Below are 72089 nucleotides of genomic sequence, written 5' to 3' on the forward strand. Positions count from 1 at the left end.
CTGATTTTTGTTCAAACGGAAATCAAAGCTCAAGGGCAAACAGCCCTGCACGTTTCTGTAAGAGAGGATGCTTTGAAAAACCAAGCTGAAGATTTTCACACAAGCGCGACGTCCTCCTCGCGACATCTATCGAGCACGGTGTGTTTGAATTCCGTAAAACCAGCTACTCAAAAGAACCCCGGCTTTTTCTGTGATTCAAGGAGGAAGAAAGTTTAAGCGGAAAGACAGGGAGGTTATCCAGTTCTTAGACCGGCTGGTTACCCTGTGCTGAGGAAAGGGGGGAGGAAATTGAAAGATGTTAAAAAGAAATGTTGCGAAGAGTGGGAGAAATTACACAACAAAATTGCGACAGAGGAAAGGCAACATCAAAGAGTATAAAACACTAAAGTCTGTCTCTGAGGCAAGTTGTCCGCAAAAAGCGCAGCAAAGCTTTCAAAGCCTTCTGGGCTGAGGATGGGCTCGGCCAATGACCCAGAATTATTTGTTCCGATTGTTCCGACAAAAGGCGATCGTCTAGTCTATCCAGAGCTGCAGTGAGTTCTTGTCTTTGCGCGTTGAAATGGGTGCACTCACACAGAAGGTGCGCGATGGTTTCTTCGCAACTGCAATAAGTGCAAGTAGGAGAGCTGGCCATCCCAATGAGATAAGAGTATGCGTTCGTGAAGGCCACTGCAAGCCACAAGCGGCATAGAAGTGTCTCCTCAGCTCGAGATATCCTTGGGGGAAGACGAAGCTGCAGATCGGGATCCAAGTTATGCAGGCGCGCGTTTGTGAAGTTTGTCGAGTTCCACTGTATCAGTGTGAGGTCACGTGCAAGCGAACGAAGTCTTGTAGCTGCGTCGGTCCTTGAGAACGGGATGGCTGTGTATTGGGTACCATCGTGTGCAGATCTAGCGGCCTCATCTGCGCGGTCATTGCCATATATACCGCAATGACTTGGTATTCACTAATACACTATGCTGTGCTGTTGTTCGATTGTTTGGTGATGAAGAAGCCTTATTTCAGCTACTAACTGTTCATTAGGTCCATGGCGAAAGGGTGACATAAGACATTGAAGAGATGCCTTCGAGTACGAAAAGATAGACCAAATTCCCGAAGGTTCTTTCACTATAAACTCCAGAGCTGCACGTATGGCTGCAAGTTCTGCAGCTGTCGACGACGTCAAATGCGATGTTCAATCAATCAATAAATCAGTTTGTTATGAATTTAATTGTGATGTGCCTCGCGGGAATAACCACCACCCCTGCAGAGCTTACTGAAGACACCGAGCCGTCCGTGTAAATGTGAAGGCGTCTGTTGTGCTTCTCTTGCAGGAAAAGTAATGTGGCCTGTTTCAGGGCTAGATGCGACGACGTTTTCTTATTTTGGATGCCAGGAATTGTAAGAAGGGCTTTGAGTGGGTGTAGGCACCATAATGGTATCGGCGGCTGTGCTGCATGCGTGAAGTGCAATGGAAGCACTGCGTAATGCTGAGCTACAGTTGCGCTGAACGCTGAGTGGGGCCTGGAAGTTCGAAGTGAGGCGAGGTGATGAGATGGAAGCCGAGCAAAATGTCTTATGTGCATTCTCAAAGCGTCTACGCGGATGTATGCGTTGACTGAATAATCACGCGCAATGATGAATGTCGCTGCTGTAGACGCGCATCTCGGGAGACCATGGCATATTCTCAGGGCTTGGGCTTGGATCGACTGGAGGACGCGCAAGTTTGTTCTTCGGATCCCGCAAATCACGGGTAAGCTGTATCGCATATAAACGAGGAACAGAACAGTGTATAGTTGGAGCATTGCTCGTACCAATGCCCCCCACGTTTTTCCAGCAGAAAACCTCAGTACGGGGGTGATCATGGTGAGTTTAGTTTTTATGTGGGTGACGTGAGGGCTCCAGGAGAGGTCGCGATCAACTATGACTCCGAGGAATCGATGGGTCTTCACGTAGTGGATCGTGTGTCCGTTGATTTTAATAACATATGGGCTCATAGCCTTATGCGTGAATGCTCTAAGCGAGCATTTCTCTGATGACAGCTCTAGTCCCCGTTCTTCCAGGTACTTTGTCGCTATTGTAGCCGCTCTCTGAAGCCGGGCACGCAAATGAAGGCGTGTTACGCCTGACGCCCAGATGCAGATGTCATCAGCATATATTGATAGATGTACAGATTCTGGAAGTGCGTCAACCAGGCCGAGTAGCGCTAGATTGAAAAGTGTGGGGCTAAGAACACCGCCTTGAGGCACACCTCGACGGTTGCAATGGTGCGTTGTTGTGCCATTCTCCGTCTGTACAAAGAAAGTTCTGCCTTTCAGATAGCTGTGGACCCATTGTAAACCCAACCCCCTAATCCAACATTTTCCATGACATCCAGAATGGCTTCATGTGATACGTTATCGTATGCACTTTTCACGTCCAAGAACAACGCCGCAGATAAACGTTTCAGTCTTTTTTGATGCTGAACAGATGAGACCAGATCTATAACGTTATCAATTGCAGACTGCCCACGCCAAAAGCCCGTCATAGCATGAGGGTATACCTCGTGGCGCTCCAGGTACCACTCTAGGCGAGTCAACATGATCCTCTCCATCACTTTCGCGAAAAAGCTGGTAAGCGTGATGGGGCGATGAGAGGTCAAGTGCAGAGGAGATTTACCTGGTTTAGGCACAGGGACGAGGTGGCTGGATTCCCATGAATGAGGGATGAATCCGCTGCTCCACGAGTCGTTGTACACGGATAGAAGGGCCCGTCGAGCTGATTCTAGGAGGTTGCAAAGAGCCATGTACGTGATCCCATCTGGACCAGGCGATGAAGATCGTTTGCATGCCGTCAAGGCCGCTTGTAGTTCCTCTAGAGAGAAAAAGGTGTCCCTTCTTGAATCTCTGGAAACTGGAGCGTTTTCAAGGTGGCTCGTGGTGCACGCGGACGCATGACCGGCAACTTTCATGCAGAATTCTTCTGCTACTTCGATTTCGATGCGGCCTTGGTGGAGAGAAAGACACTTGAAGGGGCAATGTTGATGTGGCGATGTTCGTAGGCTACGGACAATCCTCTATGTCTGCGTCCAAGGCTTGTGTGGATCCAAATATTCGCCCAGATATTTCTAGCGAAAGAATTGAAGTGAAATGATTCGCCGCTGAATTTTTTTTCTGTAGGCGCCTTGCCTCCCTCAAGTCGTTAATGAACTTAGTGCGCCTATATCTTCTTTCTGCGCGACGACAGTTGCTCTGAGCCGTTACAATTCCGCTTGATATTGACAATATTCTGAATTATGTTGAATATGATAGGTCGCTTCTTGAGTAGCACCTCTAATCATATCCTCGAGGGTGTCAAGAGGAGGCGCTTTATTTTCTTGACACCTTTTTTTTCCGTCAGTGACCTGAACTTTGTCCAGTCGATGCGAGTCGAAGTGTAGTAGTTTGGCAATTTTTCTAGGCCCTTGATCTTCAAATAAGTTGGTGTGTGGTCGCTTCCATGAGTTTCATAGTCTGCGAACCACTTGACCTTTCCATTTAGGTTTCGTGACACAAATGTCAAGTCAAGGCAGCTGCTGTATGTCGTTCACCGTAGAAACGTTGGACTTCCGTCGTTTACACAAAGCAGCTGCTGCTCCAGAGCAAAGGAGAATACTTGCCTTCCGCGACTGTCTGTCTTCTGACTTCCCCATAGTGGGTGGTGAGCGTTGAAATCTCCGGTGATGATCCATGGTCCAGGTGTGGCTGTTAACAGTGCACGTCATCTTTCAGGTTTAAAATGGTCTGAAGGTGATATATATGCGCCTACAAGCGTGAAATTGAGGTCTCTACGTTTAACTGTCAAGAAGACATACTGGTTGTCATCGTGAGGTGCTACTCGGTGCTCGATATAGGTAAGGTCGCATGTGATATATACAAGGACATTACTCTGTTCGTTGCAGGTAGCGGACTTGAAGGCTTCGTACCTGAATAGTCGTATTGCATTGTATACCCTTGGCTCACAGATATTAATAATTGGAAACTGGTTTTTAAACACATATTGTCGGATATGAGAAATGCGGGGCTTGAGGCCTTGGGCATTCCACTGAAATATCGAAGCTCCTTTGACCTCTTTACGAAGGCTTGCACAGGTGGAGCCATGACGCCTTTCCAGACTTGATAGCGCCGGCTTAAGCGCATCCACTATTTGAAGTGCACTCTTTGCAACCGGATGGTCAATGCTAGTGAGGAGCACACGAATGGTATTCATAAGGGCCTTTACCATGGCTACGATTTCTTTGTCGCGACTATCACCGCATTCTCGTTCCGAAGTTATTGTAGACGAGCGATGCGGTGGCTCAAACGGTGGGTCTATTGTTGGCAGCGCTGGCCATGCTTGACGCGAGCCGGTGATGCTCTTGTCTTGGTTGGAGGATTTGTTGTCGGCGTGTCTGAACGCTTGAGGTGGTATGCCGGCAGTCGTTTGGTGAGGTTCAGTCCTTTCTTCAGCACTGGGTCTCCTCAGGGGCCTCCGGCGACGAGACTGCCGGCGTCGTGCTTGAGCAGCGGCCTCCCTGTGAGTTGAGCCATCCCGGACCGTTTGCCTCAACACTTGCATTTCCTTTTTCATGATTGGGCCATCTTTTGACGATGCTTTGTGAGGGCCATGACAGTTTAGACATTTTCGAAGTTCTGCCTGGCAAGCGTCAGCGCTATGTGATTATGAGCATAGCGAGCACACAGCCAGGTTTGTACAAATAGCACTGACATGTCCCAATCTATAACATTTCCGGCATTGAAGGGCTTCGGTACAAAGGGTCGCACTATGTGTCGAAAATAGCCGACCTTGACTTGCGATGGAAGGCTGTCACCCTTGAACACGAGCTTCACGCAGCGTGATTTGCCAAGGCGATGAGTTTGCAGTATAGTAAGTTCTGCAGACACCGGTTTGATGAGAGCAGCAAAGTCACTTTCGCTGATGGAAGTGTCGACGTCGTAAATGACGCCTGTTGTAGAGTCGCGGCCGTCAGGTATATATGAGCGAAAATTGATGTTATCCATCATCTTGACGTTGCTCAGCACTTCCAATGTGCTTCGTTGAGTGACGTCTACGGCGAGGATATTCTTACGGCCATTGATCTGCACGTCCGCGATCTCTCCGTGGGCGAGTTCCTCAAGAAACCTAGAAGTGGCTTGACGAGTGATCCGGTTGAGACTATGAGCCGCATTGACCGGCACAAACAGAACTGTGTACATTGTGGGCTCTCGCGTCGTCGTCCCATTCTTACTTGTTGTTGGAGACGGCATCACTAGTCTTCTTTATCGCTGCCGCCTTGTCACAGGCACGAAGTCGCCTTCATCGCAGCTTTTGTCACTGGCCGTAGAGTGAATCAGCGTGTCCTCACTGTCGGCATCACTCAGGTGGCCCGTACGCTTTCTCGTGGTAGCTGCGGACGACGTCAATGGTTGCGGTGGAAGCCAAGGCGAATCCACGTCAATCGCCGCAGTTACTGGAACGGTGTCTTCCACAGAGTCGCAGAAAAACTGAAAAAATACAGATAGTGTCCGCTGTGTTCTACGCCAGTGATCCAGCTACGCATTATACCGAGCAGCCGAAGAAAAGAAAAGGCGCCTACTAGCTGCCGACCGCGGCTTCCGCTGCACCTTGAAAAACTATTTGGCAAAATATTGTAGGCGAAAGGTCAAATGTGCAAAGTGCTATCGACGCCTTGCGGATACAGTGTGCGAACCACGGATGATGAAATCGCCTACCGATTCCCAGAAGATATCAAAATCGGCACAATGCAAAATATTGAAAACGAAGAACTTATAACCGAACGTGTACCTCCAAACTGCTGTAGTTTGGGCAGCCGATGAAAAAAGCAAAGTGATCGTTCGAGCTTTATTCGGCGCAGGCAGTCAGCGCAGTTTTTGGACGAAGCTACTGGCTGAAAAATTGCTTGTCGATTTCTCAGTTATAAAAATCTTTGAGTGGGCTATTTAGGAGAACGAAATAAAGAGAAGACCTTTTCACGCGTGTTTCTCACCTTGAGTTCAGTGCGTGGTTGCAAGTCACAGCAGGTAGAAGCTCCCATCATGACGAATATCATCATCATCATCATCATCAGCCCGACTACGTCCACTGCAGGACAAAGGCCTCTCCCATGTTCCGCCAGTTAACCCGGTCCTGTGCTTGCTGCTGCCAATTTATACCCGCAAACTTCTTAATCTCATCTGCCCACCTAACCTTCTGTCTCCCCCTAACCCGCTTCCCTTCTCTGGGAATCCAGTCAGTTACCCTTAATGACCAGCGGTTATCCTGTCTACGCGCTACATGCCCTGCTCATGTCCATTTCTTCTTCTTGTGGCTGACGAATATCAGCCAACAATCAATTCCCCACCGACAAGAAATTTTGTTGAAAAGCTCGGACACCAAGGACTTTACTACCCCGACATAGACTAAGCTGAGAGCCCAAAAACTGTTGACGTTTCGATCGCCAGTGACTATTACTGGTCTTGTGTCACTAAAGTCATCGACAATTTCGAAAAAGGACTAAAAGCAGTCGAGACGTTTTTAGGCTGGACGCTACATGAACTAGCAACCTCTTGCGCTACCGCCAAGCACTGCAACGAGGTCAACGTAGTGAAAGCAGAAGTGATAAACCGTAAGACTACAGTGAATTACGCGGACTTGCAAATCATGAAATTAAAATCAGAGAGAAGTGAGAACACGCACAATGAAGACCCAGAAGCTGCTTCAGTCGAAATCGTTGATTGATTGATTGGTTTGTGGGATTTAACGTCCTAAAGCCACCGTATGACTATGAGAGACGCCGTAGTGGAGGGCTCCGAAAATTTTGACACCTGGGGTTCTTTAACCTGCACCTAAATCTGAGCACACGGACATACGGCATTTCCGCCTCTATCAGAAATGCAGCCACCGCAGCTGGAATTTGAACCCGCGACCTGCGGGTCAGCAGCTGAGTACCTTAGCCACTAGACCACCACGGCGGGGCTTCAGTCGAAATCGTGTCCCTACAGCGGTCGTAAGCCGGCGAGATATCATATGCCTCTGTGAAGTTACAAAATGAGGCTTCGGACGATCCACTTGTTATTATGAAGTCTACGGGAAACCCACAGTTTAGTCTCACTAATGTGGAATATGTGCCAAAGGCCTTGAGACTGCTTCGGCACACTGACGCCGGCGTATTATCATGTAGCGCGAGAAACCCTGATGAATTCATTCAGCAAAAGACCGAAAAGAAACCCTTCATCCTGCATATGACATCCCGCTTATGCTTCTTAAATGGCAAGATGAAGTCTTCCTCAGATAATAGAAAACAGAACCCCGGAAAGCAGACGACTGCTGATTTTTAACAAGAGCATCCTTTGCCTGGTGGGCTAGGCTTGGATGGCTTACTTGCAAAGACAGTGAGTGGTCATCACGCCATCTCTGCGCAAACTCTGCCAACCATGCCACAACTTGGCTACTACAACATACCTGTAAGCGCAAAGAGAAGAGTGTTTCTAAGGCAGCCTTCAATGTTGAAGATATAAAAGCTGGTGCAGCATGCTTTCCTGGGAACACTGATTCAACGGAAGCCTTTCGAACATGAGAACAACTCTAAGCCAAAAGCTATGAGTGCAGCATCTTGCTACGTGGGACGAAGCCACGACGCGCATCATCACCGCTAGCAATCTGAAATGTACCAAGCTAAACTGTAAGTAATAAACCAGTTAGGCCAAGGGGTGTGTGGCCCTGAAGGACCAATTTTCTTCAGAAGTCTGCCTCATTAAAGCATAAGAAAAAATCATGAATGGAACCAAGCCCACATCCAAAAGCTTGCTCCAATATGCTTTTGCCAAGTTAGGTATAATCGAGCATTGCCACTTTGACCTATCTGATGCGTGCAAGATGTAATACTTGCGGCACGGGTCTCGTGGACAACACATTCAAGCCACTGTACCAGCCACCCAGCCCCTCACCTTAATTTTTTTTCAATTCAATTGAATTCTTATTTTTACGTGTAAATAACAGAAATACCAAAACTGGTTGGACCCGCAGCAAAAGGATAGTTAATTTTTATAGCTAAGCCAAAGAACATGATGCAATTGGCCAGCTCTGTTGAGGCAGCATCGAGACCATCTCGTGAATCTGAGCCCCCAGAGTGTCAACAGCGTCACTCAAAATCGTCTGCTCCTCACCCTACCTGAGTTGCAACATTAAAAGCTCGCATTTCAAAGCTGACCACTAATCATTAAGAAGCTACTTATACAGAAGTTTAGGCCCATTATTGAAACAAGGAATGCCCCCTGTACCTCCCGCATGATACCAGCACGTCTTTTTTTATCTTCACTAAGTCGCAAAAGAAACACTGGTACATGCTCTGATTTCCTGGCACAACAGTGAGCACACAGGGAAAAAGCTTGCTAGCACTGGTATAGAAGCGCTGGCTTTGCGTTAGGCTGAGTCAGCCATCCGAGTCTGTCTACGTGCTACCGGTGCTTCTCATTTTTAATTATGTGCTCTTCGGCAAGTGTAATGAAGAAGTATAAGTTGAATTTATTACTTTTTTGGCTTTAGGAAAGAGTTACAAGAATGACTGATGTGAATTTGTGCCGCAGCAGTGTGAACATTATGGGCTGACCAAGGGTCTCTGTTACACTGGCGTCTACAGATGTCTCCTGGGGTAAGATACGGTATGACACGACATCAGCCGTCATGCTAGAGCCCAGATGACAGTATTATCAAAAGTAACAGTGCTCTACAGTAAGATCACACGTAACTTTCGTAAGTGTATCGCCGCGAGGTCAAGTAACGCTACAATATAGATTGCTGATTCACTAGCATGCAACTGTAATGCTTATTACACTATTATTAAACTGAAGTCAACACTTAAAAATTTACGTTAATTAGTTGTGAAATTTGGGTTATAACTTTACAAATGTATTGTTTATTGCTTTGTTATAAAATTAAATAGCCACCATTGCAACCACGCGCCGCCATGGTGGTTTACCTTAGCCACTACTAGTACCTTAGCCACTAGACTACCATTGCGGCGCGAGCTTGCAATGGTGGTCTAGTGGCTAAGGTACTCGGCTGCAGATCTGGAGGTCACCGGATCTATTCCCGGCTGTGGCAGCTGCATTTTCGATAGAGGCGAAAATGCTGTTGGCCAGTGTGCTGAAAATCGGGTAGAAGTTAAAGAACCCCAGGCTGTTAAAATTCCCGGAGTCCTCCACTGCGGCGTCTCTCATAATCATATGGTAGTTTCGGGAATTTAAACCACACATATCAATAAGCACTGCAACCACCATTCAGGTTGCACCGATGTGATGATGGTATACAATCTTGATGTTCTCATCAATGCACGGTAAAGTGCTCCTCACTTCGATAACATTTACGTTTGTGCCTTACTGTAAATGCTGAAGTTAAGTCAAAGTATAAGTCAACCTTTAAACGCCAGAGTTTTGTCTGGTAAGCCCACGATAGCAACGAACTACTCCACTTTCAAAAATGCGTCGTACCGCGTCATAAAGCTTGGCTCGAAGCCAGCAAATACCGCTTTGAGCTAGTCGCTGCCTGCTTCGAATGACACTACTTTCCAAAAGTCATGCAATTGGCCAACTTTATTATTAGTTTATTATTGCAGGTCTCTCAATTTCCCGGTAACGGCAATGTTTATTATTAGCTAGCAATCAACTATTCCAACACCTACGATGACACCGATTCACCTACCGACACGAGCATCTCGTCGAAGCGAGGTCTTCAAAACCAGCGCGTTAAAACACGCTGACAGTGTCCAAACACACGTTGGTGCAACAAATTGTGCTTTTTAATAAAAGATAAGATTATTAACAATGCTTAAACGGTGTCCAAGAAGCACTTACTACCATGTATATGTCGGCCACAGTAAATGATTCACAGCTGGCCTTGTGCAGATGTTCGCATTCGCCATTCCCATTAAGCACATATACCCTTGTTTAGTGTCCTCGCATATATCCGCCGATATGCGAAAGTACTTCTAGATAACAGATAAAGAAGATGCAAGGATAGGCGAAAAAAGTTTGGCTGAAGGAGACATGTAGACGTGCCCTGCGTTATCATCTGCATTTCGATCTTTCGGAATGACACTAGATACGATGATTTCCTTTTCTTCCTTTAGCCGAATTATGGGCCCTAACAACGAATCAAGGCAGCAAAGAACAGCTAACGTGAGAAAAATGCACACAGAGAAAGGCGGGTGTTTCAGAAGGAATATCTGGCCACACGCGTGGTCGGAGGTTTATGTTTCGTGGAGCAACCATCTTGCGGCGATTTCGAGATGCCCCTCCTGCAGTTTGCCGAAGCACCAGATGTTTGCCGAGTTGCTTCAACAACAATTTTCCGCGCACACAGCACTTACGCTGCCACCGGGTGCCCGGTCAAGTCTTACGCCTTCTGGCAAAAGAGCATTCTTGCGCGCTCCCTTCTGTACCTTCCGAAAGATGCTTGCGTCGTTGAGCTATCTCTAGGTTTTCAAAGAAAAACACTATAATGCAAAATCGAGAAATACAGTGAGACACGGTTGTGCGATGCTGGTATTCTGGCAAGCTCTCAATAGGGAAAATTCTTTTACCAACAAAAAGACTTTTACCCACAACACAACTCAAGTCTGTGACGTGAAACTTAGGATGATGCAGCTGCTCCACTGTACCATATTATACCATCTTAGTCTCACTTAAACAAGAAGTAAATGGGTGAGTTCACTCTGCATGCCCAAATAACAACGAAATCACCGGGTCATGCATCTGAGCTTAGTCCTTCGAGCTGCTTTTTTTTGCCCAAAGATAAGACGTAATTGCACATGAGCTTGTGCAATAATTTATTTAGGTACGAAATTGTGACGAAAACACGTGTTACTACAGCTAGCCAAAATTTTTATGTATTGGAGCGTTACCAATGCATTTGTCATAGTACTGCAAACTACACTTCATAACAAGCGCACAAAAGACAGGTATGGTTTTGTACTAATCTAATGCGACAGGCAGCCGCATCATGAACGACACGCTAGCTGGTGATGACACCTCGTTTACTGATAGCACCGCTGCAGTATATATAATGCAGGGGTGACGGAGTTAGGGCGAGGAAACTTGACGATATCTCTGATATGAGCGTTGGTAACAAAAGAGTGCGCATGAATGTGCGCGCGCACAGCTGGATTGGATGGTTGGCAGCAACGAACGCAAAGAAAACGTTAGATTCGTTCCCTTCTTATTTAGAACCGTTGTATCCGTTTCCGAATTCGTCTCGATCGCCATAAAGGTAGTTGTGCAAGGTCAGTTGTTTTTGTGGTTACGTGGACATCAGGAACCTGATGTGACGGTTGAGCCGAGTCATTATTAAGGCCCGTCAGTGGCTGTTCAGTCGAACTCTGTACATCTGCTGCACGATTCTCTGGCGCTTGAAGGGCCTCGTTCTTCACGCCAGTCGAAGTGGCAGTGCTAGTGTCGGTTTGCCCGTCCGACTTCTAAAGACGATAGTCTTTCTTGGGGACCTTCGACAAAAAATTTGGTTTATCGGTCTGTCTGTACATTTGTATGTTTGTCCGCCCTTAACGCTACCTCAAACGGCACTAAATGGCCAACCCCATCCGCAGCACCCACCAATATTACTCAAGGTATAGCGTTCATAGCTGGAGATTGTCAATTAAGAAGCAATCATTGTGCATATCTGAAGCGACACACAAGTAACATTATACTAGAAGAGGCACACACAAGTAACTCTAAGAAGTGTATCATTTATCGCGCTGCGCTGACAGTGTAATGCGATGCTCAAAAAGATAAGTGGTTCTAACGCTTTGCTACGACAACACGGTGGTGGCACCTGCCCGTTGCTTCGCGTTCTGCACCTTATCACCTCCGAGACATGCGCGCATCTTTCTCCGGGTGCGCTCACGCCTTCGTTTTCGAAAATAACTGCCAGATGGCGCTCGCGTCTAACGTGCCTGGATTCGCTCGTTTGCCTCCACTACACGCTCAAGGCACTGTAACGCAGCGCCTCCAGAATACCGTGCACCAATTTTATGACGCAGCACATCTTAGAAACGTTTTGTTCACTTTCTCCAGACGCAAGACTATCGTCTTTCGATGACAATTGAAGTGTAACATGCAGATTCGGGGCAATGTTTTGTACTTCTTGAGGTACCAAGGTACAAAAACAGTACTTTTGGGCGTGCCTGCGCTGAAGTAGCGTAATTGGTCAAGATGATGTTGCACGAATCCGGCTTGAGTTTCCATCTTTGAAATCTTGGCTCCAGATGTTGATTGCACGTGACCTGGTGTCCACTATGGTTCGGTGCCATATTCGCGCAATATACCCTGCTGCCTGGCGAGACAGCCCAGTCGTCTGTACCTGTTGATGAAGACGCAGGCCTGGAAGGCAAACACGTGTCTAGGCGCGAACGTAGCTGGCAGCCCAGTACCAGTTCCAACAGAGACTTTCCTTCTCTTTGGGGGGTACGTCTGTAATTGAACGACAATCGCAACTGCTTATCTTCCAGTGCCCCTTCTGTCATCTTAAAGAACCCATCCTTCACACTTCGAATGGCTCTTTCGGCCGCTCTATTCAATTTAGGGTGAAATGACGCTGTCCGCAGGTGCACGATATTATTCCAGCTTACGAACGTGGTGAACTCCTGACTTGTGACTTGAGTGCCATTTTCAGAGACGATACTGTGCGGTCTTGGAAACGGCAAAAGATGCTTCGCAAGCAGCTAACAGTACAAGCTGTATTTGCGTGCCTTATGGGAACCGCTTCAATCCACTTGGTATGTGTGTGAACCACGACGAGTATCAACTGACCTGCTATTGGCCCAGCAAAATCAATGTGGATCCTGGACCACCTTTCAGATATTTTGGGTCAACTTACTGGCGGGGCTGTCGTCAGCGTGGGTAGATTTTGCACAAATTTAATACACTGAGCTGACACGTCCTTTATGTCTCTGTCTAGACCTGACATCCAGAGCAATGACCGTGCGACCGACTTTATGGATGAGGAACCCTGGTGCGTTTTGTGTATTAGCTGTAACATCCTTTCTCGTGCAGCCGACGGTATGACAACCATATACTCTCCTAGTATATTAGCTTGTGGGCCCATGACAGTTTTAACTTGCAGTCAAAAAATGGCAGTGATTTTTCCATTCTGTCACCAGTTCCGGGCCAGCCATGAAATATATCGCGCGTGACACGGAGTTATACAGTATCCTTTGAAGTGAGCTCTTATATTTCGTGAGCGGTTACAATACCTCCGTCTAGGGCCACCAACGACAAGACGCGCTCGGGTGCGTCACCATCCAACGCTGGCCCTATCGCCTCTGCTGGAAGTCTGCTGAGGGCGTCTGCTCTCAGCAGTTGCTTTCCCGGTACTTGCTGTAGCTTGCACTGATAGCCGCCCAGGAACAGTGCCTATCATTGAATGCGAGCTGCTGCCATTGTCGGTGTTTTGCGGTCGGACCTCAGTAGGCGGAGCAAGGGTTGATGGTCAGAATCAGGGTAAACTGGCGACATGAAAAGTGACCCCGAAAACGACACACGTCCAAAATAAGCGCCAGTGCCTCTCGCTCCTGCTGCGAATGGTTCTCTCCTGCCTTTGTTAGCGTTTTGGAGCGGCACCCAGTTGGCCTATATTATTTTCCTTCTGAATAAAACAGAACTGCTCCCACACTATATAGAGATGCGTCGCATTGTAGCTTGAGCTTCTTCTTGCGATCAAAATGAACCAACAGTTGCACGTTTTTCAGGCTTTTGTTGGCTTTTTCAAATGCCGCCTGATGCGGTAGCAGCCACTCCCAGTGCGATTTCTTTTCCATTATCCGATACAACGGATACAAGAGTTAGGACATATTCCGCAAAATTCTCGCATACTACGTGATCCTGCTCAAGAAAGAGCGCAACTCTCTGACATTACGTGGTCACGGAGCTTGCATGATAGCGTCTGAAAGAAAACTATGCACTAACGTGCGAAATAAGGCAAGGAGCCATCTTGACCGTGGCATCCTCAACTTCCTGTTCTTCTCTCGCAGACCCAAGCTGTGCACGTTTGTTTGTTTTCTTCATCCTCCCACCCCAAAGAGTTGCAGGCTATCTCTAGCTTATAAAGCTTCTTCGCTGGTCGCCGCGCATTGTTGCCTTGTGTCTTAATTCGACAGGCCCGTACTACACCGTCTGGACCGAGAACAACTTTCCACACAGCCAAGAGGACAGATGCACCTTGAAACAAAAGGCTGTTTGAAAACAAGGTTGTGTGCACCTTTAGGTTCTTGCTAATTGGCGATGGATACCGATGAAGGGCTCGCTGCTGCAGCAGGTACTCCTTCTCTTTCGTATCCAGCGGTGATCAAGCAGTTTCAGATAATATCTAAACTTCTTCGTAAGGCCATTCGTTGTTGCTTGCGCGCATCTAGATCCATACTCCATGCTGTGTGGCCCTGAAGAAGCAATCAATGAACATTCGACCAGGTAATGGGCAGGGCATATTGGCGTAGGCTCTGATGTGTGAAGAAAACGGGTCTTTGGTTCATACGTTGGCGAGACGTTTTTGTCGGAAGAAGGATATCACTCTGGTTAAGTAGGCCATGTCGACCTTAGCTGACCTAGCAATCTAGGACCCTTGCACCTATCCTTTTTGCTTGGAAAGACATTGAGAGATAGTGTAGTTGGTGTATGAAACGGAGCGTAAAATTCACTCAGCTTTGTAGTCAGCGATTCTTGGGTCGCTTTCAAGAACATGTCAGCTCTCAAAAACATCTTCAGGCACTGACTCCTCGTGTCCTAGCAAAGGACATTGAGTTAGGACCACGTCGTATCGCTGGAGCTGTCCGTTTAGAAAAAGCCTTTCGCCTTGCTTCGGTAGTCGAGTGAGAGGTTTTCCATAGCTACCTTCATTCCGTGGTGGCTCAACTGTACACCTCTCATGCGATTCGCCTGTTGTCTAACGGAGTGCGTCGAGAGTCTTGAATTGTGCAGAGTCGCTTTGGTCTGTGATACCACTTGCCCCGAGTCTCCCAGAAGACTCTAATCTCTGTGATGTCACTTCGTCATCAGACTGGGTACTCACGTGTAGTGCACAGATGAACGAATTCGCATTGCTTGCGGTGGATGACGCTTGCTGGGTTGGTCCTTGCAAAATCCATCCAAATCGTGAATTCATATTGTCACGGGGTCGTGACGTGGCCAAAGACAGGAAACTTCGTGTTGGGATTTAACTGTTTATTTGGGCGAACCTGTGCCCGGTAAAGGGAAAGTATAATTACAGCCGCAGTCTTGCACAGATTTGATTGATTGATTTGTAGGGTTTAACGTCCCAAAACCACTATTTGATTATGAGAGACGCCGTAGTGGAGGGCTCCGGAAATTTTGACCACCTGGGGTTCTTTAACGTGCACCCAAATCTGAGTACACGGGCCTACGACATTTCCGCCTCCATCGGAAATGCAGCCGCCGCAGCCGGGATTTGAACCCGCGACCTGCGGGTCAGCAGCCGAGTACTTTAGCCACTAGACCACCGCGGCGGGGCAGTCTTGCACAGATAGCAGTCTCGGACTGATAGCGGCGAACGCAGCGTCGGCCTTCGATCAACAACTGACAAGCGGCGAAGCGCGTCGGCATTTATACCCTTGCCGTCGAATGTTCTAGCGTTATCGCTGGCGGTGGCGTAGGTTCCAGAACAATCTCTACCGTTCGCACAGTGGGCGTGATCTTATCGAAATGATCTACTACAGTCCGGAACCTTCTGGAAACCTGCAGGCGCGGTTTGCGCCGAGAATCGTGTGGTGTTTCGGAACGATAACAAAAACTTGTGAAATGGAACGTGACATTGCCGCCCTCTGAAAAAAGGCATCGTCCCGATGCTTTAACTAAAGATGAAGGTACAATAATAATGCAAGAAAGTACAATGAATAAATTACAATACAACAATAATAAAAAAAAACACTGTTTAAGTTTTTTCAGTTTGTTAACGTGCATGAAACGGCTTGAGGCGCGCGACATGGACGACTTCAGGTCGCGATCGGCGTCGTTGAGAGTCCGTGATGCCGTCGGGGACAACCTCGTAATCAAGTGGGCCGAGACGTCGAACCACCTTGTATGGTCCGAAGTACCGTCGCAGAAGCTTTTCACTTAGTCCACGTCGGCGTATCGGCGTCCACACCCAAACACGTTCACCGGGCTGGTATTCCACGAAGCGTCGCCGAAGGTTGTAACGGTGGCTGTCGGTCGTCTGTTGATTCTTGATACGGAGACGCGCAAGTTGTCGGGCTTCTTCGGCGCGTTGATTGTACTCGCTGACATCGAGGTTTTCTACGGCGGTGACGTTGGGTAACATGGCATCGAGCATCGTTGCCGGGCTCCTTCCGTAGACCAATTTGTATGGAGATATCTGCGTCGTCTCCTGCACCGCCGTGTTGTATGCGAAGGTCACATACGGAAGAATGGTGTCCCACGTCTTGTGTTCGACATCGACGTACATTGACAGCATGTCGGCGATCGTCTTGTTAAGCCGCTCGGTGAGGCCGTTGGTCTGTGGGTGGTATGCTGTAGTCCGGCGGTGGTTTGTTTGGCTGTATGCCAAGATCGCTTGAGTTAAGTCGGCAGTGAATGCCGTTCCTCTGTCGGTGATAAGGACCTCCGGGGCGCCGTGATGTAGGACGATATTTTCGACGAAGAACTTAGCTACCTCGGATGCACTGCCTTTTGACAGGGCTTTTGTCTCGGCGTAGCGGGTGAGGTAGTCGGTAGCTACCACGATCCACTTGTTTCCGAAAGCCGACGTCGGGAACGGCCCCAGTAGGTCCATACCAATCTGCTGGAAAACTCGGCAAGGTGGATCAATTGGCTGCAGAAGTCCCGCTGGCCTTGTCGGCGATGTCTTGCGTCGCTGACAGTCCTGGCACGTCCTCACATAACGAGTGACGTCGGTGGTAAGACGTGGCCAGTAGTACCTTTCTTGTATCCTCGCGAGCGTGCGGGAAACACCGAGGTGCCCTGCCGTCAGATCGTCGTGCAGGGCCTGCAGGAGTTCTTGTCGCAGAGGTGAAGGCACCACAAGGAGGTACTTAGCTCGAAGCGGTGAAAAGTTTTTCTTTTGTAGAAGACCGTTTCGTAGAAAGAACGACGCAAGTGCGCGCTTGAATACCTTCGGGACTTCGGCGGTCCTGCCTTCGAGGTATTCTATTAGGGCTTTAAGTTCCGGGTCGGCCCGCTGTCGTTCAGCGAAGTCGTCGGTAGTTATCGTTCCCAATAAGTAGTCGTCATCCGAGTCGTCGGGTAGCGGTTGGTCGACAGGCGCACGAGAGAGACAGTCAGCGTCGGAGTGTTTTTTGCCGGACTTGTAAATGACAGTAATGTCATATTCTTGAAGTCTCAGGCTCCATCGTGCGAGGCGACCTGAAGGGTCCTTCAAGGTGGCTAGCCAACACAAGGCGTGGTGGTCGCTCACAACTTTGAAGGGCCTGCCGTAGAGGTAGGGGCGAAATTTCGACGTAGCCCAGATGATGGCGAGGCACTCCTTTTCTGTTGTGGAAGAATTTGCTTCTGCTTTGGATAGCGATCGGCTGGCGTAACTAATAACCCTTTCAAGTCCGTCAGCCCTCTGCACAAGAACGGCGCCAAGACCTACGCTGCTTGCGTCAGTATGTATTTCTGTCTCGGCGAATTTGCCGAAATGGGCAAGTAACGGAGGCGTCTGGAGGCGATATTTAAGCTCCTGGAAAGCGTGTTCCTGTGGCGTTTCCCACTTGAACTCCGAGTCGGCCTTGGTGAGGTTAGTGAGAGGATCGGCGATGCGGGCGAAGTTTTTCACGAACCGCCTATAATAGGCGCACAGGCCCAGAAATCGGCGCACGGCCTTCTTGTCAGTGGGCGGCGGGAAGTCGGCGATGGCGGCTGTTTTCCGTGGATCGGGACGAACTCCAGACTTGCTGATAACGTGCCCCAGAAACAAGAGCTCCTCATACGCAAAGCTCCACTTTTCTGGCTTCAGTGTGAGTCCGGACGTCTTGATGGCTTGAAGTACAGCTTCAAGGCGCCGAAGATGCTCGTCGAAACTCGAGGAAAACACGACGACGTCGTCCAAGTACACAAGGCAAGTCTGCCACTTCAATCCTGCCAGTACTGTATCCATAACGCGTTGAAAAGTTGCAGGCGCTGAGCAAAGACCGAAGGGCATCACCTTAAACTCGAAGAGGCCGTCCGGTGTTACAAACGCCGTCTTCTCTCGGTCTCTTTCGTCGACTTTGATTTGCCTATAGCCAGTCTTGAGGTCCATTGACGAAAAGTACTCGGCGTTATGGAGCCGATCAAGTGCGTCGTCTATTCGTGAGGGAGGATACACGTCCTTTCTTGTGATTTTGTTCAGGCGGCGATAATCGACGCAGAAACGTAGGGTCCCATCCTTTTTCTTCATTAACACCACGGGGGATGCCCACGGACTCTTGGACGGCTGGATAATGTCATCTCGCAGCATTTCATCAACTTGTCTCTTCATTGCCTCACGTTCTCGCGTCGAAACCCTGTACGGACTCTGACGGAGTGGTCAGGCATTTTCTTCGGTTATGATTCGATGTTTCGTGATTGGGGTCTGCCGAATTTTTGATGACGACGAAAAGCAATCTTCGTATTGCAGGAGCAGGGCCTTGAGCTGTTCTTGCTTATCGTTCGGAAGTCTGGGATTGACGTCGAAAGCTATGGGAGGGGCTTGGTTCCTCTGAGCAGGTTCCGCAGAATCGGCGAGTGCGAAAGCACTGGTGGCTTCGACAATTTCTTTGATGTATGCGACCGTTGTTCCTTTGTTCACATGTTTGTACTCATTGCTGAAATTCGTGAGCATAACCGTTGCTTTGCCTCCCCGCAGCTCTGCAATTCCTCTTGCGACGCAAATATTTCGGGTGACCAATAGATGCTGACTGCCTTCAATGACGCCTTCCAAGTCAGGTGATTTAGGAGCGCCGACTGAAATAATGACGCTTGAGCGAGGCGGAATGGTGACTTGTTCTTCCAGCACATTCAAGGCATGGTTTCCTGACGGCGTGCGCGGCGGTAGTGCTTCTTCTGTATATAACGTTATCGACCTTGTTTTTAGGTTGATGACAGCACCACGGAGGCATAAGAAGTCCATGCCAAGGATGACATCTCTCGAGCAACGCTGTAGGACTAGGAAGTCTGTAGGATAAATACGGCCGTTAATGGTGACTCTCGCTGTGCAGATTCCGGCAGGCGTTACGAGATGACCTCCGGCTGTGCGGATTTCAGGGCCTTTCCAAGCTGTCCTAACTTTCTTTAACTTCGCTGCGAACGACCCACTGATGACAGAATAGTCGGCTCCAGTATCGACGAGAGCAGTCACACTGTGGCCGTCGAGAAGAACGTCGAGGTCGCTAGTTCGCCGTCTCGCATTACAGTTAGGGCGTGGCGTCGGGTCACGGCTGCGTCGGCTTGTTCCGCTGCTTCCATGTTGCGTCGTCCGGCCACCTTCGGTAAGTGAGCTTTTGCCTTCAGGGCTTTGCCTGGTTGGTGTTGTGTTCAAAAAGCTCCGTCGCGTCGGCGTCATCGTCGGAGGATCTTCGGTAGTTCGTCGCACAGCAACCGCAACTTCATCGGTTGCTGTCCTTAGTTTCCCGGATACGGTCTAGGAGACCGGCCCCGCATTGGGCCAGAGTACTGCCGGGGGTGCGGTGACTTGCGGCGGCTGGGCGACGGCGAATGCGAAGGGCTTTGTGGTGTCCACCGAGTTCCTGTCAGGTAGTCGGCGATGTCACGTGGTCGTTCTCCTGGCTGTGGACGCGGTGCATTGACGGCGAAGCCACGCAGTCCCATCTGTCGGTACTGGCAACGGCGGTATGTGTGCCCAGCCTCGCCGCAGTGGTAGCAGAGCGGGCGGTTGTCAGGTGCACGCCAAACGTCCGTTTTCCTCGGTGCACTGCGCTGGCCCGCTGGGGAACGGTAGGACGTCGGTTGGGGTGGGGGCTGCGGTGGTGTGCGGCGACGGAAGTGCGACGGGGCGACGTTTTGGCGTGGACGGGGAGGAGCGTTGTGGCGCACTGCAGCGGCGTAGCTCATAGTTTCTGGCTTGGGCGGCGGTGTTTCGGGAATTCGAAGCGATTGCCGGACTTCTTCTCGCACAATGTCGGCGATCGAATCCACTTGAGGCTGCGCCGAAGGCAACAGTTTGCGCAGCTCTTCCCGCACGATCGCTCGGATCGTCTCACGCAGGTCGTCGGAGTCACTGGCTTGAGCAGCAGCGCATTCTGGAGTCAGGCGACGATTATACTGTCTGGTGCGCATGTCCAGCGTTTTTTCGATGGTGGTCGCCTCGGATACAAATTCTTGGACGGTGTTCGGTGGATTCCTCATTAGTCCCGCGAAGAGCTCCTGTTTGACCCCTCGCATGAGGAAGCGAACTTTCTTTTCCTCAGGCATGTCTGGGTCAGCGTGACGGAATAGGCGGGTCATCTCCTCTGTGAAAATTCCAACCTTTTCATTTGGTAGCTGAACCCGGGTCTCGAGTAGAGCAGCGGCCCTCTCTTTGCGAGCGACGCTTGCGAACGTTTGCAGAAATGCGCCGCAGAAGACATCCCACGTTCGGAGCGTGGACTCCCGATTCTCTAGCCAGGTCCTTGCGGTGTCTTCCAGGTAGGAGTACACACGACGGAGCTTTTCTTCGTTGTCCCAGTGGTTGAAGGCGGCCACACGGTCGTATGTTTCTAGCCAGGTTTCCGGGTCTTCAAACGATGAGCCATGGAACGTCGGTGGTTCCCTGGGTTGATGAATGACGATCGCGGCCTGGGACGCTCCGGTTGTCATTGTCGCTGCAGTCGAGGTCATGGTCTTGGTCTTCTGCGCCTTGTCTTGTAGAAGGCCGTACTCCGGTGGGAGACCTTGATGTTGGCGGCTCGTTCGCTGCTCTTGGTTGGCATCGGTGTCTTCTCCGCGACGGGGGCTGGGTTCACGGCTTGAAGGGGGTATCCGGTACATGAACGAAGCAGCACCTCCACCAGATGTCACGGGGTCGTGACGTGGCCAAAGACAGGAAACTTCGTGTTGGGATTTAACTGTTTATTTGGGCGAACCTGTGCCCGGTAAAGGGAAAGTCTAATTACAGCAACATTCTTGCACAGATAGCAGTCTCGGACTGATAGCGGCGAACGCAGCGTCGGCCTTCGATCAACAACTGACAAGCGGCGAAGCGCGTCGGCATTTATACCCTTGCCGTCGAATGTTCTAGCGTTATTGCTGGCGGTGGCGTAGGTTCCAGAACAATCTGTACCATTCGCACAGTGGGCGTGATCTTATCGAAATGATCTACTACAGTCCGGAACCTTCTCGAAACCTGCAGGCGCGGTTTGCGCCGAGAATCGTGTGGTGTTTCGGAACGATAACAAAAACTTGTGAAATGGAACGTGGCAATATTGACTAAATCATAGATATCTGTGTTGCGCGAGAATTCACCAGTCAATATCTTCCAAAGATTATCTGACCCGATGAGTAAACACATCCCGGGTTGTGCATCTGCTTCAAGATTGATTGATTGATTGATATGTGGGGTTTAACGTCCCAAAACCACTATATGATTATGAGAGACGCCGTAGTGGAGGGCTCCGGAAATTTAGACCACCTGGGGTTCTTTAACGTGCACCCAAATCTGAGCACACGGGCCTACAACATTTCCGCCTCCATCGGAAATGCAGCCGCCGCAGCCGGGATTCGAACCCGCGCCCTGCGGGTCAGCAGCCGAGTACCTTAGCCACTAGACCACCGCGGCGGGGCATCTGCTTCAAGAAAGCACCGTTATTCAGTGTTTAATTTTCCTTCAACTCGCAGCTGTCTCCCGAACTTTTTGTCGTCGGATGGTGTACAAACGTCGTGGCCCATAAACGGCACTGTGACTGCATGAACAATGCAAGCTTCCGACTTATGCTGGCTACGAAGAGGCACTTCCACAACTTTCAGCTTTTCAGCTCTGGAAGGTGTTCTTTCAAAAACGTTGAATGCAATTCTCGTCTCCCGAACAGCCTTGAGATTCTTTGATAAATGACCGTTGACTGCGACCGTCCAGTATACCGCTCATTTATCTACAGTAATCGTCGTGACCTGCCCAAGCACGGAATGCCTGAAGGTATACTGCGTTGCCTGTCTTCGTTAGAATGCATGATGAATCAGTATGCCGGAGTGCAGCGTTGGCTGACACAAATGCTGTCGTGCTGTCACATGTTTGTTCACCTTTTTGCCTCTTGTAGCTTGGGTCCCACATGCTTTAGGCATGTCTTCCACGGCAACGCAAACAAGTGAGCTTCACGTGGCATAGACTGTACCTGATGACCTAGGGATGTACACGTGAAGCAACGATTGTCTTCGCTTAGCTTTTTATTCTGCGGCTCAGGAGCAATGTGGGAGGGGCAAGTACAGGTGCCATGTTTTTCTGATCCGCAAAAGAAGCATTCTCCACGCTTTGCCCCAGTAGTGTTACCCAACACTGACGGCTGCAGTCTCTAAACTTTTCAACATTTTTCTTTTGCTCTCTTGGCGTCGTAAAGCACTGCTCTCAGTTTTCCAATTCAACCCCTGCGGAACTGAGCAGGTCATTCAGCTCACTTTATGAAGACGTGATTGCGAATGCCCGTTGCGACACATTACCTACAGGTTCTGCAATGGGAGTGCTTCTTATGTCTTTCTCCATTTTTTGCGAATGAACGCTAGGACAATGTCACCGCTAGGACAATCTGAGTGTTGGTATGTTTGAAGCTTTTGGGTAACGAATGTGGAGTTGTGCGGCGTCGTACAACTTCCGAAGACCTCTTACATCGTTTCCCGATATGACGTGAGGAATATTTTTTAAAGCTGACAGGTGTTACTGTTCTATTTTTATTTGGTCCCCAAACCTTTCTTTCAGAATTTCGACGGCATCTGCATAGCATGATTCTGAAGTTGGTAGCGCCGCAATAGATGCCACCGCATCTCCCACAAGGCAATTACGGAAATTAGGTAAGTAGTAAAACTGTGTTGTCGGGGCCAATGCTTTGTTACGATGAACAGTCTGCTCAAACAGTTCCGAAACTCTTGCCCAATCGTGAATATCGCCGTTAAAAGTCGGAAGGCTAAGCTTTGGCAGTGGTAAGGCGGAAGAAGCCCTGGCTGTACATTCGTTGGCTGACCATTATATTCCACCATAGTGGTAGTCTGAGATGATACTTCTGCTTGCAGCTGCTTTTAAGACGCCCTAAAGCGGGAATATGACAGCGTAATTAAGTGAGCATGCCTATCGCCTGTCGTTGCACTCTGTCGCAGCGCTATATTCTGCCACAAGCTCGTCGTAAGGAATGTGCTCTTTGAGAGCGGCACTGACGCTTGGTAGTTCTAAATTACTCGCGCTGAGTTGGTCGAGAATACCTGTGAGCATGGCAATGTCGGCGTTGGGATCGTTGATTAACATTCGAGCCTCCTGCAGTTGCTTGGTATTCTGTGCGTGTCAAGCTGTCCGCTTGGTCGTGAGGCGATCCATGATGCAAGGTCTTCGGCTGCGAGTAGGCAGGCGTCCGCCTCTTCCAATAACTTTCAGTAAAGCGCTCGTCAGTCGGTCGATCCTCACCTGCCGCGACGCGACGTGGCCGAGTAGAAGATCCCTTGAGCTGTGCGTGGAATGAGGTACGTTCTGCCCCATAAAATGGAAGAAAACTATGCGGTAATGTGAAAAATCAGACAAGGAGCCATCTTGCCCTTCGCATGCTCAACTTTCTTGTCTTCTCTCGCTGACCTACGATGCGCACGTTTATTCTTTTTCTTCAGCCTCTCCTCCATGGGATGCAAGCCTTCTCTATGTATGCGATGCCCAATGTGCACGAGTGAAGATTGCCTGAACTTGCATCTGTCGGAACTAAGTCTCACGCCATGGTCTCTAATTCGTTGTAACACTTGCTTGAGCCGCTTTCCGCCATCCCTGATACGATCTGCCACTAGCACGTCGTCAGGGTTCGGTTGAACGTCGGGTAACCCGCTAAGTATGAGATCCATCTTCTTTTGAAACATAGCTGGCGCTGAAGCTATGCCAAACAGCAATATGTTATAACAGTATAGGCCACTATGAGTGTTAATGACACGCAACGTGCGTGACTCATTGTCCAGCGGACCTTGATTATACGCGTCCTTCAAGTCCAAAGGGCTAAACTGCTCACCCCCATTTAAATTACCAAACATGTCCTCGACTACTGGAAGTGGGTAATGCTTTACGTCGCAAGCTGTGTTGAGGGTTACCCTAAAGTCTCCACAAATGCGCACACTACCGTCTTTTTTCAAGACCACAACAATAGGCGACCCCCATTCCGCATGCTGCACCCGCGATAATGCTCCCAGAGACACCATCCGATCAATATCGTTTGAGCCTTTATCCCAAAGTGCGTAAGAAATTAATCTATCATTTCAGAACTTTGGAGTCACCGTCGGCTTGAGCTTTAGGCTGCCAGAAGGACATCTTATGAGCCCTAGGTCTGCTGAAAAGACGCCTCTCTACTATGCAAGGTGGCTGTCCACCCCGCATGTGGCCGAACTAGGGTTGGCATGTCAATCTGGTGTCATCAGCTGTTCGATTGGTACGCCCTTCTTGGTGAGCGCTGTTATTAGTAAGAACTAATAGTGGACACATGACTGACACATTTAGGTAATGCACTGACAATTCTAGCTTTGCCAGCACGCGTATTTTTCCCGCGTACCACGACAACTTAACCTGAGAAGCCTTTAGGCATGGCCAATGCGCGCCGTGTCACTCGTAGATTTGCCACGATATGACGCACACTGGAGACCTTGTGTCAATTTCAACTGGTAATTCAACGTCTCCTCAAGAAAACTTGCGCCATATCGGCGGTTCCAATTTGCTTTTCTTTTGCGAGATAATGGTCTGCAGAATAATCTAAAAAAACAAAAATAATGCACAACAACTTCGGGAGAGAACAGCACTCCGAGATAGGTAATAGTGCACCTGAAGCAGATTACATTGCAGAAAACAAAACTGATGTACAACAACCTCAGAAGAGAACAGCCCTTCAAGATAGGCAATAGGGCACATGAAGTTGTAGAAGATTAAGTCTATTTAGGACAGGTAATAACCGCAGAGCCAAACCACGAGACTGATTGATTGATAGGTGGCGTTTAACATCCCAAAACCACCATATGATGATGACAGACGCCATGGTGGAGAGTTCCGAAAATTTCGATGACCTGGGGTTCTTTAATGTGCGAATCACAAGACTGAAGTAACTAGAAGAATAAGAATGGGGTGGAGCACAATTGGCAAGAACTCTCATATAATGACAGGTAGATTGTCACTATCCCTCAAAGGGAAGGTATATAACAGCTGCATCTTGCCGGTACTTAGCTACGGAGGAGAAACCTGAAGATTTACAAAGAGGGTAAAGCCTAAAGTGAGGAAGACGCAGTGAGAAATGGAAAGAAAAGTTGTAGGTGTAACCTTAAGAAACAAAAAGAGAGCAGAGTGGATTAGGGAACAAACCGAGGTTAATTGATTGATTGATATGTGGGGTTTAACGTTCCAAAACCACCATATCATTATGAGAGACGCTGTAGTGGAGGGCTCTGGAAATTTCGACTACCTGGGGTTCTTTAACGTGCACCCAAATCTGAGCACACGGGCCTACAACATTTCCGCCTCCATCGCAAATGCAGCTGCCGCAGCCGGGATTCGATCCCGCGACCTGCGGGTCAGCAGCCGAGTACCTTAGCCACTAGGCCACCGCGGCGGGGCAAACCGAGGTTAAGGATACCATAATTGAAATCAAGAAGAGGAAATGAACATGGGCTGGGCATGTAGCACGTATACAGGATAGCCACTGGATCATTAAGGGTAACTAACTGGATTCGTAGAGAAGGCAAGCTGGTTAGGGCGAGACAGAAGGTTAGGTGGACAGATAAGATTAAGAAGTTTGCTGGTATAAATTGGCAGCAGCAAGCACAGGACCGAGTTGACTGGTGGAACATGGAAGAGGCCCTTGTCCTGCAGTGGACGTGCTCAGGCTGCTGGTGATGATGGTCCAAACGTGTGCTGCACGGGCGTCGTCGCTCTCGTCATGGCCAGATGTGGTTTACATAGCTGTCAAAACTTTCACACTCTGAGCCCGTTTTGCGCTCTGTCTTTCTGCTTTTGGTGTTTCATGGCACATCCTAGCCAAGTGCCCGTGCTGCGCGCAACGAAAACAACGCGCTTTAGCCCACCGCCAGGCGTTATCATCATGCCTCGTGTTTCCGCATCTTCCGCACATCAGCTCTGCGCTTCTGTTGTGGTTATCGTGAAAAGACCAGTGACGGGCTTGCACTTTAAGAACTGTCGGTGATCCTACACTCATCTCTTCAGCGTCATTTTCTGCTGCTTCCGCTGAAATGACCATAGCTTCTGCTTCTTTCAGCATTAACCCTTCTTTTGTCAGCAGCTGCTTGCGCAGGCTGTTCGAGCGTATGCCGCAAATAATGCAATCCCTTGACATTTTGTCGAGTGCACTACCAAAATCGCAGTTATCCGCTGTGTGCCCTATGTCAACGAGGGACGCTCGAATCGACCCCCCTTCCTGATGGCAGGGCGTAAAAAACTTGTAGCTCTCTGCTGTTTCGTGAAGCTTGGGATCATAACAGCTATTTATAGCTACAGCTGTTTTGGCATACGTGAGCAAACTGGGGGTTTCCGGCGCAATTCAACCAGCTTGCGCTTGAACTGTCTGCGTGCTAAGAGCAGCCACCAGAAGCACGTGTTGCTTCTTCAAGTCGGTAGTGTCATTGGCTTCAAAATATGCTTTCGCCCTTTAAAAAGTGTGGTTTTCACTTATCTATTGTATTGTCGAAGAGGCGTAGCTGAAAACTTGCCATGTTTCTCCTTGGTGCTTCCCGTAGTGGTAGTCCAGTTGCGCCGCTGTGTTGGGCTACCTTCACCGCATGGTCAATATCTGTGACACTCGCCTCCATGGAAGTAACCTACTGTGACAGGCAGCCGCTACGTGAACGACACTACAGCTGGTGATGGAACAACGTTTATTGATAGCACCGCTGCAGCATATATAGTGCAGGGGTAAAGGGGTTAGAGCAAGGAAACACGATACCTCTGATATGAGCGTTGCTGTGCACACAAGAGTGTGCACGAACGTGCGCGCACAGAGCTGGCTTGGCTAGTCGGCAGCAGCGAACACAAAGAAAGCATAAAGGGTTCATCACACGGGGTTCATAAAAATCCCCACACCACGATGGACATGTTCATGATATAATCTACTGTGTACACGAGAGAAAACTTTCCCGAATAAGTCTGAACTTGAACGACTACAGTGTAAAACACAGCCAAGCGATGAGAAGTATTTGGCCCGGCAGATGAGCGAACAGCTCACACTTAGGCAAACACTGGGTTCAGACATCTTTTATTGAGACATCTAGGGAATATAACATTGGACAATAATAGGGTTACCTGCGAATAAAATAGGTAAAAAACTTTTAATTCGGCAGCCCATCACTAAACATTCAGGCTTCTAAGTAATCAGCAACAGAATAAAAATTACACAAAATTGCATGCAAGTTTGTCCCGGTTTATCAAGTTTGTCCCGGTTTCAACCGAAAATGACGAAGAATAGCAAACTAAATACCCCCAAACGAAATAAAAGTAATGATGCTTCTTGACGGAGAGGGCACTCTGCAAGTGTGCTTGCAGCAGTTACCCAAAAGTGTAGAAAAAATGGAATAGCACGTACCTTTTGTATCAATATAATGCGAAGCATGCCTACAGCGGGAATCATTGTAATTTTTATTGAGCGAAACGTCACGAAGTGGCGCTGTAGGTATGTGCAAGTGCATAACCAGATCTAAGTTAAACAGGAGCACAGTTTTTATACAACCAGATGTGTACAGTTTCGTAATAATGTCTACAGCAAGATGTGTATTAGCAACACTAGAAGCGGCAAGACGTTATCAAGTGCTGGTGCTCCCGAGAATGTTGCTCTCTAGACGCTGCACATATAAACTTAAGCGGATGGCACCTAACTACAATTGATCCTAATACGACATGGCGGCTGTATCATATATATGAGAAGGTATGTATAGTATATTAATTGGATAACCAGCACAGCAACCATATTTGACAATTTCAGAACATTGGGATATATTTGAAAACATTAGGGGACTTTAAAGCTTAGCCTTTAGTAGTTGAACGTGATACGCATCCTATTTGTAATGTGAACATCTAACACTTAGTGCACTAAACCTACTCGTAATTGCTATGCACCCACTACCTGGCCTCAAGGAAATGGCGCAGTAGCGTGTGAACCTTTTGCATTGCAAAACCGGCTTTCAACTACGGAGCCATTATGATAATCACATATATTGATGCCCATTGGCAATAGAACCTTGTACCACACATTTTTTTACTGCAAGATTTCAAGTTGCATTGTGAAGCACATATATGCAGGATGTGTGTGTTTGCGAAGCATGAAAGCTACGTTCACTGAATTTTGAAGCAGAGGAAGTTCTTTTAAGTGTGTTTACCTGCAGAGGCATGGACGTGTGGTAGAACATCCGCTTGCCACGCGAATGAGCAGGATTCAGTGCCCATTCAGACGCAAACAACCCTAGTTCCGTCCCGAACTGTGCTCCAGGATTTTTTATCATTTATCTATTTTATTTTCATCTGTCTAGATTTTTTGATCCCGCATAAGATGGCGCTTTTACGCTCGCAACCAACAACGCCGACACCAACGTCGATGCCGCAATATGTGTGAAACGAGCTCTTTAGCACTATCGCGTTATAAGTAGCTACAAGACATGGCGTGGCTCTGTGGCAGGATACTTGATGGCCACGGATAATGCTGGGTTTGATTACATCTGCGAGCTTGACATTCATTGTTTCAATTCATCGAGCCAACAGTGCCTATATGAGCGTTTCTTTAACGCTGACACGCTTAAATTACTAATGTGTGTTCCTGCAATTGCTCGGTAGATATAAGGTGTCGATCACCTGTGGCACATACCCACATACCAGTGGCACATATCCGCCCGCGCATGTGTGCCACTGTCTTGCGCAAAGTGTTTGATGACGTATGCGACGGCATTTAGACATTCTTGTCAAACGAGCGATTCATATTCGTCGTACCATCTAACCCTACATGATAATATTCGTTAAACCCATGTTAACGGAGGTATCGAAGGCACGCAGACGTAGCCAGCTAGATAGATATTTATACAAACAGGTAGACAGACAGACAGATAGATAATTGATGTGTTGGGTGTAACGTCCCGAAACCACCATACGATTATGAGAGATGCTGTAGTGGAAGGCTCCAGAAATTTCGACCACGTATGTTTTTAAACATGCACCCGCATCTGAGCGGAAGGACCTAAAACAATTTTGCCTCCATTGAAAATGCAGCCACCGCAGCCAGGATTCGATCCTGTGACAGACAGACAGACAGACAGACAGACAGACAGACAGACAGACAGACAGACAGACAGACAGACAGACAGACAGACAGGCAGGCAGGCAGACAGACAGACAGACAGACAGACAGGCAGGCAGGCAGACAGACAGACAGACAGACAGACAGACAGACAGACAGACAGACAGACAGACAGACAGACAGACAGACAAGCAGGCAGGCAGGCAGGCAGGCAGGCAGGCAGGCAGGGCAGGCATTAAAAAGGCACTATAAAAGCTGCTCTTCCAACTTACACTGTGACTGTGCTTCGCATTCAGCGCAGGCTTGGGTTTAGTTGATTTGCGACAGTGTTTTTTTTTGTTCAGTCACGTCAAGGTACGAAAAATGCGTGTATTTTCAGCAACTCCAATATTTTGGTAACCCATTTGATCTTAACGCAAAAATATTCGTCATTTGCACAGACAATCAGGAAAAACAGCAACAGTGCACTATATATGACACCAGAAGTTGGCGCGTTCGGGTAACTTTTTTTAGCGCGCCGGTGTTTTATGTCGGGGTCCATCACGGCTCCACAGACGTAATTAGGTCACGCAACTGACGTTGAAAAATGTATACTGACAGATTGCAAAGAAAAGATTGGCAGATCCTATGTACTGTTCGAATCGATTATATGTGAAGCATGAATGAGCAAAATTGATATATCACTTTCAAATCAGCACATTCTTACGAGGCCAAAGTAAGTTCAGCCATACACGACTTCCATGTCGTCATTATTATGCTTGTTTGGACGTGTAAATAATCTTTGTCGTCTGTTCACGTTACGTATGGTACCAAATTGGTATATCTGGAGATAGCAAAACGGCCGCGCGCACGATATGCGCATAGCATGTGGTCATGTTTTACATAACACGCATGTCGTAGTTATTATGTTTGAACGTGTCATTTACTATTGTCGTCCATTCACGTCACGTAATACCAAATTTGGTACATGTGAGGCTAGCGAAACAGTCATGAGCGCATCACAAGCGTGGCATTTAGTCATGTTTTTACATGGCACACATCTCACAATCATGATGTTTGCACCAGTCATATGCCTTTGTCACCCATTCACGTTCCATAACACTAAATTTGGTATACGTGAAACCAGCAAAACGACTTCAAATCCATCATGAGCATGGCATGTAGTCATGCTCATGACTTACATGACATGCATCTCATGATTTACACGTTAGGGTCATGTCATACTATACCAGTTTTATAATATTTCATCTAAACAAAACTACTGCAAGCGCAGCAAGGCAAAAAATCATAACACTTGACGGATGCCGGGTCGATGAAGAACGAGTCCAAACAAAAAACGTAACGATTACTTATTAACGTGGCAGTAGCAGCAGGGAAAGCATGCCGATGCAGCGCTCGAAGAGTTAGAGAAACAATCAGGGAAATAATCCAGGCAGCTTTGGCCTTATAGCCACCTGCGGTGACGTCAGACCCCGGTATAACAGCGGTGGCACTGTTCCTTATCGGACGGGCGTTCCAGCATGCCACCGAGTCACGCTGGGTGCGCCGGTTTGTGCTCAGTGTGTCGCCACAAATTCATGACATGCATGTCAAGATTTTCATGTTATTGCATATACTCGTCATACAGTCATGTTATGTCATACCAATTTTTGTATCGATATCCTTATTGAAACGGCAAGGAGAACTAAATGTCACAGATAGATAGATAGATAGATAGATAGATAGATAGATAGATATATGCGCTCAAAGACGCTGAAGTTTGCTAAGAAATCCATTAAAAATTAGTTGGCGGATCTCACGTACACTAGGAATCAATAATATGCGAAGCACGAATGAGGAAAGTTGATATGTCCCTCTAAAATTAGCACAACGTTACGAGGTGGAGGTAAATGAGGCCGTATATGACTTACGGGCCATGATTATTATGTTTGTATGTGTCGTTTACCTTCGTCATTCATCGACGTTACGTAACGCCAAATTTCATATATGTGGAGAAAGCAGAATGACCGTGAGCGCATCATGAATTACCTAATATATCCCAATGTAGCGTTGACGTGAGCCCGCGCTAGGCACAGCGATGCTACGTGAGCAAAACGCGAGCTCTTTATAGTCTGATCCCGGCACGACCGGTGCGACCAGCGTCCGTCGGAGTGGCCCGATGGCAACCGGCACTGAAATCGACATGCTGCATTTCGCGCTGATGGGTTACCCAGAAAACACTGCGTTTCTCTCTTTTCGTGATGGTAAGACGCAGACACGCTGAAACGCGCATGTGTGAAAGCAACGCAGTGCGGCGCGCGCCTGTGTGTACATGGCAAGACCAGCACCGGGCGTGGCAACGCCGGCGTAACGCGACGAAATGACCGCCAGCGAGCACGCGCACCGCGTCACGTCGAAATGTATTCTTGACTGTGGTATGTAGTCATGTTTTAACATGAAACGCATCTCATGATTGTCATGTTTGCACCAGTCACATACCTTCGTCATCCATTGACCTCACATTATACAAATTTGGCATTTGTGAAGCTTGCGCAACGGCCAAGAGCGCATCTTGAGTGTGGCATGTAGTAATGTTGGTAAATGACACGTATGTCATGATTATCCTGTTTGGATGTGTCATTTCCCTATGTGTCATTTCCCTATGTTACTGAACTTGGTAATACGCGTGGCGTATTACCAAGTTCAGTACATGTGAAGCTAGCGATACGGCCGTAAGCGTATCAAGAGCGTAGCATGTAGTCATGTTGTTACATGACAGGCATCTCATGATTACCATGCTTGCACCACTCTCATACCTTCTTCATCCATTTACGTTCCATAATATGAAATTTGGTATAAGCGAAGCTAGTGAAACGGCCACGAGCGCATCATGAGCGTGTCATGTAGTTATGTTGTTACATGACATGCATGTCATGATTTGCATGTTAGTGTCTGTCATTTGTGTTTGGCATGCAATCTTGTCATACCATACCAGTTATGCGACATGCAATGTTAACGAAACCACTGCAAGAGCTGCAGGACCCTGAAAAGTAAATCGTGACATTCAGAACGTACGTGCCATAATTTTCATGTTATGACTGTTTAGATACGTTCTTCATATCGTCATGTTATGCCATACCAAGCTTGGTATTGATATCAATATTGAAACGGCCAAGATAACTAAAAGTCGTAGGTGGCTAGATTGATAGATAGATAGATGATAGATAGATAGATGATAGATAGATAGATAATAGATAGTTAGATAGATAGATAGATAGATAGATAGATAGATAGATAGATAGATAGATAGATAGATAGATAGATAGATAAGCTCAAAGTCGCCGAGGTTCGCCAAGAAACGCTTCGCATTAAAAAAAAAAGCCATCACAAGACGGAGATCACCTATTGCGCTGCCACAGCCGCGTTTACGAAAAGAGTGCGCTGCTAATACACGACGCAGAAATAACTGTGATGGTTGTTCGTGCTTGTCCTGTTTGTACTCGTTTTTTTGTTTCGCGCCTCTTTTTTTCTATTTGAACAGCGCGCTTTTGGTGTCGAGCTATCACAGTGGTTAGTCCACGCTCGTTCTGTGTATTCAAAATACATGCGTGTTTCCTGCTCTTGGTGTGCGCTGCAAGTTCCGAGCTGCTTCCGTTCCGAACCTGACTTTGAAATTAGTTGCCGTTGCTGAAAAGAAGCACAATATACACTGAACTACCTGTTTAGAGGCATACTTCGCTTTCGTGTTATACTGATTCGTATATAGAACAATCAGCCAGCTTTTTTTATTTGTCTTCTGTTTACGCCTCAAATCTTTCGGCAAACTATTCACCAACTTGCCTGACATATTTCTTGTTTTTTTCCACCTTCTTAGGAAGCTCATTTGAGTAGATTTTGCAGTAGTTATGTAATAGTGCTGTTAATTTCCACAGTGTTCATAGTTCGACACACTAGTGTAGTTGGCATAAATGGCTCCTCAGTGTTACCTGCAATTCGCAACATCTTCTTAAACGTATCTGATATAATAAGTTTATTCGCATACTTCCACATGCATTTTTTAATTTGAAATCAAACTTTTGCAGCTGTGCTGCTGGAAAACCTGGTGAAGAGTCTCGCACAGTTACCCAGTGACTCTCGTAGCACTGTGGTTATCTTTTGATATTGTTTAGCATTGTTGTTATTGCAGTGGGGCAGGATAGTATCGTGAGATTTTAGCGTTAGGGGATGTGAAGTGCCAGGTAATGACAAAGGTTGTTATAGTACGGCTTTGTAGGTGGAGATGGTGGTGTTCTTGTGGCGTCTTTGACGTTGCGTGGCAGCTGCTTTAGCGCCTTACCACGCAGAGCCCCTGGATGTGTGGGGCCATTCACTTCACCTTGCTTTACGTGTGTTAAACGCCCCACCGCGGTGGTCTAGTGGCTAAGGCACTCGGCTGCTGACCCGCAGGTTGCGGGTTCGTATCGCGTCTGCGGCGGCTGCATTTCCTATGGAGGCAGAAATGTTGTAGGCCCGTGTGCTCAGATATGAGTGCACGTTAAAGAACCCCAGGTGGTCGAAATTTGCGGAGCCCTCCACTATGGCGTCTCTCATAATCATATGGTGGTTTTGGGACGTTAAACCCCACATATCAATCAATCAATTACGTAAGTGTGAGATTGGCTTGACCACACTAGTGAGCAGATGTAGACTGAGCGTTGGCGATGCCTTGATTGCATTTCCTCACTTTCTGCAGCTGCTGCCTGGGCCTTCACTTGGAACAGCTCTAGCGGTGTTCGCTTGGCTTGCCACACTTGTGAAGAGGAGGTTCATCTCTAAGCCTTCTGCTTGGACTTTCTAGATGATGTTGCCACGTGGAGCACGCTGGCCGGTCACCAGAGAAATGCCAGTGGGAAGAGGAATCACGTGAGTTTCGAGACCCTGGTGGCCTGTCTTGCGTGATGTACGCGTCAGTGCCATAATTACAAAGCGGTGTTACTAATTAAATTATTACTGAAATTGTTTCTTAGTTTTTTGTGTTGAGTATATTGTTTCAGACAATGGCCGTTTATTTCAACACGCATGTTCTGAAGAATGATAGCGTTGTTTTGGGCCTACATATAGCGCATTATTGTGGGTGCGATGAGGACACTTTAGATCTAAAAATGAACAAAATGTCAGTCCCCGAAAGTGATACGCACTTGAAGAATCAAGCTTTCTTCCGCATAATGCAGGAACCCTGGTGATTGTATATCTATTAATTAAGATATTCTAAGCATAACTTCGCTGCTTCAGAGAAAGAATTCCTTAGTGTAATTCGCAACAGGTCATGTTTCTGCCGCCAGCCTTTTCTCTTTAGCATTTTTTTCTTTCTGCCTGCGTGCGTGTGCGTGTATGTGTCCGTGTGCGTTCGTGCGTGTGCATATATGGGGAAATGAGTAGATGAAAACACAAAAAAATGTGTATTTTGATAATCACCTGGGCAGTTATTGATGTTTCAGTAGGTGTGCTCTCAGGAAAGAGAAGAAAAGGAAGAAGGAGCGCACAGTCTCCACAGTGAAGCCGAGATCACCGTTGTGGCTATATGCACGAAATATGTGACCCTCACGTATTTCTGAACGTCGTCCGAGGAGCTTTAGCGTACCATTATATCTGGGTGTTGCTATGAATGATCCATGTTTTGCGAGTGACATTGCGATTTTCAACTTAACGCAGGCATGCTGCAACACACCGTCTTGTATATTTTTATATTTCTACGCCATTGTTGAAAAAGCCCCTTACACGAAAGTGTTCGTATAAGGATATATCAGGATCAGCCATTCCCGATGTGGGACGCACTCATTGCGTATTTTACAAAACGGGCACTTGGAAGAGAGAAGCTTTGTGAATTCAACTCATATTCTTTATGTTTGCTGGCATTTCCGGATTTCATCGAGCGAGGTTTCTTTAAAATGCAGTTACTCGACCTCCCATGTTTCTCGCCTGGGCTTTATTCTCTATACATTTTTTTCATAAACATTGTCCATGCCAGATTTTCAAATTTCCGTAGAGAAGAGAACGAAAGAGCGTGAAACACACTGTGACCTGGCGCGAAGCGTCTGAAGCACCACAATAAAAATATTTTAGAAGCTCCAACATAGTTGCGCTAGCACCATAGCATAAGCTAGTTACGCACGCCCTTTTTTGTTGACAGGGCTGTCGGATGCGCCGCCTCAAACATTGCCTCATTCGGACTCTTCTCCTCGGACCATGTTTCGTTCCGGTGTCCGTGCGCCTCTGTTTTACCGGGTGTCAAACGCACCAAGTCATCCCAATTAACTCGAACGTGTCACGGCTTTCCATCGCAAAAGGAGTCTTTTCATTTTGTTCTGCGTTCGCCGTGTAAAGAAAAACAACAACGCTACTCTGTCTACCACACTGCTTGGAGCAAGCATTCATTTTTTCTCCTATGACAGCTTCAAGCTGCAATCGGACACTACGCTTGACGCTTTGCGTTTCTTGTGTACCTCACCTCGACACCAAGCTAAGCTAGCTTCGCGTCTTTTGTTTGTCCTTTGTGAGCTTTTTCCTTTCTGCCGAGACCTCTTACATATCACCCGTTCACCATAGCAGCACGGCCTCAGCCTTTTTTGCTTATTCAGTTTTCGACAAATGCAGTTTGATTTCATGCCGTGGCATGTTTGTTGAGTGCATATACAGGACCGTATTGGGTATGATTCGTTGTTTGATTAGTACATTACAGTAAAAATAAATCTGCGCTGAAAAGCAAAAGAAAGCAGTGCAGTTTGGCAGGTTTACAATTCAATGGAAACTCAACAAAGAAGCGAACAGCAACAGCTAATTCGTTGTGAGTGAGTGGCTTAACAAAAATGACAGTCCATGTCGATGTTGTATTGCAACGCTGAAAGGCTCTCGGAAAGCGTTTGTCAGTTGACCGGTAGAAGGTTCAGTGAATCTTTGAGATTAGGAAACCAACTGCAAGTGTGAATTCAAAAAATGAAACTTAGGAAAAACTACAGAAAAGACAAGTCACCACAATTAGTTGATCACCATTAGTCGACCCATCGAATAACTTGTATATTTTGCAACTCTACATTACATCCGCTTACTGCGTTGTGCCAGCAAATAAAACGTGATATACGGGCTTGATTGTCTGTAGTATGTTATTCTTAATGTACAAAAGTAACATATTCAGTTTGCTCATAACATGAAACATTTGGAAAATAATGGATGTGTGCTAAGATTTTGGGGGTGACTGTTGTATCGTTCGAATTGTCGTAGTACTTTCTTCTGTAACGTAACATTTTATAGTTCGGTGCTGTAGTTGTTCTGCAATACAAAACACAATAACAGCATGAAGTAGAACAAAGTATATTATAATGCTTGCTTCACCCAAAGGGTAATAAAGGACATAGTCTGTATATACATCCAACGCTTCTACCTATATCTGCTGCTAGTTTTTTATGTTTTCATTCCAAGAAAGGTCTTCCTGGAAACCCACGCCCAAGAATTTTTGTCCCTTTACTTGTTATAAAGGCTGACTCTCAAACGAGACACTTAGAATAATGTTTCGTGGCTTGGTGATAGGCGCAAACACAAATTTAGCTTTATTCGCATTGAGCCACAGCTTGTTTAGCTTAAGCCAGCAAAACAGGTAATTTAGATATGTGTTTACAGTACTTTCAAGTTCAGAGATTGAGTAAACAGAAATAAAAAACATTGCTGTCATCAGCATACATGATTTAGGAGAACCCGGAATATCACATATGTCGTTACGTAAACTCTAAACAAGAGAGGGCCAATTACCAATCCTTTGGCACACTTTGTTAACATTGGCACGCGGGGGATATCTCTTGATTGATAGAAAAATATTGATAGCGGTCTCTTAGGTAATTTTGTGGTAACGTATTAGCAACGCCACGCACACCGTAGTTATTACCTTTTTCTAAAAGAACACTATGATGCACAGTGTCGAACGCTTTTCAAAAATCAACGAAATGTTCGAGCGCGTAAAGCTTTTTTTTCAAACCGCTTAATATCTCATTTTAGTTAAGTAATGTAAGCTCGCTAGCTTTACATTTGGGAAAGCCAAATTGCTGTAGTGTACAGATAACCCCAGTCGGTATGCTAAGAGTTAGAATCACCGCATATGAGTAGGGGGTTGCGGCTCTCGATGCAATGAATTCTCTTCAGTAGAGCATCGATATTCGCCATGGCCTGGCGTGGAGTGTGGTAGATATAAATATTGGAGGTGTGCCGAGTTTTGTGAGGATGATCTCTCTAAGAATGCATGAGGTGGGCGAGGTGATGGTGTGTCTTCGGTAAGTAAATGGGCGGTGAATGAGTGGGGACACTCGGGGAGCGTCGGTGGTGTCTGAGTGTACTGCACGGTAACTGGGAAGTTTAGCTTGTTGTTGCGTGTCTTGTAACAAAATAAGTTTAGGTATGGCAGGAAGGATTTGTACTGTAATGGGTGTGAGTTAGATGGCAGGTATGGCAGGTTTTTTTAGGTTAGCTGGTTCCCCGTCATCGTCCACACAGCTGATCTTCGCCTGTGAGCAGAAGCGTTCTTGTAGATGGAACGAATGTTCCATCTACAACGAACATGATGAGAAATATGAAACTGTACAGAAATTCAGCTCTTTTGTACAAAACGTCTTCAGCTTTTATAGCCCGTCGATTCCTTACACGACCGCCCGAAGAAGGCGGTGACCACTGTTGCCACGAATCAGGACCACTGTAGCCACGAATCAGGACTACTGTTGCCACGAATGGCCGCTGACACAAACGTCAGCAGGGATCCATGGCTGCGTTCAGCTACCGTGTTTCCAGAAGTTTCTCGAACTCGTCAGGCCAGGTGGTCGATCTCTGAGAACTGCGACTGCGACGCCTTCCCAAACTTCCGAACTGTTGGTGATTTGTCACGACCTCGCGTAGGGGAGAACGGCTGTGTTGAGGGGTTGACTTCATAAGAACAGCAACAGGGACGTCGTCTCATGCTTTTCGACCCCGTTCAACAAAAGGGTTGTTTGCGACAGTTCCGTCGAGTTCCTCGTAACCTGGCCACTACGAACTGCCTGAAACACCTACAGGGCAGCGTCGTGCGTGGTGCTTCGGACCGGGCGTTGATGAGGTTGAAAGCATTCTAGCCGACCAGATTGCACACAATGGCGTCTGCTGAGACGAACTGCCCGGCTAAACTTAACAGCTCCTGCACCACCCGAGAAATCTCAGCTGGCCAGCACTCCCAACCGCTGGACACGAAGAGAATGGCTGGTGACGAGGGCTAGGGCCATGCCGGAAACCTCCAGCTGCAAACTCACAACCAACTTCCAAACCACCTCACTATGACTGACAGCAGCGAAACAAACTTACAACATAATACCATGCCGCAGTCAAGTGCATTAGACTCGCTCAAATCCCTCCAGGCTCCTCCAAAACGAAAACAAATGAAAAACCCACTATACTCTCAAATTTTGACACAATTTCGCGCCGACAAGGTAACAACAATCATGGATGTAGAGATGCTTACTGAAGATGGATAAATTTGCCGTGCGAAAAAAGCACGAAGGCAAATACAAGTTGGCCCCAGATAACCATAAACAACCTCTTTCAAAACTAGCTTTTTTTTTATCACCCTCTTTATTACGTCTTAACTCACATCTGCCATTTTAATGAATTTATTTCAAAAAACACAACCGGCTCGAATGCTGCCAGACCCTATACACAATGTATATGTGCGTTTTCTAAACTTTCTCAAAGCATACTGGAAATGGAGACGCTATTACCCATTGTTGGACACCATGACGCAAAGGCAAACACTCCCACAATCAGTCAAACTACGTCTTTCAACTTTTAGAAATGTATTTCTGCCCGCAACCTTCGGTAAAGCGTGACACTAAGCTCGAAAGATCACATGATCTCTGAGCAATCACTAAAATAACAAAAGGTATACGTGTAATAAACCTCGTGTATACGAACCCGCTCGTTTGCTGAATGTTGCCTCATGTTAGCCACTGTTTTTAAAAAACGCACCGGACTCATTTGTGTGCCCTAGCTCAACATCATACTCTCATCTAGAGAGTGCTAGCACAATACCACCACCTCTCCATAGGCCATTTTCCTTTAACTCGAATACACTCAACTAAAAATGCGCTGAACTCAAATGTTCAAAAAGAAGAACACACAAAGAAAGCAATTCTAGATGCCATACACGCCATGAGCACCTAAGAAAACTTGCGTAACTTTTGCACTAAAACCATGTACGTGATGTTTTTGTGACATCAGCAGTTGGGAAATCACTTTTCGGTTTATTCTAAAATCATTCCTTGAAATTCTCAGTTACTCTTAAGATTGTATAAAACTTCGCACTACGCTAAAGGGCTCGAAGCATACAAACCTCGGCTCCGTTTGACAAAGCAACCATAATTTCAAAACTATCGAGAGTAGAAATCTTCATTCACGAATAACTTGCTCTTATTTCAAAGAAAAACTCATCGCACGCACGCAGACGGCTAACTGATGTGGTTTACTGCATCTGCACAACGCTTAACATCATAACTCAAAACTCCTACAATGCTTACAAATACGAGATGTGAAAAACTAGTCGCGAAGAGGGCATAGGAATAATACTTTCAAACCAAAAATAAACAAAAAAACCTGCTTCTAAGAAAGGTCCTGTGTCCCACTTTCCAGCTTACAGCTGACCCTCAATCTTCAATCATTCACGCGGCGGTCGTAGTCTTGGTGGATTTTGAATACACCCTAGATCACAGCGTGCATGTGCCGAAAGTTGTGACTGCGCAGTCAGGCCTCATTTGCGATATCAGCCTGCTTCTGTCTGTATGGCGGAGCAACGCCTGGGAAAGAGTGGCGATGCCCTTTTTGGGCTCGCACCCGCGCAGTGTTTAGTTACTGGGGTCCTTCTTCTAGGAGCCCTTCGACACTCCTGTCCGCGCAAAGCTCTAAATCTCCATCGCACATTCCGTCGCGAGGATGCGTGCTGCTACCTGCCATTTTGCCGCTAGTGCCTTAATGCACGATACAAAGGCCTGTTCGTTGCGAGAGAGATAAAGATGCAAAAAAAAAAGACTGAACTGGCAGACGAAGTATTCTCCTCTCGTTCGCCCGGCTGCTTGCCACTTTTTCATGCTTTCACTTTGTCGTGCACGTACGCTTCACACTTTTACGGCGACGATTGTGGCTGACCTTCTCCGCACTGCCATGGAATTCTCGGATTCTGTCATCGGTGGTTTTACAGTTAAAAGGCATTCCATGAAAGTCTCTGTGAATAAAACTGGAAGACTAGTGCTTTTCACGTGATTTCATTCGCGAACCCGCTTTCTTTTTACTTTTCGTCTGGTGACTCGGACGCAAGCAAACTTACTTAGACGTCGATGCAAAATGCCTAGTACTACTTGCTACGCTCAAAGGTGTTGAGCCTTCTTTTACGCGGTTAGTACTTTTTGTCTCTCCTACGTCTCTTGCGTCTGCGCCGCTTCTTGTGACTCGTTTCTGAGCTTCCCGCCTGGTTTTCAAGCTCACCAGCGATCTCAAAGCTTTCGTCAGTGGTCTCACCCACGCAGTGTAAGCAATTTTTGAAGAGAAAAAATCATCTCTTCCACACATCAGACTGGCTGTCAGGTTAACACACTTAAGAACAATGCAGCTGCTTTCCTTAAAAAAATTCGCTCGCATTCCTGGGAGCTGTCTGCAACTGCACTGTTCTCCTCACTCTCTACTTTAGCTGCTTCTCCTGAGCTTTCTTCGCTGTTCTTGACTGCTTCGGCATTGTTTGCAAGATCCACCGTCGCATCAACGTCAGTTGAGGTGTAGACAAGCTTGTCCACAGCTATAGTAGCTGTTTGACTAACACTCAACTGGCACAGTACCTTGTCGCACTTGCTCTGGCCTTCATCGGCCTCTCTACATTGCGCAGTCGTTCGCAGCTCTCAAACACGATTCATCCTTGAATTCGCTGGTATTGTCACACGTCCTAGCTTTTTCTACGGTTCTGAAATGCACCTCATGCATTCGTTCACCGCACACTTCATGTGCTACACTTGCGGATGGCTGAATCTTCCGCCGAATTGCCTCAACAATCTGTTCAAGTAGTTAAATCTCTAAGTAGAGTGCTCACTTATGCTGTTATCTATCGCGCTGACGTCTTTCTATCTCGTTTTAGGGGCGAAGCTCCTTAAAGCGGCACCTGTTCGTCTGTCGCAGTCGTAGTCGTAGTCGTAGTGTGTAACCAGTGTTACATTTTGACCTGCAAAGTGGTGCCGGTGGGAGATTTTTCCTGTGCTTTGTTGAACAATAAAAAGTTCGCGGCGTGCGCGTTAACTAAAAGCCAAATGCTCCTGTCTCTCATTTCCCATTAGCAGCCATTGGCATGTACATTGAGCACTATGTGACAGAAGAAGGTTGCTACGTTACACTCGCTGGGCGTAACCCCTTTGGTTTTAGAAAGGTTTAGCGAGCGTTGGGCCGCAGTGCCATGAATACATTGAACTAGTATATACCATGAACTCGAGGTGGATAAAGGTGGGAAGTAGACCCGAAGTGCAAGCTGTAAAAAGTGTGCGTGTGCCACCTCTCGTTTAGTCCTTGGAATGTACGCTGGATGGTGATGCTTCTATATGGGGAATATATGATTAAAAGATGCGAGATGGTGGTACTTGGAGAGTTGAATAGATGGACGAACGGACACACAGACAGATGCATGGTTGGACGCATGAACGGATGCAGGGGTGGATGCATGGACAAACGCAGGGACGGACGCACGAACAGACGCACGCACGGACGGGCGGATGAACGCATGAACGGTCACACAGACGGACGCATGGACGGACGGAAGCAAGAACGAATGGACGGACGAATGCTTAGCCACACTGGCCATCATTCACTCCATGGATATGCCCCCAATTTTTTTTATGCTCACGCTTCACCTTGGTGCTATCGGAGAAACGCGTACCTCTCTCTCTTGGCTACACTCCCAAAACACTGTCGCGCGTTTTTCTCCACATAAGCGTTCGTGAGCTTGTCGAACTCGTTTTGATTTCTCTTCAAAGGGTGGTGCACCATATTTCGAGGCTATCCCAAGCTTGCAGTGGGTTTCCTCTGTATGCAAGGACTCTCCACACGAAAAGTCGGACGCAACAAACGCGTAGAATATATTTTATTCGCTTTAAAAGTGTAGCTGAATTCTCACTCTCGCGATCTAGGCAAATCGCTTGCATAACAACACTGACGTATCAAAATAGGAGAAGCAACGGCAGTTGTCACGACGTCACACCAGATTTGTAGTCACGTGAGTAACATCCGCCATCTCCGAAACGCATTTTGTGAACAAGGAGAGAACTAGTATTCCTGCCGTTACGAGTGTGCTGACAGCTCTGTGGATTTCGGGCCGACCGGTTGTGCCCCCACGATCTCCGACGACAGTGCAGCTCTGGCTGACTGGGCTCACCCTACGCCATTTGCTGACACCGACGAGAGCTCTCGCCGAGTGGCACCCTGTCCTTTGGCTCCTGCGACCGTCTCCATCTTTCTTATCTCCTCTTCCGTCAATCTTTGTCGTTCGCTGTTCCTGCGCCTTGCTCTCTCCTTCCTCTCTCTATTTCTTTACCTTTTAATTCCATCCATTTAATCCCTCCTTTACCCGCCCCCCTCGTGAGGTACTGATGAGGTGTCCTCCTCTAAGAGACAGTTATTGGGATCACATTTCTCTTCTTTTCATTTACAATCACTCACTCACGAGTGTGCTGGCGTCCCTTGCAGAGACACTGTGCGTCCGTCAAAGACGCTGAGCGTAGAGTAATATAGTTGCCCTGAGTAATTTCGAAAAGACACTTGAAGCGTCGTTCAGAGACGCTGCGCGCGTCCAACAGCGGGGCTCTTTCAACCTCCATCAGCATCTCAGCGCCCATCAAAGGACGGTGCATCGAGAGTCTGCCGGCGTCCTCGTCGACGTTCTGTACATACGTTGTAAATATAAACGCTTTGTTTCCTTCTTCGTGTTTTTGGCCTTGCCACTGCCTTGATGCTACTGCAGCTGGCCAGGCGCTTGGTGTGGCACGTGTTTATGAGAGCAGACGAAACGCAAGACGATGTGCGTCACAGCCTTGTACGCTCACGTGATCAAGCCACCTATGCATTGACGTAACCACCCCATTCAGCACCACAAAACTGAAACCGAAAATGGTCCACAAACTTAGAGTAATATTAAACTATTGAGCGAAAATGCACGAATTTCGGTGTGTGTATCATGCTTCCTGGAGCTGAAGGAAACGCTTACAGCAAAGAGCACGCATGCCAGAAATTCGGTGGCACCACCCCTTTAACTTTCATGCCGAAGCACGACAGCAAAGCTGCCTTGCTCCTTCATACTTATCGAACTCTTCCTCGGCAAGGTATTCATCCTACCAAGCAAGTTACACGGAAGAACACTGTATGAGGTAATAGACCGATAGACTTTGTCGAGCTCTAGATCTGTGCAAACCTTTTCGTAAGAGATAACGCTCTACATTTTTTGTTTTCTCCGAATGCATGAATCCTCAAACTCATTTAAGACCATCTGAAACTTTGGATTGCTTTTCTTGTCTCTTCGCGTTTTCGTTCTACTTTCTTCTTCCATTGCTCTCTCTCCCTCTCTCATGTCATTTTTTCCTTTTCTTCTCTTTCCTACTCCTTCTTCTCTCTTTCCTTTCCCTCTACTTTCTACCACTTTTGTCTCCTTCTTTCTCTCTGATTTTTTTGTTCCTCCAACCTTTTGAAAGCTTTTCTTGCGTATTGAATATCCTTCTCACTGGCTTATTGCAAAATCACCTTCAAAACATGTGACCTGCCCATTCTGTCCTCAACCTGAATACCTAGGCCTGCAAAAACATACAAAAGACCATCTTTTAGCAGTGTCTTAACCTCCATGATTGCTGTTCTACTTTTGTCCTGCATCTCACACATAATCAAGTGATCCGTCTAACTCCCTCAATACTCACAAATAGGTTATCTCCCAAACTCACACACAATCCAAGAATGAAGCCTGCAAAGCCAAAGCAGAGACCAAGCACTCACCACAACAGATCGCCATGTTGCAAAGGTCATCTCACCGCTGCAAACCATTTGTAAAGAGTAGGAGGTCGATGGCAGGCACGGCGGGTTTATTTAGGGTAGCTGGCTCCCCGCCGTCGTCCACACAGCCGATCAGTGAGGAGATGCGTTCTTGGAGATAGAACGAATGTTTATTTACATGATGAGAAAAATGGAGATGTACAGAGATTCAGCTCTTATGCACAAAAAGCCTTCGGCTTTTATAGCCCGTTGATTCCTGCACGACCGTCCGAAGAAGGTAGTGACCACTGTTGCCACGAATCAAGTGACGTTAAGTCTCAGTTATCCACCCAAAGAGTACACCTAATGAACCACTTGGCTGATCAGCAATACGGGCATCAAAGTCCAATGGGTAACACAAGCGCACCTCACAATGACGCACCCGGCGCACGCCTTCAAGACTTCGCAGGGCGAGGGGGTAGTGTCCAGTGGCGAGGGTAAGTAGAGCTCCTCTGGGGAGAAGATGCCACTGACACGAACATCAGCAGCGGTACATGGCTGCGTTCACCTACCGTGTTTTCAGAAGTTTCACGAACTCAGTGGGCGAGGAGCTCAATCTCTGAAAACTGCGACTGCGATGTATTCCCACGCTTCCGAACTGTTGGTTCTTTGCCACGACCTCGCGTAGGGGACAATGGCTGGCTGGAGAGGTTGACTTCATGAGAACGGCAACAGTGACGCCGTCTCACGCTTTTTGTTCCCGTTCAACAAAAGGGTTGTTGCGATGGTTCCGTCGAGTTCCTCGTAACACGACCACCGCGAACTGCCTGGAACACCTACAGGACAGCGTCGTGCGTGGTGCTTCTGGCCGAGCATTGACGGAGTTGAAAGCATTCTAGTAGACCGACTTACGCACACTGGCGTCCACTGAGATGAACTGCCGGGTCAAACGTAGCAGTAATGAGAGCTGGAGCGGCGCGCTATTGTTTCGAAAGCCACGGCAGTTTCATTGAAGTACGGATAGCTGGTTAAAATAATCGTGACCCGCCATATAGGAACGTGAGCGGAGCAAGGATTGGCTGCTGTGGCTCTAGGTGAAGTGATGTAGGGGGAGGAGGTGTGTGTGTGATGGATGTAGAAAACCGATCAAGTGATGAGGTGCAAGTGGTCTCGAGCCTCTGCAGGCAGGTCTCGAATTGCGTGAACTTACGTTCTAAGGTTTTGTTTAGGCGTATGTATAGTGCATTCATCTGTTGCTCAAAACTATTAGACAGCTGTTTCTCTAGTGTTGAAAACTTGTCTTCGAGGCGCGCCGCCAGAGCTACTAATTTGACATCAAGTTTGGCTTCCAAGTTTCTGATGTGAGCCTGATAATTATTGCTTGAGTCTGAACAACACTTTTTATTATGAATCGGCAAGGAGTGCGTGGTTGAGCTGTTCGATAACTCCTCAATGGGCTGGGTTAGTGCGTTTGGGGACGACTGTTGCGGAGGAGATAAGGGGGTAGCATGGTTTCGGGTTAGGAGGGTCTCGAGACGGCTTACCTCCACACGCAGAGCCCAGAGCTACTGGTCACAGGGGTACAGGGCAGGTGGGGTGTAGTTCACTTGTATGCTCGTCTCATTGAGAGTCTTAAGCTTGTCAGCCCATGTGAGTCGGTTGGAGCTCTTGAAGTCTCTATGTTGTAGGGGCAGGTTGCTCATACCTTGAACGTGATTTTCCGTGCTGGTCTAAGGTCGGTAGGCTGCCGTGCGACACGTTGCAAGGCCTAGCACAGCGTCATTGCGCCGGCATGACGTGGCTTGGTTTATGGACTTAATGCCCTCTTGGGGCTCGCCGAAACCTCGAGAGGGGTAAGAAAAAAGCGCTCACCTTTAATAAGGCTTTCGTGCCGTCGAGGGCACTCAAGGTACCAGTGATTGACAATTTACGCTGTCGTAGTACCCCATGCCTGCGGACTTTCTGAGGTTCGAAGCATGTACGGGATGCCGAGACACCCGGGAGGCCTGAGATTTTGCCACAGAAGGTACATCGTTTGTATGCCGTTGGCCTTGTGCTTTGTGCGGGACTGCAGTGAGCTCGCGGCTCATACCAAAGCATGCTTGCTCGTGTAAGAATGTAGCGTCTGATGGCGCGTTCAGTTGTGCGCTTGGTGGCGTGATGAGTGGCGTGAATGGTAGCGTGGTCGGTGGTGTAAGCACTTGGCGAGGGCCATATTTGGTGATGCCTGAAGGAACTGGACGTAACACAATCATCTTGGACCCTTTAGGAACAGGCAGGGAGATACTGCAATAGTGCAGACTTGACTGGCTTCTGCTTCGCGGCTTCTTGCTGTATTAAAAAATTTGTTGCAGCGCACCTAAACAAAAAAAAAACAAGCGGACAGTCTGTTTTTTAGTGCACAAGGACGAGGAAGCACTGTCCTTGTCAGTCTATTCTGTCGGTCCTTATTTGGCTGCGCTTCAACAAAATTTTCAATTATGCACGTAATTCAACTGGCCCAACTTGCCGCCTTGCTTTTTGCTATATCTTTTTGCGTAGCGACGCATCGAATGCAGTTACTTTACAACATCTTCCCTGCATACTTCTCTCTTCATTGAGTCTGTTGCAAGATGAGCACGCCCTGCAGGCGGAGGTGGTCATGATCAAGACTTCTGCAGCTTATAGTGCACGTTTTACACTGACTAGCAACGGAGAGCAGATCCAAAGAATATATTTCACGTTTGCATCAGATCAGTCTTGGTCGGTCTTTAGAACAGACAGCATAAAATTATGAATGCCTCCCTCCAACTAGCTTGGCGTCATCCGACAACCCAAAGATGACGCCCGATTGCAAAGAATTTGAAGCGTCACCTGACGCTCCACCGTAATCATTTGTGGTGGGTGTCTGTATGTCTGTCTGTACGTAACCAGTAACGGTATCGAGTACTTTACACAGCACCAGACGATACCCCAAACGGCTGACTCCATCCGCAGCGCCCACCAATGCTGCCCAAAATTCAGCGTTCATACTTGTGCGATTGTCGATTAAAAAGCAATTAGTGCGCATGCCTGAGGCACCATAACAACACGCATATATTCTTTATGTGCGCCTTTTAATGAAAAAGGCATACATAAGTAATTCTAAGGACCATAGCGTGAATCACGCTGCGCTGACGATGCAACGCTTGCACGCAAAGGCAAGTGTTTTCAACGCTTTGCTAAGGTGACACGGTGGTGGCACCTGCCCGACACCTTGCGTTCTGCACCTTATCACCTCTGGGACGGGCGCACACGCCCGTCTCTGAGCCACGCGCTTCGTTTTTTCAAGATAACTGCCAGATAGCGTTCATGTCTGTCGTATGATGTTACTTTATGCGCTCGTTCCCCTCCGCTGTACGCTCAAGCCACTCTAAAGCAGGGCCTCCGGAATACTATTCACGAATTTTCTTGCGCAGAACATCAAACGAACGTTTTGTTCACTCAGTCCAAACGCAAGACTATCGTCTTCTAACGATACTTGCAGATTTACATGTAGCTATGGGGGCCAATTTTTTATTCAGCGAAATGTTATGAAGGGGCGCCTAATATAAGTACAAATTCATGCACACACATACGCAAAACAGCCACGTATGTTTTAGATTAGCAGTTGTTTACAGCGGCCAAACGATATCACCGGCAAAATGAATATTATCAACACCAAAACCTGTAAGCTGACACGAAGGGCTAAGATGTGCACTGGTGCGTGCGAGGATGGTAGCCGTTAACACTCGTAAACAAATCACCTTCAGTGAATGCCGCTAACTACAGTATGTGTTAACCCGAAATAATGGCTGTATCATATGAGTAAAAATTCAATGCTTATAAAATTGGATAGCCAGTACTGCAACCACAATTGACGTGGCATGAACGTTATATGGTATATTTGAAAACTGTATCTGAAAACTGGAGTGGCTCTGTGGTAGAATACTTATTCGTCACGCAGAATGCTAGGATTCGATTCTTGCTGATTCACTGTCACTGATTGTTTGCATTTGTCCGGTAAACGGATGCTATGACAGCTTTTCTTTAACGCTCAAGCGTTAAAGCTACCTAGGTATGTTCTGACCGTTTTTGGGTCTAGAGCACCTGTCTCGTGTTGCACATATCCACGTACCAATAACAAATACCCGTTCCTGTGTGGGTGCCACTGTTTTTTGCAAGGGTTTCACGTCATCTTCGATGAGATTGTGACAGCCGTATTAGTCAAACCATCTGACCCTACGGTGCAAATTTTGGTTGGCCCAAAGTTATTGAGGTGAGCATGAGAGCACCTAGACGTAGGCGCCTAGATATATAGATAGGCGCCAAATGTACTTGCAGTACGCGAAAAAATGCATCGCATTTAAAGTAATACCACTGACCAGGAATCTTTGGATTAACAAGTATATAAATATGTTGAGGTGCGGAAGTGAGCAGCAGAAGTCTTCAAATGCCAGAAACCACGAGAAGTAGCTGCGCGGTGTCACGGTCCAAAAGCATCGCCACTACAATTTATTACGGCGCCTCGTTGGAAATTCTGCAGCCTTACCTAAATCACATAGGAGGTAATGACCCAGAATGTAAAGTTTTACGTGGCACGGGTACAACGTATGACGTATTGCACTCTTCCCTAGTGAATGTCGATAACTTCACAGGCAACTTTGTGTTTAAGTTAAGTCTAGGAAAAAGAAACTTTGAGCTTACCAGTAGCGAAAGTAACATTGAGAGGTGCATTTGGTGAAGCTGATACTGAAGCAGATGTCTCGAATAGTGTAATGGCACAGTGTCCATATTTGTTATAAAACAGAACGACAAAAGAATTGCGGAATGCAGGCGTCGCTTATGATATGAACCCAGTGATGGCTGTCACAAGGTCGATGGTGAAAGGTACTGTCGCTCACTAAGGACCATCGTCAAGTGTTGTCAGTGCCCAGGATAAAAATCACAGTATATACATGGAGTGAATGATCATGAGTGGGGCGAAGCACCCATCCATCCATCCGTCCATGCGTTTATCCGTCTGTGCGTCTGGACAGGCGGATTGTCGTACCGAGGCACGTACAGACGGACGCATGGATAAATGGAAGCACGGACGGATGGACAGAAGAACGAACTGACCCGCAAACGGAAGCATGGACGGACAGATAGACGGAGGAACAGAAGCATGGATGAATGGACGGAGGGATGAAAGCATGGATGGACAGGCAGACAGACAAACGGGTGGACAGAAGCACACACGAGTAGAGTAACGGACGAAATCAGGAACGGATGAACACACGAATGATCGGACGGACAGATGGACGGGTGGAAGCATGCACAGCCAGACAGACGAATGGAAGCATGGACGCACTCACAGACAGACGGACAGAAGCCCGACCACATGAACGGAAGGACAGAAGCACGAATGGGCGGACGAATCGAAGCACGGACGAATGGACAGGTGAGCGAACGAACGGTTGGACACATGGACGAATGGACAGACGCTTCGCACGACTCATCTTCATGCCCTGCTTGAATATAGTGTGAAAAAAGTTGGCTGATCCCACGTGCAGTGGAAATCGATGATACGCGAAACACGAATGCGAAAGGTTGATATGTCATTTTAAAATAAGCACGACGTTATGTGGTGGAGGTAAATAATGCCGTACATGACTTCTGTGTCATGATTATCATGTTTTAATGTGTTGTTTGCCTTCGTCATCTATTCACTTCACGTGATACCAAATTTAGTATATGTGGAGCCAGCAAAATGACCGCGAGCACACAATGAGCTTGGTAGGTTGTCATGTTCTTACATAACACATATGTCAGAATTATCATGTTTGCACCAGTCATATATATTTGTCATCTATTGACGTCACTTAACACCAAATTTGGTTATTGTGGAGGTAGCAAAACGGCCGCGAGCACATTATGAAGGGCCCAATATACTCCAATGTAGCGTGGACGCGCGCGCACGCTGGGCACAGCGATGCCGCGTTATAAAAATGCGATGGCTGTATAGTCTGACGCCAGGCGCGACTGGCGCGACCAGCGTCCGTCGGCGTGTCTTCCGCACGAAAGCAGAAGACAGGCGCGGGCTCGGAGACTTGAGAGGCAACACGGCTCCCGACCTGGTGTATTCTACGTAGATATAGCAGGGCCTTCGCCCATGGGATTTTACACGGCCTGTGTAGTTCACCGGGAAAAGCATGTCAATGGGCTCTCCTTCCGAGAACAAAATCCAGAGCGCGCTGAGGAAGTCGCGATAGCGCTTGCTACTACGGACCCCAACTCGAAAGTTATCATCACGGACTCCCGGAAAGCATGTGCTCATTACTTGGTAGGAGAGATATCCCCCCTAGCCAGCCAAATTCTAAAACGGGCTCTCGCTGATCCAGCCCCGAAACGCATCGTATGGGCTCCTGGCCATCAGGGCTTACGAGGTAATGAGGCCGCTGACGCGGCCGCCCGAGCGCTTACCCACCGGGCTCCTCACCTTGGCTCTTATGACTCGGAGGCCAATACACCGCTGCTGCAGTTCAAAGAAATTCTGACCTATTATCGTGACACTCACCGCCTCTACCCGGCTCCTGCAAAGGGGCTGAATAAGGCGGAGGAGCGAACTCTAAGGCGCCTGCAGACAGGTACTCTACTCTGTCCTGCAATCCTAAAACATTTCGATGCGAACACAGATGGGCGGTGCCCACACTGTGGGGGGACGTGTGATGTCTTCCACATGGTATGGGCATGACCGAAAAATCCTCACCTACCCCCTTCCCCTACCCCTTCCCGAGAGACATGGGAGACTGCCCTCCTCAACTGGTCATCACTAGAGTCTCAACGGGCTCTGGTGAGACGGGCGCGAGTAGGGGCCTTGTCATGCGTTGTCCCGGACTAAGGACGCCGACCATGTAGCGGGGTCATGCGTTGGCCCCGTATCTCTCTCTTTTATAATAAATGTTTTTCATCATCATCATCGGCATGGCCCGACGGCAACCGGTGCGAAATGGGACATGCTGCATTTCGTGCTGATGCGTTACTCCGACAACACTGCGTCTCCCTCTTTTGGCAACGGAGGGATGCCGAACGCGCTGAAACACGCATGCGTCAAAGCAACGCAGCACGGCGCGCGCTTGCGAGTATATGGCAAGACCGGCGCCTGGCATAGGTACGCCGGCGTGACGCGGCGAAATGAACACCGGCGCGCACGAGCATCCGGTCACGTCAAAATGAATATGCACCTTGACTGGGGCATGTAGTCATGTTTTCGCATGACACGCATCTCATGATTATCATGTTTGCCCCAGTCACATACCTTCGTCATCCATTGCCGTCACGTAATACCAAATTTGGCATATATAAAGCTAGTGAAACGGCTGCGAGCGCATCATAAGTGTGGCATGTAGTCCTGTTGTTACATGACACGCATGTCGTGATTATTATGCTTAGAAGTGTCATTTACCTATGTCATCCATTCACGTCCCGTAATACCAAATTTGGTATGAGTGAAGCTGGCGAAACGGCCGCAAGCGCATCATGAGCGTGGCATGCAGTCATGTTGTTACATGACACGCATGTCATGATTTTTATGTTAGGGTCTGTCGCTTGTGTTCGCCATGCAACCATGTCTTACCATACCAGTTTTGTAATATGCCATGTGAACGAAACCACCGTAAGAGCTCCAGAACCATGCAATGTAAATCGTGACATTGATGACATCCATATCATGATTTTCATGTTATCGCTAGTCAATTATGTTCTTCATACAGCCACGTTATTCCATATTGAGTTCGGTATTGACACCATTATTGAAACGGCCAGGAGAGCTAAAAGTCGTAGGAGGCTGGATAGATAGATACGCTCAAAGTGGCCGAAGTTCACTAAGAAATGCTTCGCATTTAAAACACTAACGCCATCTTGTTATATTATATACAAGGACATAAGACAAAATGCCATCTATTGAGCGAGCCATAATTTACAGGCGACTACATACTACAATATAAGGAGGAGGGAACCACCCACGGCCCAAGGAGCTTCGCCCCTAAAGTGCAGCCAATCGAATAATTATGGTGATCCAAGCTCCGATGTGCGAGAAGGCCTAGCCCACGAGGAAGGCAAACAGGCAACGTGTTTCATTCTTTCCACGAGCAGTCATTTTCAGGCGCTATCTTCCGTCAAAAAGGCGACGCTGATCGAGGGAGAGAAAAGAGATGTAACCATGACGAAATGCCACCAATAAATTGCAAAACAGCGCAGGCATTGCTTCGTTCTTTCAAACAGATGACATTTCGCACCATGATTTTCCTGGAAAGGAAGACTCAAGCGCTGATCTATTCATGCTTCCTCTAAAGTACCGCGAGAACACACTGGAGCTTTCTCAGTAGGCAGGCTGGCCTGGTGATCTTGGAAATGCCAAGATAAAAGCAAGACTGCTGAGGGAGTATTACTGGCCAGGCTGTTTTAGAGATGTGGCCATGTTTCTTCATAGTTGTAACATCTGTCAGCAAACTGAGATACTTCTCGAGAAACAAAAAAGCACGTATGACTGCAGTTACTATAGCCACTGCACCGTTTCTTCGAGTCGTTGTTGACATTGTGGGGTCCTTGTCGGTGACAAAATCCGGATGTAAATGTATTTTGACGGTGGTGTACCCTGCAACTAAATTTCCCGACGCATTCCTTCAGCGTTGTCTTACCGGCATCGGCCAATGTAGTAGATGGCCTTCTTTTGGTCTTTTGCCCCATGAGTTCAGCCTGTGCTGGTGGTGGACAACTACGGCGCCGCACACGACCCTTGTGATCTGGTAATGTGTTTCGCTGTAAAAGATGAAAAATTTATCAATACGCTATGGCTATGCAAGTTTATTCGCCAATGATGCAAGTTAAATATTAGTGATGCTCTTTTTCACCAATGCTGCTAGCTCAGAGGCGAATTATTACCGGATATTTGCAATCGCAGTGTTTCATTCGATTGTTAATGAGATTATTCCTAACCGGGAAGTGCAGCAGATATATAACGAACAAAAGCTACTACGCAGCGTTCTCTGATTGGTAGTTGGCAGGATCGAATCCAGATGATTTGTGTTGTAGCGGAGTGATGTCACAGTCATCCTCTTAACACCCATGGTGATCAAAACACGCCTGTCGCTGGTAAATGTGACGTGTGACCCCGGTTGTGTGTCGATCGAAATATCTTTGTCAAAGACTGAGTGTGATCGTTCCCGGTCGGGGTTACGACTCCCCCGTGCTGGCGGATCTTGCATGCGAGAAAGAAACGTAGCAGATGATTAAGGGGATGACCATCTGAGGGCGCGTGACCACACTCCACTTCAGTAATTCATTTGTGCGCAAGCAGCTTCTAGGGTCTGAGGTCATCAGGTTCGAGCCATGTCCGCCCTGCGTGCCTTGATGACGATGATGATCTTGACCACAGGTTCTCTACCGCCATCGTGGCTAAGAGCATGTAAGTTACCCACTATACTCCATGACAATGGTCATAGCGTTGATGACGGTGAAGATAATGACGAGATAATTTCACATGACTGGATGCAATCAACAACCACCAGGGCTACGTGCAGAGAGACCCTGCCTGCGTAAACTTCAGGCTAGATGCGATACCGGAAAGAAGTAATATTGAAGGCAAACAATATTGACAACTGAAAACAATATTTCATTTATGTCCAACGAACATTCTTTACCGGGGGTTTCAAGGAATGTGTGCAATACTGTTTAAAAATCAGCAAAAAACGCAATTTACTCGCTGTGATTTTTCTGCAGTGGCAGGTATCTTAGATGGTTCAAGACGTCATTTGTAACGGTAATAATAAAAGTTAGATATTTAACTTTTTCATTAGTGGGGTATGGCAGTTATGCAAAAATACTGAAGTCCTTGATGCGAAAAACCCATTGCGGCTTTAAGATTGCAGAAAAATAGACTTAATTATGAATTATAAATTAACAAAATTCTCTGAATTTTTATGGCGAAACCGAAATCAACGAACCAAAAAGCGCAACAAGCAGAAAACTACAGTGACGTCACTGTACAGAACGGCGGTTGCCGGGTGCAGTTCTTCCCTGTTTAATATTGTATGTGCGTCATGCGTGCTGTAATTGCAAGTGCAGCCCACACAACCACACAACGAAGTCGGTTGATCATTGATGTACCACAGGCCACTTTTCTGAAGTCTCAAAGCGGCAATCGTTTTTGTATGACCTTCTCCATTTGACCTAATTGCATATTTCCACTAACTAAATTGTTTTAACTTTTCTAATTACAGTTCCAAATCATAGCTTTAACTTTCTTAAAATGCCTACCACTATAGAAAAAGTGACTGTGAGGACAGCGAGTAAATAGTGCATTTTCCTGATTTTATAAGAGTATTGAACACATGTATTTCTTGAAACACCCTGTATATCTGTAAACGACCTTTTCACACAATTACATGCGTGAGTGGTCAACGTCGTGGGTGTTTTATGGTGACATCGAATGATTGCACTGCTTCACTAAGTCATCATCATTTACTTGGTAGAGATTCCAGGATTTTTCGTAATAACTCATTCAATTGTTACTGGCACGAGCCCCGAGTAACACTTTTATTTCACAGTCAAGAAATTCTTTTAAAGCGCTTTCTTTTGGTGCTACTAGGAATCGGCAAATTTATTAATAGAAAATCTGGTAAGAAACCTATTGATAATTTTATTTCACATTGAGAGTTATATTGAATACATACAGTGCCGGAGCATGAGCTGAGATATAATAAACTCTAGGTAACCATCATGATGTATATTAAAAAGGACTAGAGAACACTGAACTTCGTCTGTAGGAGTTCAACGCGACAGCAACATCCTGTTCCTAAGGCGTACTTCAAAAACTAAGTGCATGAAACTTTTTAGAATTTGCTATGCACGTACACATGTCCTTAAGTCTATGGTCGCTGTATGGTGTGTGCATTTTGTTGTGGGGTACCAGTTTCGAACCAAGAAGCCACTAATCACATAATCCCATAATCACACAATCAAATAATCAAACGCCCGTTGGCAATCGACCCTTGTACCACGCGTTATAATGCAATATTTCGTGTTGCATTGTGAAGCATATCAACAAGACGCGTGTGTTTTTGAAGCATGAAAGCTACTTTAACTGCATTTCTAAGCAGAGCAAGTTCTTTTCACTGTTTACAAAGGCTCAGGCACAGCCGTGAGATAGAACATTCGCTTGCCACGCAAACAACTCGGGTTCGATCCCCCCTTGGACCCAAACAAACTTGGTTTGGTTCCCACTCAGCTACAGAATTCGTTATCATTCATATTCGCATTGTTCTCACTTTTTCGGTCACGCCGAAGAGGATGATTTTTCGCTCGCTGCTAACGACGCCGACACCGACACTGGAATTTCTGCGAAATTAGCTCTTTGACGCTATCACGCTGATTGAAGAGTTCACTGAAAGAGCACATGGCTTTCTTCTGAGCACCTGAAATATTGCGGTGCGCGGCAGAGCAGGATAGAACCACGCGAAGAGCTAGAAGCGAAAGTTGGGCTAGTTGGTGGTTTCTGTTAAGAACAGTCACGTAAATAAAGCAGAAAACTTAGTTCCGTGGCACACCATGCGGTCTGCACCACGTGACAAAGTACTCTGCGCACACAACTAAAATTTATTGAAATGAACACCCATGTACTATAAATACGTGGGTGTTCCTTTCAATAAATTTTTGTTGTGCGTCAGCGCCTTGGCGTCCTTTATTCAGTCTTAGCCTCTATTTATGCACTGTTTTTGCAACCCAGAGATAGAACCACGCGTTTCTTTTTGCTGGCCCCCTAGGTCTGGTTTATTTATTTGCACGACAAATCACGACGTTCACTCAAGTGGCACATGAGTGGACACAATCCCTGATGTTTGAGCATGGCTCAGCAAAAAAAGTGAAGCTCACACTTAATCACTACAGAAATTTTAGGGGCGATGCTCCTTAAGGCGTGGGCTGTGCGTCCCCTGTAGCCTGTATGTGGCCACCTCTAGTTTAGTTCTTGCAGTGTTCACTAGATGGCGGTACCGTCCCCTGTATGTAGCCACCTCTAGTTTAGTTCTTGCAGTGTTCACTATATGGCGGTACCGTCTCCTGTATGTAGCCACCTCTCGTTTAGTTCTTGTAGTGTTTACTAGATGGTGGTACTTGTAGCTGATGATGAAAAGATGCAAGATGTTATAAACTAGAAAGCGGTACTTGTAGTTGATGAAAGACGTGAGATCTTATAAAATAGGAATGATGTCACATATGGCGCGTGTCATTGGTTGAAGGCAATCGTTCGATTTAGTGCGGCGACGTACGCTAGGGGGAGCGATGTAATAAAATCGAGTGGGCAAAATGTACAGAGAATTCATGGTTTACCAGGTTTACCTCCGGAGCTTCGCCCACTCATTATCATTCACTTCGTGGATATGGCGGAATTTTTTTCTTGCATTGTGGACGAACTCGCACTACCATTAAAGAGAATTTTTCTAGTTCAGACTTCCTCGTACTCAATGTCAAGAAGAAAGTGCCGTTATAGTACACAAGCCGTTTTATTTGCACGTACGGGTTTTCAAAATTGCAAAAACGTGCACGTTAAGAAAACGTCAACGTGTCCTCTGTATCCCTCGTTTGTGCAGAGAAGAGATGGAAAGATGGCTTCAGTTTAATGTCGGGGCCCATTCGTGTACTATGATGTTACTTGGTTGTGTAAACAATGTAATAGTCATTGCTACAGTTTGCGTAAAGCGTATAAAGTCACCACATTAAAATACCTTTCCTGGGAACGCTAAAAAAAGAAATGACGGGGAGGGGGGGATTCCAGGCAAATTTCTACAAACCAGTTTGGAGCAAGACTGATAGTTGGGCTAGTTGGTGACACATTATTAGAGCTTGTTTGCGTTCTTTCTCTTCGTCCCGTGAGTTTGTGCGCTGTTACCTCCCATAAAAAAATTTGCACTGTAAGCGAAAACTATCTGAGTTTGGAATTTTTGTGGATCATGACCTCTGAAAACACTACCAATTTTAAAATACTACCTCACGTGGGTGTAAAAAGTGGTACATGACATAACTTTACAACCACCACTGAGGCACGTAGTAAAAGGATGTCAAAATCCAGTTTGACCTCATGAGGAGTTTTCTATCACGTGATTTCGAACCTGTGTACCAGAGTTTCTACCACATGACTGCGCGCTGCAGCTGCTTCGGTGGCATTTGCACCATCATTCCCTTCCCTCCTCATCTTCACGAGTGACGCCCTCAGGCAAATGTGAAAGAATGCGAGGACCATAGATAATACATTTTTTTTCTAGGTATTGTATGACATTGTCGCGCCTCAAGGCTGAAGTCGACTCAACGGACTTTCATAGAAACTGGGAACAGCATATAAGCACAACAAGCGAGGAAAGCATTCTGTGAACGATAAAAAAAGGGGCCTGCTCCAAGAAATAAAGAAAAACACCTGCTTCAAACTTGTATTGCAGGGACCACATCTTTTTGCAAATCTTTGGCTTCTACTTCAGGTGGCACTGGTGACAGGTGGAATAAGAAGCTCATGCTGTATGTGTTTGGTTGAGCTAATGGACCTCGCGTGCTTCATACATCATCAAGCGACCATGCGTTTCCGAATGGCAGCCTCCGAACCTCTACGTGGCGGATACCTCATTGCCGGGCTGAACCGGAAAGAGTTGCCAGTAGTAACAAAATTAAGCTGGTGTCATCGTCCATGGTTGCCTCCTGGAGACTGAGCAGTTACAACTTCGAGGCGATAAACAAGAGGCTTCACTATGTTATCGGCAACGAGTTGGCCAGTGGCCAGTGTGAGTGCGTCGCTGGGTCTGGTAAAAAATCATCGCATAGATTTTGTTCCCGAGAAGACGGCGTCTGCTGGACTAAAGTGCAGCCCTAATTGTCCGCTCCATGCTCCAATTATTGTCAAACATCTAGCACGAACGCGAGCGCTGATACGAGGCAGACGGAACAAACTAGTGGCCTCTGGTGAGCAAAGGTGAAAACCCGGATGCGACGTTACATTCAAGCACCGTTGCAGACAGTGACTGCAGCGCCACGGCGAGTCATCGCGCGAACTAATACGAGTGGCCGTGCCCTAGGTGCGTTTTTGGTGACCGCGCACTGCCTAGGCACCCAAATCGCGCGAACATCCCTAGGCACTTTAGTCCCTAGTGGTGCGCTGACGTTGACTGTCAGCGCAGGTGTTCTGTGGCTTCCGAATTGCGGTATTATTCCTTGCGAATCTGGTGATGTGGCAGTGATTCTCGGCCGACCGATCCTTCACAGGGGGGAAATGAAGCGCCGTGGGTGTTTCGTGCAAGCGATAGCGTTGAATGACCAACATCCCACGTCGATGTGATATGCTCAAGTGCTGGCTGTCTTTTGTGTGCTGTGTGGTGGTTTGACAAATTTAGTTCCCTGCATATTTGATTGCACCTTAGTGTTGGATGGTTCATGTGAGCCGTAGCGTTGAATTACACCCGCGTAAGCGTGATCATGTTTGTGCAGACATACTTCCGAATGAGATTTAGGGTCTGACACACTGTACTGACAACACCACTGTCACACGGGTTCTTGTTTGCTATGTCGTATTCTTTTATATCGCAGTTAGATGACCGCTGCACGGTGTTTGATCCGATTAGTTTGGGCAGTTAGCGGTGACTAATACTGGTGTTACTCGAATACTTCTGATCGAGATCGATAGGTCTGTCGCTGCTGCGCCGGATCGATTTGGCGCAGACTCCCTTGCTGATTGCAATGAAAAGTACCCGTGTGACACCGATATGATATCACGTGCGAATGCTCGAATACTTTCTGTGCGCTCTTGTGGTCTCTAGCTTCTTGGCTACTGGTTGCGTCAGTATACGAGCATGTAAGAAAAACAGTTTACTACATATACAAAGCTATTCTATAAAACTTATGCAGAAAAGGTGCATAATACTGGGTAGCTAGGTCTGTAATGATGGGACGTCCGCAAATAAGCACATGTACACAGAAGAACTGAAAGCTGGACCAGTTGGTGACAGTACTTTAACATATTTTAACACAGCGCACGACTATTCGGGCACGAGAGCGATTTGTCCCTTCTCTAGTGTCCGTGTAGTCCAGCCCTGTGTTACAATACATAGTGTGCACGCGCGTCATGCAGCACCAATTCGTCACTTCCGAAATGTGCACCGACATGCCTGGGTACCTACTGACTCCGTGGCCGACCGCTGCCGTGTTGTTCCCTCGTGCAAGCGCCCGTTCATTTTTGCCTAACGATGCAAGTTGGAGCGATTATCAGCTGCTGGTGAGGCAAGTTGATATAACAGTCCACGAAGAGCGAGCAGAGCGTCAGGGTGTTCTCTTTGTCGAAAGTTATTACCGAAAATTGAGAATGCACATTGTCATTTTCCAAAAAGCGCCGGCATGTTTGGCTGGCACAGATTAACAAAAACGACTTGAAGAACCGGTGATATTTGGTCTTCAGGTGTAACTTCATTATGGGTAAGTGCTATATCCAAGCACGTACCTGCAAACAGAGATAGGTACTGTACATACAAACTTGTCCACGATCGCTGCATGCATTCAACGTGTCAGGGAGGCAGGCGGTTCAAATTGTGAAGGCGATCACGGGAATTCGGGTATTGCATTCAAACAAACTGTGAAAGTGGATGTGAAACGCTATTCGTTCACTCGTGATTTGAAGTATAGCCGATCGGTTCGAGTTGGGGGGTCAGGTTCTTTAAAAATTGGTCAATTGATTCCCTAAAACGGTCTGCATCATTTTCAGCGATTGCTACCCTAAAACGGTCTGCATCATTTTCAGGGACAATACTGTACATTAGCGCACAAAAACAAAAGTAATGAAAAAGGTAAAAAATGAGTCATAACATACGCGAAAACACGTGACCGGCGTCAGCGCGGCACGTACCCGCGAAGTCTCTACCTTGCGTAATATATTCCTTGGTTGTTTCCGCAAATTCAATCAAAGACACTCAACATCAGCAATGTATAAACACTCGGGGAGCCGTACTGCCACTTTGGTGGTGTGGGCCGCAGCAATATACTAAACTTGTTATTAATAATATATCTCCTGTAAACTTGCCTAGCTCTGCACGATGACTCGTTTTTGATGGGAGCTGTGCGCTTCGCTCATCCACTTTAAAATTGCGGCTCGAGAGACTTTGAGCTTTCACTTGTTCTTAGACCACGCAATTGGTAGTGAAAGCGAAATAATGGGCCATCGTAGATCCTGGCGGGCAGCTGGTGTACGCGGTGGCTGGTATAAGTGTGACACGTTTTGATTTTCCGGTCTTGTATCAAGTGAACAAGCTAGGCCTTCCTGACCCGATGAGCTCGTTAAAGCATGACATTGAAACACGGCATGGCTTCTCTTCAAACATCGCGCACAGCAACAGATGATAAGCCCTCGACAAACCGCGCTGCAGCACGCTAACTGCTGTAGGTACCCAATGAGGTACCCGGCATGGCGGGAGATGGCGACATCAGCGGAAGTGACATCACGTGAACACTGTGTCTAGGTTCAAGCACATGTATGTGTTCGGTCTTGCTGAATCAAGCGTATCACAAGGAAAATTGAAGGACATTTCATTCTTTAGAAAGCACAGTGTCATTTTGGGTCTTATTATTAGTTTTCCTGCTTGTCAAAAGGATGTGATGTTTACTTTACTATCAGATTAGCACATTTGTCCCCGCTTAGTAGTCAGTGGACCATACAAGCTTTTGGTCTTCGTTAGTGCGTGTGCGCAATAATAAATAGCCAGAAGTTACATTTCTCGGCTCCTCTACATTATTAATAACTTCATTTCTTCGGATAGGCACAATGATAAAGTAATATGGTTCTTGTATTTAGCGAAATTTCTGAAAATTTTGTTGAGCCTTGTAAAAGACAAGTCCACTTGTCAAAACGTCGTCTCCAGCTCCCACCCTTCGTTTAAAAAATTTTCACGGCTCCCCAATGTGTAATTTTTACTAAGAAATACTAATAAAACTCTATCTAGCAAAACTATCTTACGAAGTTTCTAATCTATCAAAAAATTTTCATTCACCAGCAAGTATCTCTTGAATGTAACGTCTTCAGACCGATTTAAAGTTTTTTTTAAACGGCTATGTAAAAAAGCAGTGATTTTTTTATAATTTTGCTGCAACAGATTTGAGTATGCGCTCTGACACTACCACAGTAAAGCATTTATGTGCCCTCTCTTACTTTTATGGAGCTGCATGCCATGCAGCCTTTGGCACTGCTCTCACGTTCCAGATGGTGGCAGAGGTGATGGTGGCTGCTTTTGTTATTTCATGGCTTATGTGACAGAAGGCATTGGTCACTCCTAGCCTTTTTCTATCTTGGAATGCTCGCACAATCAAAGCATTCATTCCCCTTGTCATTGCATATAGGTAACTTGGCATAGCCACATGTCTCCATGGTCTAAATCACCCAGACATGGTGTCCCGCTTCTGTGTCAAATTTGCCCCTACATATTTTAAAGACACAAAGGTCAGACTGAAAGTACTCTTTGCTATTCTAATCGGTATATGTTCTTGTAGAAGCCACAAAGATATGGCTGTTTTTAATGACAAAGTAATGAGAAAAGGGGTTAAGAGGAGCTCAAACTTTTGCCAGCTCATTCCTCATATCCTGCATCAAAAATATAGGCACACATGTGTGGAGTAAGCTAGGCTCACATTGAGAGCCTACTAACTAATCACAATATGTGAACTTGTTCTCTACCTACCAGAAAGACAAAGTATCATTGATACCTAAAGATCCTCGTGATTTTATACAGAATGCATCCATGCATTCTCGAGTAGTTCTGTCCCTGCTTCTGCCAATAATCCAAACTTTATCCAGGTACGGCTCACACTTAAGAGAATCGCAATACGTAAGCAAATGTGCCCCATCTTTCTCTTTTAACGAAGCTAATGTTTCTGCGTATGCTCATTCACGCATATTCTTGCCCGGCCAACATTCTACTTTTGCTGTAGGATAGTGGAATTTCATAAATGACCTCATTGACAAATTTGTGTATCATTGGTGTGCCTCTTAATGTACCCACCTTTGTTGCGTCCATTAGATAATATACATGAGAAAGCTGAGATGATTTTCGTGGCGCAGAAAAAAGAATCGGCATGCCATCTCTGTTTGCGACCATTTTTAGGTCGTGTGCAGCTCGGTGCATACACTGTACAACCTCAGGTCTTGCTGTTCTGCGCTCTTGCTCTACCCCAGTATCGTGGTGTTCTTTCTTGATAGTCTGGTTGAGCAACTCAGCTACAGCGTTAAGGAGCATGTGAAGAAAACCAACCACAAACAACCTGTCTAATTGGTTTAGAAAAGTCTTCTGCATAACGTGCAAGCACGAGCCTGCACATGCATACTCTGGGCATTGTTCAGCTATGGCCCTTTTCACAGTTTTAGAATGCGTCAACTCCTATGTAACCAATTTTTCAGCACACCTAGACAAAAAAATTGCCCGCAGCTTCCCTCGGGGGAACACTGAGGAGGATGCGGAGCATATAATTGGTTAACGGGGTGTTAAAGTGCGACTTACTTGGGTCGATGGCTAAATTGGTTAATGTGGTTGTGAAATGGGGTGTTAAATTGCGACTTACTTGGGTCGATGGCTAAATTGGTTAACGTGGTTGTAGGAGGGGGTGTTAAATGAGTGAACACGTACACACGTATGCGAAAGGGTGGCGCTGGTCGAAGGGACGTCGATCATTGTGTTTGTGGATTCGTTGGAATTCATTTCACCGCGACCTTGGATGTCGACGCGCCGTACAAACCAACCGACGAGCGGCAACTGAGCGAGCGAGCGCCGACCTTGAGTATATATACAGCGCGACGGCGCATGCGCTGTCAGCTGTTGAATGTTCTCGAAGCGCGACGCCACATGCGCGTCCACTGGAGAATCAGGAGAATTGTAGATGTCGAACGCGGTGTGTAGAGGAGGAAGGGTGCACAGATGGTGGAGGAGTGAAGCGCGCGCGGTGTGTAGAGGAGGAAGGGATGCACAGATGGTGGAAGAGTGGGCGACGGCGCGACGGCGCATGCGCGCGCGTCAGCTGTCGAATGTTCGAGAAGCGGTGCGGACGGCGCGGACGGCGCACTACAAGGCGCGAGTATAAGATGCTTCCGCATCTAAAAAAGCCAACAGCCGTGAGGACTCTGCAAGGTAATGCGCTAAGCCAAAAACTGCAAAAAGCCACAAGCCTTCAACTCATGTATAAACACCAATCCTTTTTCAGTCTGCGAAAGCCTGCTAGAACATTGTTAACATAGCGCTAATATGTGATGGTGGTTAGTTGCTTTAAAATAATTAAAAAATTATTGTCATACGTAAGAGCTTCCAAAACCTCTCACTAATTAAAATGTTAGTGGAACGTAATTAAAGAGGTTACGGTCAAACATAAGAAATTGCACAACACAGGAGCAACATACGAGCTACCTTTAACATAAAACTTGAGTAGGGCCATAAAAGATTTTATACTGCCGTGCCCGCGGCATTCCTAAAGGCAATCAAACCACTCTCGTCTGTGCAACTGCTTATGTAGAAAAACAATTCACCGTACAGGACAGAATAAAATAAGTCTTGAATATCAACCAAAAACAAGTACCCATCGAAGGATTCTTTGAAGAAAGTGGATAATATATGAAAAAAATCTCAGTTTAAAATGGGTCTCTCATGACAACCGAGTCTAACCGCCTCATTAAAAACTGACTAATCATGTTCTGCAAGACACCTCAATCACTCACAATTGTCCTGAATGAAATACCCGGCTTATGCGTCTTGGCCGTAAAAAACACAGAAAGGGTGTTCTTTTTGCTAGCTGCAGTATGCAATGGACTCTGCTAGTCGTGCAAGTTTCAAGTCCTTACTCAGAGCCACTGTCTTACTTTTCAAAACCCTTGCTTTGATGACTCTTAACTTGACGAATTTCATGTAGACTGCTTGTCTTGCCTTGAAGGTACACAAATCTACATCCACTACTACGGAGCCACTACTTTTATCCACTTGAAATGGGCGCAAAGGGTTGCCCTTGAAGAATGACAACACCCACCAACGTATCCTCCTGACGAAGAGGGTTTTTCCCTTGTTCTTGCTAGAGCTTAGACATTGTCTTCTAAGCAATAGTCCCTAACTGCGACTTCGACTTTTGCCGCAACTCGTCGGTGCAATGCCAGTAATTAGTGAGCCAGCAACAAAGGCTCATGGAAAACTTTGGGGCCTTTGTTGAGTACATAGCGTATATTTTCTTCAATGTGAACATTTCCCAGCCCAGTGAGGCTTTCCCAGGTCGTGCGAGCAGGCTTCTTCAGTATGAAACAGCGAGCATGCCTCATCTTCAGGTTCCAGTTTGCCTCAGTGATGTGGGCTGCTGATCGCTTGGCATCACGAAACTTCTTCAGTGCCAGCCACTCTAGGTCCAAACTGAAGCAAAGTGGACGAAGCAGGTAAAGAAAGCACACCTGCTGCCACAAATCATAATTTCACATACTTTCGTAACATGACCAAATAAGGATGTGACTTCTCCAAAAAGAGCACTCACTTCTTGTAGAACATGACCTTTCAGAAAAGTCATGCCTTCATTAGGTTGTGTTAGCAAATATGTAAAATTTTGAAATCCAAATGGTGGTGGCAGGCGCGCTTACTTATTTACCTCCTTCGTGCAATGTGCTTTAGTTTGGAACTAGAGTGGTTGGTGCTAAAGAAGTTTTGCGATGCCAACCGTATCATACTTGACCAGGCACAATAACAAGTGCCCAGTCAGGCATGTGTTATCAGTTGGAACTCGTCATCTCTCAGAATTCACGTGCTGAAAGCGCCACGAGGAACCATGCATCTACGGTTAAACAGGCACACCTTTCAACATGGTCACACTTGTGCAAAGCAGCCCTGCATGTCTGTTGGGTCACACGTGCTCCTGGGAACACCAAGACGGAGCCCACAACTTCCGCAAGGTACCACGGATTAAGCCTGGCTGCAGGTGCACTATACAGAGCCAGGGACATGGCTGTAAATGGTTCTGCTAAATGTTCCAAATATATTTCAACGTTGCTAGAAACCTGTCGAAAAGCAGCTGGTAGTACAACTACAACACGTAAGCAATAGCACTGCGATGTGAGTTGAATAACCTGTTGGTATTTAAACCAACCTGCAATGTGCAACAGCTTGATAACACATGCTATTTTTATATATCAGCCTTTTATTATGTCCAATGCTATACAAAGGCTTCTCGCAATTACCTATAATTTTCCAACCCTGTGCAAGCTTAATCGATCTTATGCGTGCGAATCCCATCTAGCCTTTTGCCTTTCTCAGCTACTTTCCCCATCTTTTCGTAGCCACACAATCTCTCTAACTGGTCACTTGTCTCTCCCTCACATTGCTTGACCTGCGCAGGACCAACTTTTTTTCTTAATGTCAGCTAGAATGTCATCTAGCCCTGTTTGTTCTTTATCGAGCTCTGCTTTTTTAGTATCTCTATGTTATGCTAAACATTTTTTGTTTCTACTTTGCATATATCCTAATCTGTTCTGAACTTTTTTCTTTTCTTCTTTTTTTTACTATCAATCAAGTTTCTGCGCCAAAGGTTATTACTCGCAGCATACACTAGTACACCACTTTCTGTTTTAGGGAGAGTTGTAAATTGCCTTTTATGATTTGGGAATGTTTGCCATTAAAGCTTTAGCCCACCCATGTTGTTTGGTGAATTTCCTTTTCATGAGTAGTGTATCCTGTGAATATCGGACATAAATACATATATATTGTAAGGATTCTAGTGTGCCGTCGCGAACTCTCGCTCTCTTGTTTGGCCTCCTAACATTAGATCCTTGTCTTTTACTTATTTATCTGTAGCCTTACTTGAACACTTTCTCGGTTTAGACCCTCAGTTCATTGTAGTTCAACAGCACCACTGCTGAAAAGCAAAATGTCAATTGCAAAGCGTAAGTACCGAGATGTTCTCTGTAAATGTTTATTCGCGTTTCTTATCAACATGGTGCCTGAAATAGTTCTGCTAAGCATGCTGTAAATATTGCTCAGATTTCATCTCCTTGCCAGATCCACTTCACGAATAAAATTTTTCTGCCGTGCGACAGTTCTTCCCCCATAAAAGGACTTTTCTAGTCGCCCCTCAAGACCTAAACAAACTTCATTGTCTGTCTGTTTGCTGTGGGCTCTCTGTAGATGTTGGTTAGGGTATTCATGCATGCATTATGCGCTAGCTACTCTAAGACTGCTGGTATCTCTACCGAGTCGAATGCGTTTTATTAGTCTCTGCAAGCTAAGTAATTGGATGTATTCCGTTTGGCAGATTTTTCAGTTTGACAGCGCATGAATATGATCCGCAGTGGGAGATCTGTTGATCTGTGTATAATTCTTCAAATTTTTCATAGTGTTTTGTATTTGTTTGGTATTGGGATTTTTACAGTTAGGTTTCACATTTGATTCGCCAGTACGTGAGCCATTGTGCAGAAAGTGTCACAAGCTTTTAAACACGAGATCTCCATCTTTGATTGGGTCAACAATTTCGCTGCATGATTTTGCATTGGTCATGTTTTCTAGGGCTCTATTCCAATCTCTCAGGGTAGGGTATCCAAGCAGATTCGTTCCTGGTTAGGCCTCGGATTTTATGTTTCTTTTAACTTTGTTGATATTCACTCATGAAGTTTAAGTGTTTTGTTGAACTTTGGCTTCTTTCTTTGTTAGGTGGCTTATTCATGAGCTGTAGTAAAAGTTTTCTGCCACCTTACTATAGATGTTGAGACTGCTGATTATGTAACTCTATCTGTTGGAGTGTGCATTCGTAATTAGTTTTCTGTTGTGATGCTCTATCCTTTCTTTGAACTCTTCTTCTAATTTCTTGGTGCTATAATCCCCATGTCAGCAATTTTCTTTTTGTTATTCAGCCGTTTTAGCTGAGGTAATTCAGACTTAGATCTTGAGTGGGCCGCTTCTGTAGATTGTTGTTTCTTTTTTTGTGATTTGTGAGAGTTTGCTTACTACTTGCTCTAGTGCTTTAACCTAACCGCAGTTGAGTTTTAGGAATCAATGTAGTTATGGTTTTGTTAACTTCTTCTAAGTTACAATTTTTTTCTTGTTCGAAGGCCTCGCATACTAGTGTTCTAAGGCAGTGCTGAAAATGCGTGTGAATGTCGCTCTGCTCCATTTTCATAGGAGGCTTGCGATTTTTCTGCAAGTTATAACAATAATAATAGTATTATTATTAACAATAAAAATGGCATTTTTGGCGCCTTAAAGTTCCGCATTCAATTTTCGCGGGCTTACTGATGATGATGACTATGGTATTCAAACATGTGAAAAGATTGTTTTCTTCAAATATTTAAAATGACTGATTAAAAACGAAAACGTAAGCACGAATCATCGGCCATCACTGCTGTGTATGAGGTGGTAGCTACGTTGAATTTTGCTTGCAACAACTTAGGCTTACGTTGGCTCGTTGGCACTGCGTCTGTTTCCTGTGAAGAAAAGTGTCATGGTGGCTTCCGGTTTCGTCGTCGAACCAGCGCGAAATTCAAGCTACGTGTTTATTTGCGGCAAGCACTCTTTCTCGCGATAAATCTACTCTTCAGTGACGACAGTGATCAACACAATTGTTCACAGGTTCATAGTGCACCTCGTGTCAAGGACGGGTAAGCTGTCAACCTCTAACTAATCTCCGGGTGAACACACTTTTGCACCATTAATTTCGTGGCAGTGGTGGTAATACCGCTCTGTGTTATTTTACCGCAATTTGAAAACGTTCCCGCTGCGTAAGTTGCTCGTTTTGTACAGCAGTCTGATGAGAGTACTGTAAAGGCTAATACAGATCTTGACAATAAAAATAAGACTCATTGTTTACCGCACTTCCGCCGTACGTGTTGCGTATTTCTCCTGTTGCGATACGTGCAGTCATGATGTACATTTATTGTGTGTGTAACTTAAAGACGTTGCTGGTGTGTTAGGATCACGTGTCGCTCATCTGCTGTGCCCGATCTACAGCAAGAGCGTTTCAACCAGGTAAAATTGGCTGCGCTGACACTGAGTGACGGATGAGTCAGCTGCTCAGTGCTGCATAACAAATTAGGGTGATATGTCACATTTGGCCTACTTTTCGAATTGTTATGCTACTTGAACTAATGAACCACTGAAAAAAATTGCAGATTAGCGTCAGCGGAGAATGTTTTTCACCTTCGCCTAGGAATCAACTCTTCATTGGTTAGCCAGCACTCATGCCTCCGGCACTTGACATGCTGGTAATAAAATAAAAAGACGCAATTACTAAATATCCTAATTTCGGTGCTACAGTGTAAGAACATCATTCTTTTTGTTTCTTTCATATTTTCAGTCGTAGTATAGTAGTTCTAGTCTGTAGATGCAAGATGGCAGGAAATAAACAAAAGATGGCAGGAAACAAACGAAGAAGAGCAATCGTTGTTTTACTAACTCAGTCAAATGATTGCTTTTAAGAAATCAAAACAATGGGTGAATAAGAAACCTATAAAAATACAAACAAAAATGAGGGATTATACAAAAATTAACACGGAATATACAAGACAGTACCAATTTTATTATTTTTAAAAAATCAGAAGTGTCATGTTATAAAACCAAAAAACACACAAGTTGTGATGAAGACAAACCTAAAGAAATGAAACATTTGTGAACACGGGTTCTCGCTAGAGTCATCGTCTCAACATGCAGGCTCCTTCAAGGCTGCAACTGCCGACCTATCTGTATTGTGTCGGGCATATTTATCAAGATGAAGAAAATGTGGGATACACTGGTGCAAACAATTAACAAATGACCACAAAATATTTCACATATGTTGTACCAACAAGGCCAAAATTCATCCTTTGCATACCTTAGTGCATTTTGTATATTCTTCATAACCTCTCCTTCAACTTAAACAAAGCAGGGAAGGCCACATGCGAAAACGGGAGATGAAAACGAGAAGTCGACATGCTCAATTGGGTGAGTTAAAAGCCGATCCCCCGTAATAGGTTTCGCCAGGGTAAAAAGGGCAATCAATCAAAAGCCCATAAAACAGAAAGAAATAAAGGGCAGGAGGGCGCAAGTGTTTTGCATGGATAAGTAGAAAAGGAGAAGACAATTTGCTGAATTATTTTTGCCTCGAGGTAGCACCACCTGACAATGGGTATAATTAGCCTTGAATATTCCTTGAAGAATGGCTTATTTTTATAGGGTTTCGTTGTGTATGTGCCATGTCAAATGGGTTCAAGTGCCCCTTTGGAACATTTATACTTGTTGGCTGGAATGTATTAAACTCGTGAATAAGGGTCGGCGATGTTTCTTCTTCAAAATGCTAGTTACTGTATTTAAAGTTTAAGATTGTTGAAGATATGTCCTGCCACTATAAACTGCTGCGCCATTGCTCCCAGTCATTTGCCATGCTTGTTTGATGCCTATTTAATGAAACGTTAACAGGTTGTTCTTCTTGTTCAGTAGGGTTTAGAGCTGGACTAGTTGGTGAAATATCATTTTAACATGTGGCGTAGTAGTGCAACTTTGACGGCGACACAGAGGACAAGAAAAGCGAGTGTCATGTTTTATTGTACTCTGTGTCCCTGTCGAATTTGTGCTACTACACCATGTTAAAATGTTGTCCTGTTTGTGACAATATGTATATTTATTCACGTGGATAATGTTTGAACTAGTGCAGGTAAAACTATATTTTATACTATGCATAAATCAATTTAGTGCTTTTAATTCTGACAGGATCTTGAAGGTGTTTGCAGGTATTAAATCTTAGATCGCAACTAGGTAATATATGTACCGAAAAAATGCGGGTTTACTTTTTCATGCACTACCATGTCGAGGAACATTTTCCGAAGCGACTGGTTGCTTGTTAATGTTGGATAATACTTGCGAAAGATATTATTTGAGTTTGGAAATGCATTCCGGTATTTGATTGAAAAGGCTAGCAGCTGGTTAGGCTGTGATATGGGACATGTTCAGCTAATGATTTCCTCATTTTCAAGCTTCATTTTGGATTTTGTTCAGAGTGTTTTGCAGGTCATTTTGCAAAATGTCTCCTTTGGCTTGCTTAATTGGTGAGCATAGTGATCGTTGTCTCTACAGACGCTTCTTCAACGCTTTGCCTGTCTGATGAATATTTCGTCTTTGCCGTGTCTAAGATGATGGCTTCCGTAGTCTATGTATTATAGTTGGCTATTCGTTTGCATTATGTAGAGAGTAACCTTTGATTTCTCTGTAAAAGAAAGAACTCCAAGACAGCCCCACTAACATGCACATCACAAGAATTCACCACTGAAGATTGAATTGGGCCAAACATGTTAGCAGCAAGAACAACATTGTAAACAAAATATCTTTTTTTTTCTTCTTTTTGTCCAGTTCGACTGGGGGTGGAGTCCGCTTCTCCTGCACATCTTTCCTCCTCATAATTTCACTTGCCTCTGTCCTGTTCATTTTTATTTTCTGATTGGCATTGCCTGCTATATGTTTATGGTGTGGGCAAAGGATTTGTATTTTTTTCATACCTCATAATAAAGAATGTTTCAATAGATGCCGTCATATCTAGGAAGTTAATTTTGCTGAAAGGGTGGTGCATGGTAAATTTACTACTAGGGTGAAACTTCTTACAATTGCCAATTATAGCAATTGTCGCGAATGCATGCCAGAAAGGAGGCTAGCAGCAGAGATATAGAATATATTCCTTAAAATGATTCTATTTTCAATAATATCAGTGTTACCTCAAGACAACTTATCTACTCAAAGATCAAAAAACAACATTTAAACCAAGAAAAATGCATGTGTTAGTCTCTGTTTATCATAGACTTGTAAAGAACAAGCGGAATAAATATCATGTTTTGCCACTATTGAACCCATGTGGTTGAAACTGTGGAAGGAAGCTGTGGAGGGATTTATAGGCCTCTGCTGCTGTAGCCTCGAGCAGTTTGGTTTCCTTGACTGCAGCGATTCGACATGGGTGAAATCACATAGTACAAACTCCGTACTCCCAACACCAGTTTGCTGTGCAGCTTTGCACTTGATTCACAAGCTTCTTGTGTGTATTTCACAAAAGCATTACAAGGATACTGAAGAGAAACAGTGACCTTGTTTAGATCGACAAACTGCACTCTGAGTACTCTAATGCCAATGCCATATGTTTCACTATCGGAAGTTTATTACTAGTAGTGAAAATTAAGGTGGAAGTTTCACTATTGAAAGTTGTGTCGAAATGTCCATGCGGGACGTCGAAATTTTTTGAATGTTTTATTCACAATTTTGCGATTGGCTCGGTGATATTTTCTGAAACTTCATATGCTATATCTAAGACACCCACAGATGACAATGTCTTTCATTTTTATAGATTATAAGCTATGTAGAACCCAGTAAATGCCATCAAAATAATGACGTCATGGTGTTTGGTAAGGCGTTTTTTTGCGCGGTTTCGCTCTTGCCAAGCGTCGTGTCGTGGTAAGAGTGGTGATGTGAAATCATACTTCAATAGTATGCAAAAAATTATTTCACTCTTTAGTGTCCTTTCAACACCCAAAGAAAAAAACTAATAAGAATGGTGTAGAGTAGGTGACCAGCCCATTGACCTGGACCAAAGAGAAATGAAAGTCAGTGTAGTTGTATTGTTAGGTGTATCACATCTCAATGCGTATAATCCTAGGAGGATGGAAGATAGGAAGCGTGAC

This window comes from Rhipicephalus microplus, unplaced genomic scaffold, assembly GCF_043290135.1.
Source record: "Rhipicephalus microplus isolate Deutch F79 unplaced genomic scaffold, USDA_Rmic scaffold_22, whole genome shotgun sequence".
Lineage (NCBI taxonomy): Eukaryota > Metazoa > Arthropoda > Arachnida > Ixodida > Ixodidae > Rhipicephalus > Rhipicephalus microplus.